General features: G+C 37.9%; 1 gene segment (V, D, J or C); it reads right to left on the reverse strand.

Moving 5' to 3' along the window:
* Positions 1-7592: 7592 nt before the first annotated feature.
* LOC119512815 lies at positions 7593-50032 on the reverse strand. The segment is given in 6 exon segments: positions 7593-7927; positions 19538-19550; positions 23263-23274; positions 44368-44379; positions 49478-49779; positions 49946-50032. Coding segments are annotated over 6 exon segments (735 nt in total).
* Positions 50033-72089: the final 22057 nt, after the last annotated feature.

The raw sequence follows: 72089 nt of genomic DNA on the forward strand, positions 1-72089 counted from the left end.
ATTCCAGGAATGCAAGGATGTTTCAACATAAGAAAATCAATCAATGTATTGCAACACATTAACAATCCGAAAGGGAAAAAATCAAATGATCATCTCAATAGATGCTGAAAAAGCACTCGACAAAATCCAACATCCCTTTTTGGTAAAAACACTTCAAAAGGTAGCAATTGAAGGAAACTTCCTCAATATGATAAAGAGCATGTGTGAAAAACCCACAGCCAGCATAGTACTCAATGGTGAGACACTGAAAGCCTCCCCTCTAAGATCAGGAACAAGACAAGGATGCCCGCTGTCACCACTGTTATTCATCATTGTGCTAGAAGTGCTAGCCAGGACAATCCGGCAAGACAAAGAAATAAAAGGCATCCAAATTGGAAAGGAAGAAGTAAAACTGTCATTGTTTGCAGATGATATGATCTTATATCTGGAAAACCCTGAGAAATCGATGATACAGCTACTAGAGCTAATAAACAAATTTAGCAAAGTAGCAGGATACAAGATTAATGCACATAAGTCAGTAATGTTTCTAAATGCTAGAAATGAACAAACTGAAGAGACACTCAAGAAAAAGATATCATTTTCAATAGCAACTAAAAAAATCAAGTACCTAGGAATAAACTTAACCAAAGATGTAAAAGACCTATACAAAGAAAACTACATAACTCTATTAAAAGAAATAGAAGGGGATCTTAAAAGATGGAAAAATATTCCATGCTCATGGATAGGAAGGCTAAATATCATTAAGATGTCAATTCTACCCAAACTCATCTACAGATTCAATGCAATCCCAATCAAAATTCCAACAACCTACTTTGCAGACTTGGAAAAGCTAGTTATCAAATTTATTTGGAAAGGGAAGATGCCTCGAATTGCTAAAGACACTCTAAAAAAGAAAAACGAAGTGGGAGGACTTACACTCCCTGACTTTGAAGCTTATTATAAAGCCACAGTTGCCAAAACAGCATGGTACTGGCACAAAGATAGACATATAGATCAATAGAATTGAATTGAGAATTCAGAGATAGACCCCCAGATCTATGGCTGACTGATCTTTGATAAGGCCCCCAAAGTCACTGAACTGGGTCATAATGGTCTTTTCAACAAATGGGGCTGGGAGAGTTGGATATCCATATCCAAAAGAATGAAAGAGGACCCCTGCCTCACACCCTAACAAAAATTAACTCAAAATGGACCAAAGATCTCAATATAAAAAAGGCACCATAAAACTCCTAGAAGATAATGTAGGAAAACATCTTCAAGACCTTGTATTAGGCGGCCACTTCCTAGACTTTACACCCAAAGCACAAGCAACAAAAGAAAAAAATAGATACATGGGAACTCCTCAAGCTTAGAAGTTTCTGTACCTCAAAGGAGTTTCTCAAAAAGGTAGAGAGGCAGCCAACTCAATAGGAAAAAAATTTTGGAAACCATGTATCTGACAAAAGACTGATATCTTGCATATATAAAGAAATCCTACAACTCAAAGACGATAGCACAGACAGGCCAATTATAAAATGGGCAAAAGATATGAAAAGACAGTTCTCTGAAGAGGAAATACAAATGGCCAAGAAACACATGAAAAAATGTTCAGCTTCACTAGCTATTAGAGAGATGCAAATTAAGACCAAAATGAGATACCATCTCACACCAATTAGAATGGCTGCCGTTAAACAAGCAGGAAACTACAAATGCTGGAGGAGATGTGGAGAAATTGGAACTCTTATTCATTGTTGGTGGGACTGTATAATGGTTCAGCCACTCTGGAAGTCAGTCTGGCAGTTCCTTAGAAAACTAGATATAGAGATACCCTTTGATCCAGTGATTGCACTTCTGGGTATATACCCAGAAGATCAGCGAGCAGTGATACGAACAGATATCTGCACGCTAATGTTCATAGCAGCATTATTCACAATTGCCAAGAGATGGAAGCAACCCAAATGTCCTTCAACAGATGAGTGGATAAAGAAAATGTGGCATATACACACACGATGGAATACTACACGGCAGTAAGAAGGAACGATCTCATGAAACATATGACAACATGGATGAACCTTGAAGACATAATGCTGAGCAAAATAAGCCAGGCAGAAAAAGAGAAATATTATATGCTACCACTAATGTGAACTTTGAAAAATGTAAAACAAATGGTTTATAATGTAGAATGTAGGGGAACTAGCAATAGAGAGCAATTAAGGAAGGGGGAACAATAATCCAGGAAGAACAGATAAGCTATTTAACGTTCTAGGGATGCCCAGGAATGACTATGGTCTGTTAATTTCTGTAGGAACAAGTTCACAGAAATGTTGCTATATTATGTAACTTTCTTGGGGTAAAGTAGGAACATGTTGGAAGTTAAGCAGTTATCTTAGGTTAGTTGTCTTTTTCTTACTCCCTTGTTATGGTCTCTTTGAAATGTTCTTTTATTGTATGTTTGTTTTCTTTTTAACTTTTTTTTTCATACAGTTGATTTAAAAAAGAAGGGAAAGTTAAAAAAAAAAAAAGAAAAAAAGAAAAACAAGGAAAAAAAAAAAAGATGTAGTGCCCCCTTGAGGAGCCTGTGGAGAATGCAGGGGTATTCGCCTACCCCACCTCCATGGTTGCTAACATGACCACAGACATAGGGGACTGGTGGTTTGATGGGTTGAGCCCTCTACCATAAGTTTTACCCTTGGGAAGACGGTTGCTGCAAAGGAGAGGCTAGGCCTCCCTATATTTGTGCCTAAGAGTCTCCTCCTGAATGCCTCTTTGTTGCTCAGATGTGGCCCTCTCTCTCTGGCTAAGCCAACTTGAAAGGTGAAATCACTGCCCTCCCCCCTACGTGGGATCAGACACCCAGGGGAGTGAATCTCCCTGGCAACGTGGAATATGACTCCCAGGGAGGAATGTAGACCTGGCATCGTGGGACGGAGAACATCTTCTTGACCAAAAGGGGGATGTGAAAGGAAATGAAATAAGCTTCAGTGGCAGAGAGATTCCAAAAGGAGCCGAGAGGTCACTCTGGTGGGCACTCTTACGCACACTTTAGACAACCCTTTTTAGGTTCTAAAGAATTGGGGTAGCTGGTGGTGGATACCTGAAACTATCAAACTACAACCCAGAACCCATGAATCTCGAAGACAGTTGTATAAAAATGTAGCTTATGAGGGGTGACAATGGGATTGGGAAAGCCATAAGGACCAAACTCCACTTTGTCTAGTTTATGGATGGATGTGTAGAAAAGTAGTGGAAGGAAAGAAACAGACAAAGGTACCCAGTGTTCTTTTTTACTTCAATTGCTCTTTTTCACTCTAATTATTATTTTTGTTATTTTTGTGTGTGTGCTAATGAAGGTGTCAGGGATTGATTTAGGTGATGAATGTACAACTATGTAATGGTACTGTAAACAATCGAAAGTACGATTTGTTTTGTATGACTGCGTGGTATGTGAATATATCTCAATAAAATGATTTAAATAAATAAATAAATAAATAAACTGATTGGACACTTTTTTTCTATTACAAAAGGAGGGTCAAAAAATTTTATGCAGATTATCCAGATTACTGGTGTGCCTCACCCCTAACCTCCACCCAACATGTGGAAGGGACAACTCTATGGTTTATATGGTAACAGAGTAAAAATATAAATAAAATCCTGGAATTGTGCTATGGAAACATAGAATCCTGAGTTACCCCAAGGAATAGAGTTAACAACACATTTAGAAAAATGTGCTTCATTATTGTAACAAATATTTCACTTCAATTCAAGGTGTTAATAATAACATGGATTATTGGAATACTGTATTTTATGTAATTGCTCTGTAAACCCACAGCTAAGGAAATAAAGAAAAAAAGCTTTCATAGTCTTTCACTATGTACAGGACAAACACACAAAAGTCTGAGAAGGCCCTTCCTTATTGCCCAATACTCACATCTTCAACCTCAAATTTAGCATTTGTGGGGCACTTTTTTCACCAGTGACTACATCCCTTTCCAATAATGGTCCTGAGAACAAGACTCAGGTTGTTAATTAGTTAATACCATTATTATAACAACAGTACACAGAAGACAACCTGGTATGTAGCAAGTTCTCAGTAAGTATCTGCTTCATAAATGCATGAATGAAAAGATGAATAAATGAAGAAAAGTTTCAAATCTATCCAGTTTATTTACAAAAATAATATAAGCATAAGCAATGCAACAAGGTGATTCCTTTTTGCAACTCCAAAATTATTCTAATTTTTAATTGAAGTACAAAGGGGTTAATACAATTATAAATATTCCAGAGGAAGGAATTTTGGTGAAAATCTAATGCTGTCAAATATGTCAGATTTTACATTGTTCAGAACTTCTGGATGTTAACAAAAACCAGCTGGGTCTAGCCTATTCAGAAAATGAAAAGACTGAATTAATGTCATGTTGTTAGCAAACTTGGGTGAAAATTTGTGGAACATGTTGGAGAAAATGTCATGGGATTAAGATGACATAAATGGAGTCCAGGACAAACCACAGAAAGAGATTTTATATGATCCCACAGCACCACAGATGGTCAGTGGACAGTTCTTTTTGCACCACCAATGGTAGACTAGGGCCATTAGACACTGGAGACTCTACTGCTGCTATCCTGGAGAGATGTCCATTTGCCAACATTTTAGACAAATTGGTGGAGAATAAATACAATGTTCTTATATATTATTTTCATAAATGATTTACTATTAATATATTTATGTCCCTAGCAATAGTGATGGGGTTTGAAAATATGAATTATATTCATTTTAGCATGTCAGATGGGCCAAAACAATAGGTGCCAACTGCTCCCATAATTAAAACTTAAGTAAGGAAAGATTGTCCTATAAGATTTTTAAACACCACTCTGTGATCTAAGAATTTCACCTTCATCCTCCCTGTTTCATTGCAGAAACATCCTGCAGCCATTGCCCTGGATCTGGTCTTAAGATTTAAGGCTCAACAATGGAGCTATTTCTGAGGATTGAAGCCTTAGTAATATCACACAAAAGGTAAGCTACAATATTGATTCACCATTCCAGATCCTCAGACTGCTGCTTTTCTGTGTTACTTGTGGAGGGAATTTGAATCCTGGAGATGGAGATTTTCCTCCAGAGTGATCTGCCTAATCAGTTGATCCACAATAAACAAATGTGACATTATAAATCTTACAAGTCACACATGCCTGTCCATATATCACAGTGAGAGACTGTATTTCTGGTTTGGTTTTTTAATTCTACCTCCAATTTGAAACACATCTCTAGATCACTCCTTATGTCCTTTCCTCACCAATATTAAGATTTTGCCCAAATCATACCTTCTCATTAAAGTCTTCCTTGACCATCAGTTATATATCAACTGCAAAATGCCAACAAATTTTCATTACTCACTGTATCCATGCATTTTGCAATGAAACTTTGCAGCTTCTCCTTTAATGAGGTCTGGGGCTAGTTGCTCTTCTCTTGAATATAAGCTGGTTTCATGGGTTAATTTGATCCATACAATGCTGCAAAAGATACACTGTGCCAGGACTCAGTCTAGAATTCTGGAAAATTTATCAGTTTTTCTCTTCCCTTTTTGCATCTGGAACTAGCCATCAGAATAATTTAGGATTAGTCTTCTAGGTGGTGAGAGACACATGGCCAAGTTGAACATAAGCCCAGTTGATGGTCAGCTAACAGACACATGAAGAAAATTTAAGACATTTGAGTCTACAACAACCAGTCCTCAGTTGACCCTCCAGATACTGTAAACACCAGAGCAAGCCCAGCCAAATCAGTCTAAACTACCCATATTATCTTACTGAACAAATAAAATCTCAACAGCTTAAGGTTTATGCTAATGGGTTAGGGAGTGGTACATTACATGGCAGTAGCCAACTGATAGATTATTGTCTTTCAAATTGTTATCCATTTTTATCCCACCAAACTCTTCCCCCTTCCCTGCTTTATTTTTCTTCCTGGTGCTTACAAAGTAACATAGTAAAATAGTAAATATTTTATTTATGAATGTGTTTTTTACTGTCTCACCAACTAGAATGAAAGGAGGGATCATCTTCAGATACTACACAGAGAAAACACTCAATAAATATTTCTTGAGTGAATGAATGATATGGATTTCTTAATATTAATATTAATAATTTTAACAATGTCTCATTACTATCACAGGAGCAGTTATGTGTTTTGTATGTTTAGTGTATTATCAATTTTGATGAAATACTTGCTGAAACCATATTTCATCCACCCATTTCTTTTGAAGTTTTTACAGAAATAATATAATATCTGTGTTTTTTTCTACTTTTCCTCTAAAATGGATGTATTAATTAAAATTTATCCAATGCATTCAGGATACAGCAAACTTAAGAACCATGATTTCCTCAAGTGCCCAGGGGATGGTTACAGAGAAAGTTGACACGTGATGAAAAATTCAGGGGGAAAGTTGTCACATATTTCCAGAGGGATGGTTAAGAATTAGAGAATTGTCTTTGAAGAATGAGAAGGACTGAAAGAGATGTAGAGAAGGAAAAGGCATTCCAAAGGAGATAACCTTTCAGATATTCTATAAATAGATAACATATAGGAAATTCCTTTTTTTCATTTTCCTTTTTACATTTTTTTCTTTTTTACACAAATGGAATCTACAATATTTGACACTTTGTTCTTTTTTCATTTTACACTTTACCTTTGAGATCAGGCAATATTAATTGATTTTTACAAATGGCCTCCCTCAATTATTACAGGCTACATTCTATCATATAGGAGTAACTAGTCTCATATTGATAGAAATGTGAGTTATTTTTAATCTTACACCACAACAAAAAATGTTGTAAACGATAACCTTGTACATGTCTCATTTCACGTATATAAGAATATGATGACATGGGCCTGAATCTGATGACCATATAGATAACATTGAATTTCAAACAGATTTTTGGTTCAACCATCTTATAAAAGTAGTCTAGCGATATGGTGACATCCACAGGAAAATGAACATCATTGAAAAATTTTACAACCAATCTAGCACCAATATATTTCATGTAATCAGCATTATCCTGTATGATATAAGCACTCTTCAGAGGGATGGACTGTAAATGTGTTTGCAAATATTATTTGACAGCAATAATAAATGAATAAGTATCTAAAGGAAAAAAAGAAAGTAGAGTAGCAAATATCCTCCTGTGACACTAACCAGAGATGCTTGACTGAAACACATAGTCCAAGGAAGGAAAAAGTAAGGGAGGAAGATGACCTTCCACATGGGAAGTTCTGAATATGAAGATCAAGGATTTAACATTGGGAAGGTCCAGTCTGGAGGATGAAGGCAGAGAAGGAAGATGACTGAAGGAATAAGGAATTAAATTCAGAATTTTTTCAGCATTAAGGAGACAAATTGAAGAGAAAATCAATCCTGCAAGTTTTAAAACTTATTGGACCCAAACCATAGTGTGAGAGAGAGAAATTTATTGGACCAATACTGTTATCTAACAATTCAAAACATGCAGGTTTCAATGTATAGTCCCCTAAAAGATGTGGCATCTCAGACAGATGGAGGAAGCAAATGATTTCAGGTCTCTGTGAGGAGAAAGCAGCTGGTGATCCTGGTCTCATGGACCTACAGCCCTGGGGAGGAGGTTTTTGTTTGAGGCTGAAGCACTGTGTGAGGTGCACTGCTACTTTGCTGACAGTAATAATCTTCAGGCTGGAAACTGCTGATGGTGAGAGTGAAATCTGTCCCAGACCCACTGCCAGTGAATCAGTCAGGGACCCCAGATGCCTGGGTGGATTCACCATAGATGAACAGTTTAGGAGCCTGTCCAGGTTTCTGCTGGTACCAGTGTAAGTAGCTGCTAACACTCTGGCTGGACTTGCACCTGATGGTGATAGTCTCTCCTGGAGACGTAACCACAGAGTCTGGAGACTGGGTCAGTGTGATGTCCCCACTGGCACCTGCAGTCAGAAAAGAATATGGATCACACATTATGTCAAAAATACATAAAATATATAGCTAAATGTAGGTTTTCTGATTAATCATATATAATCAGATGTCTTTAGAAGAAAAAGTTTGTTCCATCTGCATGTAAAAACTATTTTCCAATGATATAAGGGTATTGCTCCTCTGAACCTCTCACCTGAGACCCAGAGAATTAGGAAGATGAGGAGTTGGGACTGTGACACCATCTTGCTAACCATCTGGTGCACTCAGACCCCATCTCCAGGGAAACCCCATTAATAGAGTCTGAGCAGCCAGGCCGGTCCCCAAGGAGCCTAGGCAAAGCATCAGAGAGTAGAAAGGCAAATGTGCCTGTGCAGTGAGTTGTGAAGACAAATAATGGATGGAAGGAGATAAAAATATCATTACCACAAGAAATGTGATTGTATGCCTGCAAAAGACCCAGAAATGAACTTAACACTATAATTTTCAACAGACTTCAGCAAAATTGCCAAATTTAAAATATTTTTATTATCAACTGTACACTTCAAACCACCTGCAATATCTAGCAAACAAATTAATTTTGTAATAGAATATACATATTTGTGAGTATGTAATTTCTCAACTTAATTGAACTTTGTAAATATGGTGCCAGAAACTGAATATATTCATACCATTGGATAGAGTGAGCATGTAGTGCAAAAGTCATGTCTGTCGCAGTCTATTACAAATTTTAAATATATATTTGAAGTTCCACTTGGACATCTCAAAGACACCTCAATATGTCCAAATGTGGACCCCTGATATTTCCCTCAACACAAATATTGTCTCCAAAAATGAGTCTCCAGAGATTCAAAAATCACCCTTGGCACTGCCCTTCAGGTCAACCATTTCTCACATCATAAAAGAAGAGACTAGAAGACCTAGAGAGTTAGCAACCTCCCTTAGTGGTAAAAGGTAAAATAACTTCAGCTCCCAAAGTATAATAGAGGAGGTTCTTCATCTATTCCTCCTCAAAATCAATGATATTTATAGAATTATGCAAATAATATCATGAATACTTCTATGTATAGGATATTAGGTTATGAACAAATAAATCAGAACCCCTATACCCCTAAAATATTCATTTTTTCTGGAAGGGACAGAGAGTAAACAAAGGGCCTTTCTGCTACCCCACTTATCCTGCTTCTCTGATATTTTCCCACCATAGCAAAGTCATTACTCAGGACAAGTGGGGCAGTGTGCATCCAGGTACATTTCATGGGTCAACCCTCACAATCTACAGAGTCAGAGGAAGACAGACAACATGTTGCTGTTTAACACTTTTATGGATCACAAAATTCTTCCTCTCTCATGATTTGAACTTTTCCTGAAAAGAAAAACCCACATGTCCCCGAGAAGTTTCTCTGACGTCATGTCCTAAGGCATTATTGTTCCAATTCTAATTAATAACAAGTCCACTATGTCTCCTTAAGTGCCCATAACCTTAAATGAGGGTCCCCTTACCAGGGGTTATGGAATGGTGAGGTGCAGACCTGCATCATCCAGGAAGGTGTTTCTACCTGTTAAAGGTTCAATATGTTCTTTGTCCAAAATCTTCGGATTTTGAAGATGCCAGCACTTTCTTCAGGTTTACCCTCATTCTCCAAGTGGTTTTTATGCTTTTCCATGAAGTTTCACTTAATACATATACATTCTTGGGTGTAATCATTTAAAATCAATTTGTACTTCTTAATTGGTAGAATTCCTGCTTCAATACAATTAAATTTCCTTCTCAAGCCTACAAATATTAAGGAATGTTAGTCATGGATGACGTGATGATAACCAGGATGTGTCAGGCTGAGTGACTGGGACAGAGGAGACCCTTAGAACATGGGACACAGAAATGTCCTCTCTGAGACAGGACAGTTGACCTCATGCATGAATAAAGGAGGAAGGTCATGTGCAAAGGTCAAGAAAGAGCACCAGAGAAAATGAACAGGATCTGGGAGAACGTGATCTTGGATGTTCAAGAAGGGCATATGAAACACTGAAATGCAGACAAGATCTTTATCCTAGGGAACCAAAAAAGTTTGCATGACAGCTTGGGATTGGATTATATGAAATGATAATCCATGGTTAGAATTATTTTAGCAGATATTTTCTAGGCCATTTTACACACAATAGCATTGTGAGGAAGAGGAATTTGTGGAATCATCATTGTTTCTGTGCCAGCTGATAAACTAACCCTTCTATCCTCTCCTTGGAAATCATAATATTAAAAAGTGAAATTGTCCAAACACTCCTCACTGCCAAAGATACAGGTGGGACCCAATCAATCTCTGGTAAATGACAAAAGGTTATTGTGGCAAGTAGATTTCTAAGAGGATCCTCAAGATTTCTGGCCATTGCAATATGCACATCTTCTCCCAGCTATTAAGACACTCCTTTAAGTTTTATTCCAAAGGGATTTTGTGTATGTAATGAACTCTGTCAACTTTAAGAAAGGAGAATATCCAAGAGGGCCTGACCTTTCCACATCAGTCCTTTAAATTATGCTGAACTGGTCAGAGGCAAAGAACACAGTCAGATTCAAAGATAAGAAGGATTTACCCAGCTGGAAATATCTGATGTTGGCTATGGAGCTTGAGGGGACCAAGTGGCAATCAGGTGGGAAGCCCCAGGAGACAAGAGCTCACAGCCATAAGGAAATAGGATGTCAGTCCTACCTCCCAAGGAACTGGTTCTGCCAAACACCATGACTTTGGAAGAAAAATCTAAGCTCTGAAAAGAATGTAGCCTCCCTGACTCCTGATTTTAGCCTTATTAGAACCTGGGCAGAGAACCCTCCACACTATGTCCAGACTCCTGATCTGCAACACTGTGAGATGATAAACTGCTAATTAGTTATTAAATGACTAAAATTTGTGTGTGTGGGTGTATATATATATCTAAAATCACTGAGCCACATGATTAAAGGAGAATCATAAAACTCCCCATAGAAGACATTCCATTTACCTCATGGGTGAGTCATGTTGACATCTCTCCATCCTCGTGCAATATAGTATGCTTTCTGTCCCTTCTACTCACAAATGATTTCCTGACATGTGACCATATCGACAGGATCAAGGATGAACCCTGTGCTGTAAAAATACAAGTTAGAACAGAATTAGCTTTGAAGATAGTCAGGATCTGTCCATCTTTGAATAAAGATGTTCTCTGACCATTGAAGGAATTCTGGGCAGGGTTGTCTATGATCTAGGGACATATCAAGCAGTCCCGAACCACACTGCTGCCTGCACATTGTTTTACTGCCCAGAATGTTTCAGATTCCCAAATGTGGGTGTCTTCTTCAACATGAGACCACAAGAGAATGTGTATTTTTGCATAATCTAAAAAATGAAGTGTCTTATTCTTCCATTTCATTTAGAATGTATAATTCTAACTGTTGGGTTTAATATTGAATATCCTCATTCTTCAAGTGTGAAAAATGTCTCAATAATAGATAAAATTCAACAGGCTATCCCAATTTCCATTTACTTGGCACAGCTCACAGTAACCCAGGTCCTTACCTGGGAGTAACTGATACAAGTGCTCCTGTTGCAGACATTGCATCAGGCTGAGTGTGTTATAAGGGCCTATGCACACAGCCAGCTTTAACATGCTCCAGGGTTCTAAAACAATTGTATGTGGTCTAAGGGTATCTCATTTCACATAGAAGCTACAGCACACCAATGAAGGTGCCCAATTACTTTTTTGGATGAATGAGTGTGAAGAGTGAGCAAATTAATATAGAGGTAGAAACTAATTCTTAATGTTGAAATCATGAGATTTGTTGACTAACTCACAGAATATTGATGCATAGAATAAAATGTTATGCTTTTCATTTCAAATGGGAGCATTGCATTAGCAGTGACTATGACATTCATCTGTAAGGATCATCCAATATTCCTCTAACAAATTAATGGTAAGCAAATGCAACATTTTGTGCTGGATTAGATCCCTGAACAAGAAAAGGAAATTAGACAAAAAAAAACAGTTAAACCCAAATATAGAGTGCAGTTAATATTGTACCAATGTAACTCTCTTAGTTTGACAAATGAACCATGATTATGTAAGATTTTAACATTAGAGGGTAGTGGGTGATGGGACTATGGGAACTCTCTGAAGTTCATCAACTTTTCTATAAATCTAAAATTATTCCAAAATAAAAGCTTGAAAATGTCTAAACAAGAGGGAAGTGTAGCAAAAGACAAGATAAGATTTAACAAAGGATTATAAATACAGAATTTTTATATAAATATTTTTAGATGCTAGGGTATTAGAATAATAGCTAGAATGAATTACTGAAATGGTGGAAATGTAATCTATTATATTCTTTGAAATTTGCTCTATATCTCCTTGTTAATTTTGAAAATTATCACATTTTGGTATGCATCTTATATTTCACTACAAGAAAGTAACTGAAACCATGGACCTGTAACCCACAACATTCTTTGAAATTACCTATCACCTTTGAATTACCTATCACCTTTCAGTATATATGTTATGTTTCACAATAAGGAAATAACTGAAATTGTGGAACTGTGACCCATAATATTCTTTGAAATTTGCTCTCAAACTACTTGTTAAATCATACTTTGAAAGTTATCACTGCTCTGTACATATGTTAAATTTCACAATAAAGTTTATTAAACAAACATAGGTAAAGATGCCTCAGAATAACTGAGAGAATTTTAGATGTTACCAAGTGAGATGTGACAAGACAAAGTAATGTAAGATAACCATAAACAAAACCCAGACCACATCTGGAGTGATGTGTTAACTTTTGTTCTACATACTCAGCATCTCTCTTTGGACGTGAAAGCTGGATACAGCGTGCAAACTGTGCTTCCTTTACACCTTACTTTCCTCATCTCTTTGTACCATTTGGTCCAAATATACATCCCTTAGAGCAGAACTGTATAAACCAAGGTATGTGTCCCCCTGGGTAAACACAAGATTTTCCCAAAGGTTCATGGGCATGATGAGCTTCAATGCAGTTAATTTCTAGATTTTTGGGTTCTAGTTTGAGCAGTTTAATTTAAATTGTAGTAGTCACATGTTCATAATTCAGTTCAAGCACAGTGTATTCTTCTAACTCAAAGAGTCCCTGAGGTGTTCAAAATGTACAAATGCTTCATATGCATTTGAAATATGTTTAACAACACACAGAATAACTGAGTAGTTGAAAGTGAGCATTCAACTTATGCTGCTGACTCTGTTCCCAACTCCAAGATCACATTAGTATTTTGCTGCTTTAAGTTAAAAAAAAATCTACTATCTTCTGACCATAGGCATTTTCTTGGGATCCAATTCTCTGTAGCACCAAATGAAGGGAATTCTCACATTTCCATTAGTGTCAACATTAGGAAAGTAAATAACTAAAGAAACTAGCAACAATCCTGTGGTGCTCAAATGCTTTGCATTCAACAAAAAATAAGGAAGATATAATTGAATTGACATGCCCAATATTCCAAATGCAATTTTAGAATGTGAAAATTAAATCATTGCTGGAGTTCTCATTGTTTTTATTTTTTCTATTCCTGCCCACTTAAAATATATCTATCTGGTTGAATGCTTTCCTTTTAATAATTGCAACTAGCCAAACTCTGCAAGCTTGAGTTTTTGAGACTTCCTTCAATAACTGGAATAAAGTTTTACAAATGATTTGAAGATATTTGAAAAACATTCACAGCACTTATTTACAGAAAGTTCATTGCATTTAGGAGACCTAGGTCAATTTATGGATTAAAAGCCTCAATATTTTTGAAAATTAACCTAAAATTGACAGCAAAGAGAAAATGGGTAGAGTGGATTACTTTGTTTTTGTTCAATATTAACATTGCATAAAATCCCTACTCAGTTATTTTGTGTGGGTATAAGTGTGTGCAGTTAAGCATATTTCAAATGCATGTAAAGCATTTGTACATTTTGAACACCACAGGGTCTCTTTGCGTTAGTAGAATACACTGTGTTTGAATTGAATCATGAACTTGTGGCTACCACAAACAATTAAAGGAAAATCTCTTTACATTTGGTGTCCTACTTTGGGAAAAAAATTTATTTTCACCACATTTTGCTTTATCATAAAGTTGTCACTATCAGAAAATAGTTCATCTATCTTCAATACTGAAATTTTAACTGAATTTATGATGGTATAATCAATAATATCAGACATTTTGCCTCCAGCAGAATGATTTCACAATAGCTTTCCTTTGATACCAAAAATTTGATGAAGAAAAATCAAATCAGATATGGAATTAAACTATTTTCTCATGGACTCATCCAAGGTTATTGATGTAAAATACACATCATCGAACTGTTTCCCAAATTATTTTTATGTTAATTGGGCCAAGCAAAAAAGAAACCTCTTTACATTTCATACTTGCACAAGGAAATGAGGAATCAAAGATAAACTAAATTAACTTAGAAGAGCCCCCATTTGATCTGAATAAAAGTCATGGGAAGACAGTGGATTTGGAGAGACAGGGGGAAAAAATCTCTGTGAAAAGTACAAGACAAAAGACAGAAAGCACTCCAGAATACCAGTTCCAGTGATGCACGAGCTGGACAAGTTCTGCTAAATCCACAGGGACAGTGCACTTGGTGAAACTGAGAGTGGGCATTCTGAAATGAGTGAGTGAGCCTGCTGGAGAACCAGAAGCCACATCACAGTTGAGAGAAACAGGGGGTTGGTGTTCAGATACAGATTAGTTTAAAAACACAAAAGCAGCTGAAGATCCGGCAGCGAGAGCCACAGTCCAGAGTATTGGGAAGTGCTTCCCACTACCCATGCAGATGCCTCAGTACCTGGTTTGGATGATAGCCTTTCACACATCCTCAGCTAATTGTCCAAGAGCTAGGAAGGCGGAGATCCACAAATAGGGGATAAATGAACAAAAGTCAGTAATGTTCCTATACACTAGAAATGACCAACATGAAGAGACACTCAAGAAAAAAATACTTTTTCAATGGCAAATAAAAAAGCCAAGTACAAAGGAATAAACTTAACCAAAGATATAAAAGAACTGTACAAAGAAAACTACATAACTTTACAAAAAGAAATAGAAAAGGACCCAAAAGGTGGAAAAATATTCCATGTTCATGGATAGGAAGGCTAAATGTCTTTAAGATGTCAATTCTACCCAAGCTTATCTACAGATAAATGCAATCCCTATCAAAATTCCAACAATCTACTTTGCAGACTTGGAAAAGCTGGTTATCAAATTTGTTTCAAAAGGGAAGATGTCTTGAATTGCTAAAAACTTTTTATAAAAGAAAAACAAAGCAGGAGGCTTATGCTCCCTGACATTGAAGCATATTACAAAGCCACAGTACTCAAAGCAGCATAGTACTGGCATAAAGATAGACGTATTGTTCAATGGAATCAAATTGAGAATTCAGAGAGACCCCCAGATTTATGGCTGACTGATCTTTGATAAGTCCCCCAAAACTACTGAACTGGGACATAAAATCTTTTCTAAAAATTGGACTGGGAAAGTTGGATATCCGTACCCAAAAGAATGAAAAAGGACCCCTACCTCACACCCTATGTAAAATTAACTCAAAATGGGTTAAAGACTTCAACATAAGAGACAATGCCATAAAACACCTAGAAAATAATACAGGGAAATATCTTCAAGACCTTGTATTCAGCAGTCACTTCCTAGACCTCACACCCAAAGCAGAAGCAATAAAAGAAAAAATAGATAAATCAGAAACTCTAAAACATAGAAGTTTCTGTATCTCAAAGGAATTTGTCAAAAGGGTGAAGAGGCAACCAACTCAATAGGAAAAAATATTTGGAAACCAAGTATCTGACAAAAGACCGATATCTTACATATATAAAGAAATCCTACAACTCAATGACAGTAGTACAGACAGCCCAATTATAAAATGGGGAAAAGGTATGAAAAGACAGTTCTCTGATGAGGAAATACAAATGGTCAAAACACACATGAAAAAAATGTTCAGCTTCACTAGCTATTAGGAGATGCAAATTAACACCACAATGAGTAACCTTCTCACACCAATTAGAATGGCTGCCATTAACACACAGGTAACTACAAATGCTAGAGAGGATGTGGAAAAATTAGAACTCTTATTCATTGTTGGTGGGACTGTGTAATGGCTCAGCCACTCTGGAATACAGTCAGGTGGTTTCTTAGAAAACCAGGTATAGAGTTAACCTTGTATCCATCAATCACCTTCTTCATAAAGCAGTGACATGAACAGATATCTGCATGCCAATGTTCATAGCAGCAATATTCACAATTACCAAGAGATAGAAACAACCCAAATGTCCTCCAACAGATGAGTGGATAAATAAATGTGGTATATACACACGATGGATTACTATGCAACAGTGAGAAGGAATGTCTTTAAACATATGACAAGGATGAACCTTGATGACATAATGCTAAGCAAAATAAGCCACCCACAAAAAGAGAAACAATATATGATACCACTAATGTGAACACTGAAAAATGGAAAATAAATGGTTTATAATGTAGAAGGTAGGGGACCTAGCAAGAGATAGCAATTAGTGAAGGGGTAACAATTATAAGAACAGATAAGTTATCATGAGTAAATTTAACATTCTGGGAATTTTCAGAAATGACCATGGTTTAATTTCTGGTGGGTATGGTATGAACAAGTTCACAAAAAATTAATTATCTTAGGTTATCTGTTTTTCTTTTTCATTTCCTGGGAAATAGTCTGTATATTTTCTTGGGATAGAGTAGTAACACGTTGGAAGTAAGGTAGTTACTTTAGGTTATTTGTTGTTTCTTATTCCCCTGTTTTGCTTTTGTTTGAAATTCTTTCTTGTAGTCTATTTTTTTAATTTTTTGATAAAGTTACTTAAAAAAAATGAAAAAAAAATATGAAGAGCCACCCTGAGGAGTTGGGAGAAAATTCAGAGGTGTTGGGTTTCCTCACCTTGATGGTTGATGATGTTCTCAAAAACATTATGGACTTGCAGGTTGATGAGCCAAACCCTCTAAAATGGGACTTGCTCTTAAGAAGCCTGTTACAGCAAAGGAGACACTAGGCCTGCTTATAATTATGTCTGAGTGTCTCCCCCTCAATCCCTCTTTGTTGCTCAGATGTAGCCCTCTCTCAATAGCTAAGCCAACTTGGTGAGTGAAATCACTGCCCTCCCTCCTACATGGGATCTGAACCCTGAGGTGTAAATCTCCCTGGAAACATGGAATATGACCCCAGGGAAGGAATATGGACCCAGCATCATGGGATGGAGAACATCTTGTTGACCAAAAGAGGGATGTGAAATGAAATGAAATAGAGTTTCAGTGGCTGAGAGGTTCTAAATGGAGTCAAGAGGTCACTCTGGTAGGCACTCTTATGCTCTATATAGATAACTCTTCTGAGGTTTTTTAATTTTTTTAATTGAGATTGTTCACATACCATACAATTATCCAAAGATTTGAAGTGTAAAATCAATTCCCCAAGGTACCATCAAACAGATGTTCAACCATCATCCCAATTAAATTTTTTTCAACTTTTAGAACATTTTCATTACTCCAGAAAAGAAATAAAGACAAAAAAAGGAAACTCAAATACTCTTATACCCTTAACCAATCCCCCTTCATTACTGATTCATAGTTTTTTTATAGTACATTTGTTACTGTTGATGAAAAAATGTTAAAATACTAACTGCAGTATATAGTTTTCAATAGGTATATGTTTTTCCTATATGCCCCTCCATTATTAGCTTCTAGTTACAGTGTCATAGATTTGTTCTAGTTCATGAGAGAGATTTCTAATATTTGTACACTTAATCACAGATATTGTCCACCACAAGATTCACTCTTTAATACATTCCCATCTTTAAACTTCCAACTTTCCTTCTGGTGACATATGTGACACTGAGCTTACAGTTTCCACCACCTTCAAACACAATTCATCACAGTTAGTTATTGTCACAACGTGCTACCATCACCTTTCTCCATTTCAAAATGTTTAAGTTCAACCTGGTTGAACACTATGTTCATAATAAGCAACCACTTCCCATTCTTTAACATCATTCTATATTCCAGTAACTTATATTTCCTGTCTATGAGCTTATATATTATAATTAGTTTATATCAATGAGGCCCTGCAATTTTTGTCCTTATGTGTCTATCTCATTTCATTCAATATAGTGCCCTCAGTGTTTCTTCATCAACCCATTTTTTTAAGATGGCTTTGTTCACACACCATACATTCCATCCTAAGTAAACAATCTTTGGTTCACTGTACACTCACATATTTATGTATTCAGCACCATCCCCACTATCTATATAAGGACATGTCCATTTCTTCCACAAAGGAGTGGGAAGAGTCAAAGAAGTTAAAGAGACAAAAGAAAAAGACAAAAGAGGGAGAGAAAAAAAAATGACAGCAAGAAAGCAACAAAATGAAAGATAGCATTAAATTAAAGTAGAACAAAGTCAGACAACATCACCAAAGCCAGGAGTCCCATACCCTTCCCCTTTGCCCCCCAATATGTATTTAGCATTGGTATATTTCCTTTGTTATATTAAAGGAAACATAGTACAATATTTCTGTTAATTATAGTCTCTATTTTGCATTGATTGTATTTTCCTCCAATCCCACCCTATTTTTAACACTTGCAATGTTGACATTCATTTGTTCTACCTTGTGTAATACCATATTTGTACCTTTTATTACAATCATTAACCACTGTAGGTTTCACTGAGCTATACAGCCCCAGTCTTTATCTTTTGTCTTTCAGTCTGGTGACCCACATGCTCCTAAACTTCCTCTTTCAATGATACTCACAGTCATCTTTGTTCTGTGTACTTACATTGTTGTGCTACTATCTCCCAAATTGTTTTCCAAACCTCTTACTCCTGTCTTTTCCTTCCTGAATGCAGTGTTTCCTTTAGCGTTTCCTGTAGAGTAGGTATCTTGTTCACAAAGTCTCTCATTGTCTGTTTGTCAGAGAATATTTTAAGCTCTCCCTCATATTTGAAGGACAGTTTTGCCACATATAGGATTCTTGGTTGGTGGCTTTTCTCTTCCAGTTTCTTAAATATATTACCCCACTTCCTTCTTGCCTTCATGGTTTCTATTGAGAAATCCACACATAGACTTACCAAGCTTCCTTTATATGTGATGGATCACTTTTCTCTGGCTACTTTCAGGTTTCTCTCCCTATCTTTGATGATTGATAATCTGATAATTAAGTGTCTTGGAGTAGGCCTTTTCAGATCTATTCTGTTTTGGGTATGCTGTACTTCTTGGATCCACAATTTTATGTTTTTCATAAGAGATGGGAAATTTTTATTGATTATTCCCTCTATTATTGCTTCTTCCCTTTTCCCTTCTCTTCTTCTGGGACACAAATGACACATACATTCCTGCATTTTGTTTTGTCTTTAAGTTCCTAGAGACAGTGCTCATATTTTTCCATTCTTTTCTCTCTCTGTTCTTTTGTGTGTAGGCTTTCAGGTGCCTTGTTCTCCAGTTCCTGAGTTTGTTCTTCGAACTCTTCAGATCTGCTGTTGTATGTTTCCACTGTGTCTTTCATTTCCTTATTGTGCCTTTCATTTCCATGGATTCTGCCAGTAGTTTTTTCAAACTTTCAATTTCTACCTTATATACACCCAGTGTTTTCATTATACACTTCATCTCTTTTGACATATCTTCCCAAAACTTTTTGAATTGATTTAGCATTAGTTGTTCAAATTCCTGTATCTCAGTTGAAGTGTATGTTTGTTCCTTTGACTGGGCTACAACCTTGTTTTTCTTAGTGTAGGTTGTAGTTTTCTGTTGTCTAGGCATCTTGTTTCCTTGGTTACCACAATCAGGTTTTCTGAGTTCAGAACAGGCTCAGGTCTCAGAAGGAGGCAATTGTATCCTGTCTGCCTGAGGGTGTGTCTTAGAAGATTGTTACACCATGAAAACCCTCTAGTCACTGTGCTTTCCTTTCCAGCATGTGGCACCTGTCAGCCTGTAACTCCAGACTGGTATAAGGAGGTGTGGCCCATGGCTGTTTTCCCCCAGGCTCAAGGGTCTGTTTCTGAATGGAAGCTGGGTGGTAGAGCTTGGCACCACCTTCTTCCTCTTGGAGAAGATACACCACCTTGGGAGAGGTCATTTATATTTGAATATTCTCTCTGCCTGTTCTATCTCCACCCTTGTCTGGTTCAGAGTGCTGGGAACTGAACAGCTGAGGCTTTCTCCACTGAGCTGGGGCAGTCCACAACCACCCTCTGGCTCTCCAAGTTCAGTCAAAACCAAAAGCCTCTGTCTTCTTGTTGAGGTTCATATCTTGTATTGATCAGTTCACATTTGTTAATTAAAACCCCAATTGGAGCTCAGCTGAGCTATATTTACCTTCTGGGAGAGTGCTGCTTTCTCACACTGTGAGGCTTTGCAGTTGGGGCCATGGGGGGAGAGGGCTCCTGGCTTGGATTTGCTGTTTTTACTTACAGATTTTTTGCTGTGATCTCAGGCATTCCTCCCAATTCAGGTTGGTGTATGATGAGTAGAGGGTCATGTTTGTCCCCCTGCAGTTATTCCAGATTATTTACTAATTGTTCCTGGTTGTTTATTAGTTGTCCCAGGGGGACAAACCACCTTCTTCTCCTTTCTATGCTGCCATCTTCTTCCATCCTCTTTTTGGGTTTTATTGAATTGGAATGCTAGTAGTAAATACCTGAAACTATCAAACTATGTCCCAGTAGCCTTGAATCCTGAAGATGATTGTATAACAATGTAGCTTACAAGGGGTGACAATCTGATTATGAAATCCTTGTGGTTCACACTCCACTTTATCCAGTGTATGGATGGATGAGTAGAAAAATGGGGATAAAAAACTAAAGGAAAAATAGGGTGGGAGGGTGAAATGATTTGGGTGTTCTCTTTTTACTCTTATTTTTTCATTATTATTTTCACTTTTTCTGGGACAAGGAAAGTGTTCAAAAATAGATCAGGTTGATGAATGAACAACTGTATGATGGTAATGTTATCAACTGATTGTATACTATGGATGTTTGTATGGTGTGTGGATAATTCTTAATTAAAAAAAGTCATGCCTCAGAGTGATACTTAAATAGGCCTTCAGCAGACACATGTGGTAAATTGGCATTGGGACCAGTGTTTGTAAAATAAATAGTTCCCTGCAAAATGTGCATGTTACACATTGGTTATCATCCGCCTATTGTCAAAAAAATTCAGTTGTTATGTTTTTATTAATATTTCACTTTTCATTTTTATCTCATTGTCATCCAAAAGTTTGCTTGTGAAAAAAAACACACAATAACCAAACAATAAAATAGTGATTATTTCCACCATGCACTGTTTAATAAGATCACTTTGGCAAGAGACTTTATACTGTCCACATTATTTCAATGGCAGGAGTCCTAAATCACTTCAACAAATATTTTACATTTTACTCAACTATACTTTCCAATGTTTCCCACTGTTAACACCAAGGTCAACCAGGCATCTTTGTGCTCTACAAGGACACAGCACATGCCAAGGCACAATTGGCCAGGGTACCAAGGACTGGAGGGGCAGATGCTCAAATGTTTCACCCATCACCTTCTTAGAAAAGATACAGTGAGCTTTTAAAAGGAAAAATGGAAAGAGCCAGAACAGCAGGGATACTTACTACAGGTGTCTGTCAGATTTAACCACAGGTTAGAGTAAGAGCTCTGCTCACTACACAGGAACATCATTAAATAAGATCATGGTAGATGATAGGATTCAATAAAAGATAATTAAAACCATGAAGATTTCTTTAAATGCAGGTATTCATGACACTTTATTAGAAAATTAGAAATCTGGAACATTTGCTAAAGATGACAGTACTCTGCAGCAATTTGTATAAAGCAGGATTGTTTCAGGCAAGCTGAAGAAATAAGGGCACCTAACATATGAATGAACTCAACCACTGAAAGTTTTACACAAATTATATACACAAAATACCTGGCACCATATCTGACAGAGAATATTTGGTCAATTGATATTGTTGAATAAAGTAATGAATCAAATGAAAATGAATAAACAAAATAAATAATTCTCTCAATTTTCAAGTCACTATACGTAAGAGATATATTTTATCCAATTTATATCTCCAATTCAGACTTCTTTCATTAATTCTAAACTACTAAAGATCATCCTGAATGTTCTACTGGCATTTCCAATCCATGCTTAACTGTACTTCAATCTCTGAAATATAATAACACCTCCATATAAGCCACCTGCACCAAACTCCTGCCTAGGTAAAAGGCCACCATGCATCCAGTCTTGCAAACCAGAAACATTGCAGTGTGCCTTGAGACTATATTTTACTTCAAACATCATGACCAGTCAATCCTTGAGTCCTATTAAATATACAACCTACATATTGCAAAATCCATCCATTTATTTCCAGCTCCATTGCCATGGCCTTAGACCAAGCCACCAGTGTCTCACATGTGGATTTCTGAAATAGCCAACTAACTAGACTTCTTACACTTTTCTACCTTTTCTACAAATTTTTCACCATCAAAATTAGCATGATCTTTTAAAAGACAATTTTTTTCTTGTTATCTGCCTGTTTCAAAACTTCAAATTATTCTACTATGTTTAGCATAAACACGAAAGACCACCAGAATTCACTTCATTTTCTGTTTCCTAACTCAAATTTTGCATTTCTCTGGCATTCTTTAATCATGGCTGTATCCCTTGCCACTTATATTCCTGAAAATAATGTTCATGTCATACACTGGTTACCACCATTATTATAACCTTAGTACACAGAAGATTACCTGGCCTGTAGTAGATTCTTAATTAGTATTTGCTTAATAAATACATGAAGAAAAAAATAAATACATGGATATACAAGTTCTATCATGTGTACTTACAATTAAAATATGACTTAAATCAATACACTAATAATTTGCATGAAAATTTTTTCAACTGCATAAATTATCCTAACTTTCTCAGTAAAAGTGTAAGGAGGTTAGTATAACCATAAATATTCTTGCGAGAGAAAGTTTGATGAAGAGTAGTGTTGTCAAATATGTTAAATATTTGGGGGATTAGGAATATTGGTTGCAAAAAAACAGAAACCAACTGAGTCTAAACTATGCAATAAAATAAATGAAAAAAATGAATGTCGAGGAGGCGGGGCAAGATGGCAGACTGGTGAGCTGTATGTTTTAGTTACTCCTCCAGGAAAGTAGGTAAAAAGCCAGGAACTGCGTGGACTGGACACCACAGAGCAATCTGTCTTTGGGCATACTTCATACAACACTCATGAAAACGTGGAACTGCTGAGATCAGCGAAATCTGTAAGTTTTTGCGGCCAGGGGACCCGCGCCCCTCCCTGCCAGGCTCAGTCCTGGGGGAGGAGGGGCTGTCAGCTCCAGGAAGGAGAAGGGAGAATTGCAGTGGCTGCTCTTATCGGAAACTCATTCTACTGATTCAAACTCCAACCATAGATAGACTGAGACAAGACACCAGAGACTCTGAGAGCAGCCAGCCCAGCAGAGAGGAGACAGCCATAGAAAAAAAACAACACGAAAAACTCCAAAATAAAAGCGGAGGATTTTTGGAGTTCTGGTGAACACAGAAAGGGGAAGGGCGGAGGATCAGGCCTTGAGGCGCATATGCAAATCCCGAAGCAAGGCTGATCTCTCTGCCCTGTGCACCTTTCCTTAATGGCCCTGGTTGCTTTGTCTATTAGCATTTCAATAACCCATTAGATCTCTGAGGAGGGCCGTTTTTTTTTTTTTTTTTTTTTTAATCCTTTTTGCTTTTTCTAAAACAATTACTCTAAGAAGCTCAATACAGAAAGCTTCAAAGAATTGAAATTTGGGCACGTCAAATCAAGAGCAGAACTAAGAGAGCTCTGAGACAAAAGGTAATAATCCAGTGGCTGAGAAAATTCACTAAACAACACAACTTCCCAAGAAAAGGGGGGTGTCCGCTCACAGCCACCATCCTGGTGGACGGAAACACTCCTGCCCATCACCAGCCCCATAGCCCAGAGCTGCCCCAGACAACCCAGTGTGACGGAAGTGCTTCAAATAACAGGCACACACCACAAAACTGGGCGTGGACATTAGCCTTCCCTGCAACCTCAGCTGAATGTCCCAGAGCTGGGAAGGGGGAGCAGTGTGAATTAACAGAGCCCCATTCAGCCATCATTTGAGCAGACTGGGAGCCTCCCAACACAGCCCAGCAGCCCAGAACTGCCCTGGGGGGACGGCACTCACCTGTGACATAGCACAGTCATCCCTCAACAGAGGACCCGGGGTGCACAGCCTGGAAGAGGGGCCCACTTGCAAGTCTCAGGAGCCATACGCCAATACCAAAGACTTGTGGGTCAGTGGCAGAGACAAACTGTGGCAGGACTGAACTGAAGGATTAGACTATTGCAGTAGCTTTAAAACTCTAGGATCATCAGGGAGATTTGATTGTTAGGGCCACCCCCCCTCCCCGACTGCCCAGAAACACGCCCCACATACAGGGCAGGCAACACCAACTACACACGCAAGCTTGGTACACCAATTGGGCCCCACAAGACTCACTCTCCCACTCACCAAAAAGGCTAAGCAGGGGAGATCTGGCTTGTGGAGAACAGGTGGCTCGTGGACGCCACCTGCTGGTTAGTTAGAGAAAGTGTACTCCACGAAGCTGTAGATCTGATAAATTAGAGATAAGGACTTCAACTGGTCTACAAACCCTAAAAGAACCCTATCAAGTTCAGCAAATGCCACGAGGCCAAAAACAACAGAAAATTATAAAGCATATGAAAAAACCAGACGATATGGATAACCCAAGCCCAAGCACCCAAATCAAAAGACCAGAAGAGACACACCTAGAGCAGCTACTCAAAGAACTAAAGATGAACAATGAGACCATAGTACGGGATATGAAGGAAATCAAGAAGACTCTAGAAGAGCATAAAGAAGACATTGCAAGACTAAATAAAAAAATGGATGATCTTATGGAAATTAAAGAAACTGTTGACCAAATTAAAAAGATTCTGGACACTCATAGTACAAGACTAGAGGAAGTTGAACAACGATCAGTGACCTGGAAGATGACAGAATGGAAAATGAAAGCATAAAAGAAAGAATGGGGAAAAAAATTGAAAAACTCGAAATGGACCTCAGGGATATGATAGATAATATGAAACGTCCGAATATAAGACTCATTGGTGTCCCAGAAGGGGAAGAAAAGGGTAAAGGTCTAGGAAGAGTATTCAAAGAAATTGTTGGGGAAAACTTCCCAAATCTTCTAAACAACATAAATACACAAATCATAAATGCTCAGCGAACTCCAAATAGAATAAATCCAAAAAAACCCACTCCGAGACATATACTGATCACACTGTCAAACATAGAAGAGAAGGAGCAAGTTCTGAAAGCAGCAAGAGAAAAGCAATTCACCACATACAAAGGAAACAGCATAAGACTAAGTAGTGACTACTCAGCAGCCACCATGGAGGCGAGAAGGCAGTGGCACGATATATTTAAAATTCTGAGTGAGAGGGATTTCCAGCCAAGAATACTTTATCCAGCAAAGCTCTCCTTCAAACTTGAGGGAGAGCTTAAATTTTTCACAGACAAAGAAATGCTGAGAGAATTTGCTAACAAGAGACCTGCCCTACTGGAGATACTAAAGGGAGCCCTACAGACAGAGAAACAAAGACAGGACAGAGAGACTTGGAGAAAGGTTCAGTACTAAAGAGATTCGGTATGGGTACAATAAAGGATATTAATAGAGAGAGGGAAAAATATGGCAAACATAATCCAAAGGATAAGATGGCCGATTCAAGAAATGCCTTCACGGTTTTAACGTTGAATGTAAATGGACTAAACTCCCCAATTAAAAGATATAGATTCGCAGAATGGATCAAAAAAAATGAACCATCAATATGTTGCATACAAGAGACTCATCTTAGACACAGGGACACAAAGAAACTGAAAGTGAAAGGATGGAAAAAAATATTTCATGCAAGCTACAGCCAAAAGAAAGCAGGTGTAGCAATATTAATCTCAGATAAAATAGACTTCAAATGCAGGGATGTTTTGAGAGACAAAGAAAGCCACTACATACTAATAAAAGGGGCAATTCAGCAAGAAGAAATAACAATCGTAAATGTCTATGCACCCAATCAAGGTGCCACAAAATACATGAGAGAAACATTGGCAAAACTAAGGAAGCAATTGATGTTTCCACAATAATTGTGGGAGACTTCAACACATCACTCTCTCCTATAGATAGATCAACCAGACAGAAGACCAATAAGGAAACTGAAAACCTAAACAATCTGATAAATGAATTAGATTTAACAGACATCTACAGGACATTACATCCCAAATCACCAGGATACACATACTTTTCTAGTGCTCACGGAACTTTCTCCAGAATAGATCATATGCTGGGACATAAAACAAGCCTCAATAAATTTAAAAAGATTGAAATTATTCAAAGCACATTCTCTGACCACAATGGAATACAATTAGAAGTCAATAACCATCAGAGACTTAGAAAATTCACAAATACCTGGAGGTTAAACAACACACTCCTAAACAATCAGTGGGTTAAAGAAGAAATAGCAAGAGAAATTGCTAAATATATAGAGACGAATGAAAATGAGAACACAACATACCAAAACCTATGGGATGCAGCAAAAGCAGTGCTAAGGGGGAAATTTATAGCACTAAACGCATATATTAAAAGGAAGAAAGAGCCAAAATCAAAGAACTAATGGATCAACTGAAGAAGCTAGAAAATGAACAGCAAACCAATCCTAAACCAAGTACAAGAAAAGAAATAACAAGGATTAAAGCAGAAATAAATGACATAGAGAACAAAAAAACAATAGAAAGGATAAATATCACCAAAAGTTGGTTCTTTGAGAAGATCAACAAGATTGACAAGCCCCTAGCTAGACTGACAAAATCAAAAAGAGAGAAGACCCATATAAACAAATTAATGAATGAAAAAGGTGACATAACTGCAGATCCTGAAGAAATTAAAAAAATTATAAGAGGATACTATGAACAACTGTATGGCAACAAACTGGATAATGTAGAAGAAATGGACAATTTCCTGGAAACATATGAACAACCTAGACTGACCAGAGAAGAAATAGAAGACCTCAACCAACCCATCACAAGCAAAGACATCCAATCAGTCATCAAAAATCTTCCCACAAATAAATGCCCAGGGCCAGATGGCTTCACAGGGGAATTCTACCAAACTTTCCAGAAAGAACTGACACCAATCTTACTCAAACTCTTTCAAAACATTGAAGAAAATGGAACACAACCTAACTCATTTTATGAAGCTAACATCAATCTAATACCAAAACCAGGCAAAGATGCTACAAAAAAGGAAAACTACCAGCCAATCTCCCTAATGAATATAGATGCAAAAATCCTCAACAAAATACTTGCAAATCGAATCCAAAGACACATTAAAAAAATCATACACCATGACCAAGTGGGGTTCATTCCAGGCATGCAAGGATGGTTCAACATAAGAAAAACAATCAATGTATTACAACACATTAAAAACTCGAAAGGGAAAAATCAATTGATCATCTCAATAGATGCTGAAAAAGCATTTGACAAAATCCAACATCCCTTTTTGATAAAAACACTTCAAAAGGTAGGAATTGAAGGAAACTTCCTCAACATGATAAAGAGCATATATGAAAAACCCACAGCCAGCATAGTACTCAATGGTGAGAGACTGAAAGCCTTCCCTCTAAGATCAGGAACAAGACAAGGATGCCCGCTGTCACCACTGTTATTCAACATTGTGCTGGAAGTGCTAGCCAGGGCAATCCGGCAAGACAAAGAAATAAAAGGCATCCAAATTGGAAAAGAAGAAGTAAAACTGTCATTGTTTGCAGATGATATGATCTTATATCTAGAAAACCCTGAGAAATCAACGATACACCTACTAGAGCTAATAAACAAATTTAGCAAAGTAGCGGGATACAAGGTTAATGCACATAAGTCAGTAATGTTTCTATATGCTAGAAATGAACAAACTGAAGAGACACTCAAGAAAAACATACCATTTTCAATAGCAACTAAAAAAATCAAGTACCTAGGAATAAACTTAACCAAAGATGTAAAAGACCTAGACAAAGAAAACTACATAACTCTACAAGAAATAGAAGGGGACCTTAAAAGATGGAAAAATATTCCATGTTCATGGATAGGAAGGTTAAATGTCATTAAGATGTCAATTCTACCCAAACTCATCTACAGATTCAATGCAATCCCAATCAAAATTCCAACAACCTACTTTGCAGACTTGGAAAAGCTAGTTATCAAATTTATTTGGAAAGGGAAGATGCCTCGAATTGCTAAAGACACTCTAAAAAAGAAAAACGAAGTGGGAGGACTTACACTCCCTGACTTTGAAGCTTATTATAAAGCCACAGTTGCCAAAACAGCATGGTACTGGCACAAAGATAGACATATAGATCAATGGAATCGAATTGAGAATTCAGAGATAGACCCTCAGATCTATGGCCGACTGATCTTTGATAAGGCCCCCAAAGTCACCGAACTGAGCCATAATGGTCTTTTCAACAAATGGGGCAGGGGAGAGTTGGATATCCATATCCAAAAGAATGAAAGAGGACCCCTACCTCACCCCCTACACAAAAATTAACTCAAAATGGACCAAAGATCTCAATATAAAAGAAAGTACCATAAAACTCCTAGAAGATAATGTAGGAAAACATCTTCAAGACCTTGTATTAGGAGGCCACTTCCTAGACTTTACACCCAAAGCACAAGCAACAAAAGAGAAAATAGATAAATGGGAACTCCTCAAGCTTAGAAGTTTCTGCACCTCAAAGGAATTTCTCAAAAAGGTAAAGAGGCAGCCAACTCAATGGGAAAAAATTTTTGGAAACCATGTATCTGACAAAAGACTGATATCTTGCATATACAAAGAAATCCTACAACTCAATGACAATAGTACAGACAGCCCAATTATAAAATGGGCAAAAGATATGAAAAGACAGTTCTCTGAAGAGGAAATACAAATGGCCAAGAAACACATGAAAAAATGTTCAGCTTCACTAGCTATTAGAGAGATGCAAATTAAGACCACAATGAGATACCATCTAACACCGGTTAGAATGGCTGCCATTAAACAAACAGGAAACTACAAATGCTGGAGGGGATGTGGAGAAACTGGAACTCTTATTCACTGTTGGTGGGACTGTATAATGGTTCAGCCACTCTGGAAGTCAGTCTGGCAGTTCCTTAGAAAACTAGATATAGAGTTACCATTCAACCCAGCGATTGCACTTCTTGGTATATACCCGGAAGATCGGAAAGCAGTGACACGAACAGATATCTGCACACCAATGTTCATAGCAGCACTATTCACAATTGCCAAGAGATGGAAACAACCCAAATGTCCTTCAACAGATGAGTGGATAAATAAAATGTGGTATATACACACGATGGAATACTACGCGGCAGTAAGAAGGAACGATCTGGTGAAACATATGACAACATGGATGAACCTTGAAGACATAATGCTGAGCGAAATAAGCCAGGCACAAAAAGAGAAATATTATATGCTACCACTAATGTGAACTTTGAAAAATGTAAAACAAATGGTTTATAATGTAGAATGCAGGGGAACTAGCAGTAGAGAGCAATTAAGGAAGGGGGAACAATAATCCAAGAAGAACAGATAAGCTATTTAACGTTCTGGGGATGCCCAGAAATGACTATGGTCTGTTAATTTCTGATGGATGTAGTAGGAACAAGTTCACTGAAATGTTGCTATATTATGTAACTTTCTTGGGGTAAAGTAGGAACATGTTGGAAGTTAAGCAGTTATCTTAGGTTAGTTGTCTTTTTCTTACTCCCTTGCTATGGTCTCTTTGAAATGTTCTTTTATTGTATGTTTGTTTTCTTTTTAACTTTTTTTTTCTCATACAGTTGATTTGAAAAAAGAAGGGAAAGTTAAAAAAAAAAAAAGAAAGAAAAGAAAAAAGACAAACAAGGAAAAAAAAAAAAAAAAAGATGTAGTGCCCCCTTGAGGAGCCTGTGGAGAATGCAGGGGTATTCGCCTACCCCACCTCCATGGTTGCTAACATGACCACAGACATAGGGGACTGGTGGTTTGATGGGTTGAGCCCTCTACCATAAGTTTTACCCTTGGGAAGACGGTTGCTGCAAAGGAGAGGCTAGGCCTCCCTGTATTTGTGCCTAAGAGTCTCCTCCTGAATGCCTCTTTGTTGCTCAGATGTGGCCCTCTCTCTCTGGCTAAGCCAACTTGAAAGGTGAAATCACTGCCCTCCCCCCTACGTGGGATCAGACACCCAGGGAAGTGAATCTCCCTGGCCACGTGGAATATGACTCCCGGGGAGGAATGTAGACCCGGCATCGTGGGACGGAGAACATCTTCTTGACCAAAAGGGGGATGTGAAAGGAAATGAAATAAGCTTCAGTGGCAGAGAGATTCCAAAACGAGCCGAGAGATCACTCTGGTGGGCACTCTTACGCACACTTTAGACAACCTTTTTTAGGTTCTAAAGAATTGGGGTATCTGGTGGTGGATACCTGAAACTATTAAACTACAACCCAGAACCCATGAATCTCGAAGACAGTTGTATAAAAATGTAGCTTATGAGGGGTGACAGTGGGATTGGGAATGCCATAAGGACCAAACTCCACTTTGTCTAGTTTATGGATGGATGTGTAGAAATGTAGGGGAAGCAAACAAACAGACAAAGGTACCTAGTGTTCTTTTTTACTTCAATTGCTCTTTTTCACTCTAATTATTATTCTTGTTATTTTTGTGTGTGTGCTAATGAAGGTGTCAGGGATTGATTTAGGTGATGAATGTACAACTATGTAATGGTACTGTAAACAATCGAAAGTACAATTTGTTTTGTATGACTGCGTAGTATGTGAATATATCTCAATAAAATGATGATTAAAAAAAATGCAAAAAAAAACAAAAAAAAAAAAAAAATGAATGTCATGTGGCTTACAGATTTGATCAGAAGTTCAAGGAACATGCTCTAGAAAATATACTGGGAGATAGATGGCATCAACAGAGTCTAGAGCATCACAGAAAGTAAATTATTGTGATCCTACTCCAATCACTGATGGATAACAGACAGTCCTGGGGGACAATCAATGCTGGACACCACTCATGAGATACTGAAGTTTGGAGGCCTCGACTGCTGCCATCATGGGAGAGAATTCTATCTGCAAACATTTTAGACTCTGAATTGAATATTAGAAAAAATTCTACATATTCTATTTTAAATAGTGTTTTGTTATGAATCTATGTCTCACTCTAACAACTGTAACAGGGGTGCTAAAATATAATTTTTCCATCTTAGTGTTGTTAGAGAATATAAGATGATATGTGCCACCTTTCCTCATATACATACTATAAGTAAGGAGAGAGACACTTAGAGGATTTTAATCCCCAACACTGCTCTAAGAAATTCAGTTTCATCCTCCCTGGTTCTTGGAAGAAACATCCCTCTGACAACACCCTGGATTAGCCCTGTTGATCTGAGCTGCATAAATGGACCCTCGTAAATTAACCCTCATAAATGGAGCCATAAATGGGGTTGGCAGCCAGAGTAACATCAGGCAAGCAAGAAGTTCAAAAAACTCAAGCTCCTGTTCTACTATATTCTCATGACTGATTATTACCCTTTGGGTTTTCCCTCCAGTTGATTCTCCTATTCAGATAGATCCAAGACAGCAAATGGGATATTATGTAAATGTTACAATCAACACAAGTATTTCTACCTAGCACAGTTAGTGAGTATATGTTGCTCAATTATTTTTCCTATCCCTGGTTGTACAGCATCTCTGGATCAGTTCCTTGTAATTTCCTCACAACATTAAGACCTAATTTCAAATCATACCTTCTCAGTGTAGCCTCTATGACCATCCCCATTTCCAATTTTATATTCTACCCCATTCCATGCTTTTCGTGATGTTCCATTGCAGCTTCTCCTGAAAAGTGGTAGAATTTGTTTCCCTTCTCCTTGAATCTGAATTGGTCTTATGAATTGCATTGATCAATGCAATGCAGCAAAAAGGACATTGTTCTGATTACAGGTTTCAAGAGACAAAGAAAAGTTGCAAGATGATTTCACCCTCCTATATGCTCAGGCTCCTGGTCCACTGTGTTTCAGTTGAGAGAAGATTTGCAAACTTGAAGACGCTATTTCTTCTGCAAAGTGATCCTCCTATTCATATACAAAATCCCTATATTAAAATAGGATTTGAAATAAATGCTATAAGCTCCTGTAAAAGTAAAGAAAAGTCTTAAAAAAATACTGAATTTTCCAAGGTGCAAGAAGGGAAAGAGACTTTCCTCTCCTCCCTTTCTTTAGATCACTTACTTTTTTTTTTGTTTGTGTTTTTTTTTTTTGTAGTTGTTTTCATCTTTTAAATTTTTATTTTATGTTAAACTTTTTATTTTGAAATACTTTCAAACTCAAAGAAAAATTACAAAAAGTATACAAGCCTGATAAAGAGAGTGCTAATCCCCAGATACCCACATCCAGGAATTTTTTTTAAAATTTTATTTTCTAAGCAATTTTTCTGGGATATATTCACTTCCCATACAATCATCCAAAGTGTACAATTAATTGTTTGCAGCATCATCATATAGCTGTGTATTCATCACCTCAATCAATTTTTGTACATTTTCATTACACCAAAAAATAAAAAGAAGAAAAGAAAAAATATCACCCAGAATATTCCATACTCCTCCACCCACCATTATTCATTTACTTTTTGTCCCAATTTTTCTACTCATCTGTTTATACAGTTGGTAATGGGAGTGTGAACCACAAGGTTTTCACAATCACATGGTCACACAGTATAACCCATATAAGTTATATGATTTTCTTAAAGAATCAAGGACACTGGACTGCAGTTCAACAGTTTCAGGTATTTCCTTCTAGCTCTTCTAACACACTGAAAACTATAAAGGTATATCTATGAAATGCATAAGAATAAGCTCCAGAGTAACCTCTCAACTCCATTTAAAATCTCTCAGTCACTGAAACATTATATTTCATTTCTCTTCTTTGATTACCACAATCAGATTTTCCCAGACTAAACAGGAACAGACCTTAGGAGGAGGGTGTAATCAGTATCAATATTCCTTGGGAATGAGACCCAGCATACTGTCAGATTTTCCTGTGAAGCCTCTACTCTCTGTGCTTTTCCTAACATTCAGAGCAGGTGGTGCTTGTCATCCCACAGCTCCCCACCAGTGTAAAGAGAAGTGCCTTTAATTCTCAGCAGACACTGCCCCTCACAGGGACCAAAAGTGAATAAGAAGCCAAACATAAGCTGTTTCTGTTTTCTTTCCCCCAATCTCTGAATTTCCCCCAATTCAGTCTGAATTCTCTGAGGGAGGGGTGTCACTTGAGCTGGTCCCTGCTATCCTCTTTTCTTAAGGAAGATATGGCCCTTAGGGAATTGACTCCTTCATTTGACTTCTTCCTTTTTCTCTCCGACTCTCTTAACCCCACCCTTGCCTGGGTCAATGCTGATAGTTGAAAATGCCTGAGCCTTTCTCTAATGAGCTACTTGGAATGAGAGGAATGAAAAGAATAAAGAGCAAAATCCCCCTTTTAAAGCCAGTCCTAACCCCTCAGTTTCTCCAGTCAAGAGCCAGAGTTGGGATCCAGTTCTACATGGCCTGTTTTGTGATACAGCCCATTTCCAGTATTCTGACCTCAGCCAACTCTGAAAGCCTCTGGTTTTATGTATTTATATTTTTTCCTTTAGCTCCACCACTCTCACCCAGGAAAGACCTCAGTGTAACTTTCCCACTTACTATGGTTTTATCTGTGCTGGTAGCTGGTATTAGGTAGTCCAAATCTGTTAATTCCCAAGTGGATTTGATATTATGTACCATGAGTAAGAGAAATGCTTTTTTTAATCAACATTGTATTTGATTACCCTGTGGTTGACTCTTTTTCACAAACATTGTGTTTGTTATTCAGTTTTAATGTACTGGCTGGTGTTGGGATGTTGGCCATGGCCAATGTTTAAAAAATTAAAAGTCCAAAATAAATTTCTGGTAGCACTTGAATATCTCATATTTTACTTCATGCATTGTTTCAAAGATAATAACTCAAATCTAGAGATTTCTTCCTCATATATCAAGGACTTAGAAGCTTCTTGGAAGAGGAAGCCCCTTGAATAGTTACCTCATCTTAGAGGAATTACCAGCGTTATAATAGATGTTCAAGAATGTAATCTATTCAGAATGAACTCAGTCTATATCATCAGTTAGCAGCAAATATTTTTGATAACTACATTTACCCAAAAACCTCTCAAAGTGAAGTGTTTGAGGGAAACACTAAGCTGTTAAATTTCAATATTCTGATGTTTCATTCTGCAAACTGAGTTTACTGTTAAAATAGAAAGTCTTTATCTTCTTTAAAGACAATAATTTTTGACTATCTGAGTGCAGATTAGAGTGATATCTGTGTTTATTCTTTGAGCCTTTCTTCTATAACTCAGTTATGGAGAGGGCTTTGACAGAATTCATTGGGTTTCTGGAATTGAAAGGAGTTCAGGGGCTATGGGTAGGACAGCTGGGTTTGGATACCAGCCCCTGGGGTGCCTCTTACCAGTGAGATGACCTTGGGCAAATGACATCCTCTAGTTGAACTCCATATTCCTTGTTTGTAAAATGAATGAAACTGCCTCCCAAGGTAGTGAGGAGAAATAAGTGAGACATTGGGTGTGAAAAGTACCAGCAAAAGAGCCATTAATGTTAATTTCTCCCCTCTATCAATATATGACATTGCTAATCCCCATTCTGTAGGACAAAACATTGGGAGATGATGCAATATCTTGGTTTTAAGACTAAAATGCTTTGTCACAGTACTTTCTTTCTCCCAAATATTCTAATGTGACTATAGGTGCAACAACCATGGACTGTGCTCAACCCAGACCTCACAAAGATAATGTTTCAAGAAGGGCCAGAGATAAATTAGCTTGGAAATATCCCTTTATGGGTTCCCACCATGACTTGCAAACACATATTTTGTCTTTATCAAATCTTGACCCTCCATAAACCAGTCAGGAGTTAGTTTGAACAAAAAGAAACTTCAAAGTCAAGTCTACTGTTGAAGGATTGTATGCATGGGTTGTCATGTGCCAAAGTTCTACCCAACTAACACTAGAGAGATCTTCTGTATTTTCCCACCAGGATTCCAGAAGCAAGGACTTTAAAAATAGTAACTGACATCACAAATCTCAGCCACTGTACCAAGTGCTGTGCTTAACCCTTTATATAGAGTAACTCACAACATCATCACAACAAGCCTCTGAGGTCAGCTCTGCCATCTGTGCACTGGAACATGAGCTTCAAGGGGTAGGAAACTTGGCCTGACTCATTCTTAGTCCAGAACATAAGGCATAGGTGGCACAATGCATGAGTGTTTAATGAATGAACTCCACTTTACATTTAGGAAAAAACTACAATGTAGAGTGGTTATGTAACTTGCCCAGGGTTGTGCAGCTAAATGAGTGAGGAGACTGGTGTTTTGGGAGCCAACACAGCCAGGCAGCATGTCCTTTAATCCACCTGGGGTATGCTATGCCTGGCCTCCCCAAATCCAGAGCCTCTTTTCAAGTTCTCCAGAAAGCCAACCTCTAGACTTCTGCTCAGGATGCTGGAAACACAGCCATCAAGCTGCACAAGGCTGGGGAGGGGTTTCAACCTAACTGCTTATGTATGTATGTGTGTATTCACATCATAATTTTCTGACTTCTTCTTAAATCGGCTTTTAATTAGTTACCCTGGTTTCACCCCCATGTGTACCTCACTTTCCAAGGTACCTGGTGTGCCTGTTTGGATATATTATGTCCCCCAGAAAAGCCATATTCTTTAATGCAATTGGTCAGAGAAGACTTATTATTCTTGATTAGGGTGGAACATTTGATTGAATGCTTTCATGGACATGTGATCCAATCAACTGTGGGGCAGAACTCAGATTGAATAATTTCCATAGAAGTGTGGAGCACACTCAGAGTGGGTATTGAATAGTTCATTGGACTATTTAAGAGAGCTCAAGAGCTGATACAGATGCTGATGCTTGGAGATGTTTGGGGATGAATCCCAGAGTTTGCCCTAGAAAAACTAAGAAAGGAGGACCCCCAGATGCTTAGAGGGAAACACCCTAGGAAGAATAATCAAGGATGCACCAGAACTGAGAGAGAGGAGCAAAGACAAAAGCCCAGAGATATTTTTGAGAAAGCCATTTTGAACCACAACCCAGGAGCAAAGGGCAAGCAGACACCAGCCATGTGCCTTCCCAGCTGACAAGGTGTATCAGATGCCATCAGCTGTTCTTTAGTGAAGGTATCCTTTCATTGATTCCTTAGTTTGGATACTTTTATGGCTGTAGAACTGTAAATTTGTAACTTAATATATCCCTTTCATGAAAGCCAATCCATTTCTGGTATTTTCCATATTGGCAGCATTAAGAAACTAGAACACCTGGTATCTCAATTTCCTAATCCTTACTGGGGTCCTGCATCTTGAAACTTACCTGCTTAGTTTTCTACTTTCTCTGATCTAAGTCAAGGGACAACATGGTCATGCTTACCCCTGAATTTAAGACAGCTCACCTCCAGAACTGAAAGACAATAAATTTCCATTTGTTTGAGCCACACAGTGTCTGGTATTTTGAGTCAGCACTACTAGGAAACTTTGTCACCATCTGAGTAGCAACTTGGCCACTTTGTGCAAGTAGGAGAACAAAACACAGAACAATTGGCTGTATCAGAAGAGGCAGCATCACATTGTTCACCCACCACCATCTGAGACAAGGAGGATTTAGCAGACCACGATGAAAAGGAAAGGGGCCAGAGAAAGTGAGGACCATAAATGCTAGTCTCTCTCAGATTTATGCACCTGTTTAACTTAGAGGACTCTCTACCACACATAGATCTCATGAACTAAGACCATGGTAGAAGCTGGGAACAAAAAAAAGTAAAGGTCTTTAAATCAGTCTAGTTTACTTTTATGCATCTCTTCATAATAACATTTTATTAGAAACTAAAATCTTGGGGAAAAACTCTAACCTAGAGAGGATATATGGACAACTGATATAAGCAGGACAGTTTCAGACAAGCCTGGGGAGATCAGCTTACCTTACACAGGATTGAACTCAACCACAGAAAATAATGACACAAGGTCATATGATCATCAAGGATGATCACTCTTTTCCCATATTAGATTCACATCAGAATCAGGGGAATGCTTTTTAAAACTATGACTCTTGGACTACAGTCCAGTCAAATTGTTCAGATTTCCCAGAATTTGGACTCTATGTTTTAGCAAGTTTCCAGACTTTTCCTCATAGCCTGGGACTGGGTATTTGGAACCAACACAGCATTAACGAAGTAGCCCCAGTGGCATTTGATTTTATGAGCATTAAACCACATGTGTAAAGCATATCACTGATGATCATTATCATTATTATCCAAATATCAAGGTAATACAAACCAGGCTAAAAAATGAAAAGTATGAGTTTAATATAAAAAGTTAGAATCATGGTTCTGCTTTATTGAGCAGTGTTTGAAAATGAAAGATGGGATAGAATATTTAAGATGAGAGCAGGTAAATAATTGGAGAAACTGAATATCCATTGGATTGGTAGCTAGAGGATTTGTGAAATTTGAAGGTACATTTTTGGATGTTTGTGGTAATGAGAAAGAAAGCCTCTAATACAATCATGTCTGAATACTGGTAACTGTATAGGTTATCCCATTTGGCAAAATCTTTGCAGATGTGATTAAGTTAACAATCTTTAAGTGGGAGAATTGTCCTGGCATATCAGGCTGGTCCCTAAATGTCATCATATATACCCTTATAAGAGGGACATTTGCCCAATGGAAAATAAGGTGATATTAGGACAGTGGAGACAGGAATTAGGTGTTGGCCTTTAAGAGTGAAGCAAGTCAGCACAAACAATCACAAAAACCAATTCCTCTCAGTCAACCTATTAACATATGTTTCTATGTCTCTGCTCAAATCATGGCTGATAAAGATTTTAGTACCAAGAGTGAGTTGCTACTGTAACAAATAACAATGCTCCAAGTATTTTACATGTATTGACTCATTTTGCCTCACAACTTTCTTCCAAAATAGATACAATTATTATGTCCCATCTATAAGAACAACTCATTACAGGGTATGAGTGATATAGTTAATTACTCCAGTCCTCAAGGTGAGGAAGGACCAGAACATTAAAAAAAATTAGATTCCTGAGGTACCAAGGTCTTGGGGAAGTCTTTACTGATTTATAGATAGGTTTAAAGGCTAAATAAACAGGGCAAGATGGCAGCATAGAGAAGAGTGGAATTTAGTTAATCCACTGGAGCAACAAATAAACAACCAGGAACAACTAGTAAATAATCTGAAATAACTGCTGGGGGACAACTGTGACTGTCCACACATCATACACCTACCTGGTTAAGGAGGAATGCCTGAGATTGTAGCATAAAATCTGTAAGTAAAAACTGCATAAATGTGCTGGGAGCCCATTACCCCCATGGAATGCTGAGCTGCAAAGCCTCACTGTGGTAGAAAGCACCACTCTCTGAGCAAGTGAATATAGCTCAGCCCAGCTCCAACGGGGGTTTTAATTAACAAATGAGGACTGCTGAATATATGCTGCAAACATAGTCAAACTGAGGCTTTTGGTGATGACTGACCTTAAAGAGTGAGAAGACACCTGTGTCCTGGTTGTGGGAGCCCAGAAAACCAGGTAAAACCTGGCCAACAGGTGAAATTGGGGGGCAATGGACTGGATCTGAAAAGGGGCTTCCTTACCCTTTTCCTCTCTCTCATCCTGAGTGGTTTGGCAGAGAGCATCTCTGTCATTTTCAGTTCACAGACCTCTGACCCAGACAGCAGTGGACAAAACAGAGCCAGAGACACAAATGACCTATTCAAATAAAGAAGATAACTCCCTAGGGGGTGTATCTTCCTTAAGAGGAAAGAGGTGGGGCCCAGCTATACTACCTGCCTTCCCTTTAGAACCAGACTCCAGAACCTGGGGGAAAAGAGCCAAAAGAGAAACTAAAAGGGCCACAACTCCTTATACCAGTTAGGAACTTACAGACTGACAGGTAAAACAAGCCAGGAAGGTTAGGAAGAGCACAGTGGCTAGAGACCTCACAGGAAAGTCTGTGAATCTCTAAGACACACCCACAGGGAAACTTGAAACTGAATATAACCCCATTCTGAGATCAGAACTTGCTCTGGTCTGGGAAAATCTGATTGAGGTAAACAAGGAAACCAGATGCCTAGAGAGCAGTAAACTAAAACCTATGCTAGGGAAAATGAAGATATGGCCCATTCAAAGGAAAAAAATTACACCTCAATCAAGATACAGTTGAAATATTGTCTTACATGTATAGAAGAATCTATTAAAGACTTTCAAAGAAATATGCTAAATCACATCAAAAACCAAATCAAGTTCAGAGCAGATATGCTAAAGAGTAGAAGGATATAAAGAAAACTGAGTGAACATGAGGTAGAATTTGAAAGTCTGAAAAAAAAATTACTTGCAGAATCCATGGAAATGAAAGGCAAAACATAAGAGATGAAAAACGCAGTGGAGACATACAACAGCAGATCTCAAGAGGCAGAAGAAAACACTCAAGAACTGGAGAACAAGACAACTGAAGTCCTACACACAAAAGAAGAGATAAGTCAAAGAATAAAAAAATATGAGGAACATCTCAAGGAATTGAATGACAACATAAAATGCATGGAAGCATGTCATGGGTGTCCCAGAAGGAGAAGAGAAGGGAAAAGGGGCAGAAGCAATAATAGAGGGAATACTCAATGAAAACTTCCCATCTCTTATGAAAGACAAAATTACAGATCCAAGAAGCACAGTGTACCCCAAACAGAATAGATCTGAATAGGCCTATGCCAAGACACTTAATAATCAGATATCAAACATCAAAGACAAAGACAGAATCCTGAAAGCAGCAAGAGAAAAGTGATCCATCGCATATAAACCTTGTAAGAGTATGTGCAGATTTTTCAGTAGAAACCATGGAGGTAAGAAGGAAGTGGTGTGATATATTGAAGATACTGAAAGAGAAAAAGCACCAACCAACAATCCTGTATCTGGCAAAACTGTCCTTCAAATATGAGAGAGAGTTTAAAATATTTTCTGACAAACAGACAATGAGAGAATTTGTGAACAAGATACCTGCCAAGAAGAAATTCTAAACGGAGCACTACAGACAGATATGAAAAGACAGGAGTGGGAATTTTGGAACACAATTTTGGGTGATGGTGTCACAGCAATTTAAGTCCACTGAACAAAGGTGATTGTGAATGTGGTTGAAAGAGGAAGATTAGGAGCACATGGGAAACCAGAAGGAAAGAGGAAAGATTAAGACTGGGACTGTGTAAGTCAGTGAAACCTAGAGTGCTCAACAATTGTGATAAAATGTTCAAATATATTTTTACATGAGGGAGAACAAATGAATCTCAACCTTGCGAAGGATTAAAAATAGGGTGGTATTGGGGAAAAATATAATGAATGCCAACTAGAGACTATAGCTAACAAATGCATAGCATGATGCTTCCTTTAACCTAACAAAGGCAATATACCAAAGCTAAATGCCTATAATAGGGAGATGTAAGGTAGAGGTATGGGATTCTTGGCATTGGTGATGTTGTCTGACTCTTATTCTATTTAGGTTTATTTCAATTTTTCCTTTTGTTGCTTTTCCACTGTCATGTTTTATTTTTCCTTTCTTTTACTTCTTCTTTTGTCTCTCTAACTTCTTTGACTCTTCCTCCTTCTTTGTGGAAGAAATGGAGATGTCCTTCTATAAATAGTGACGATGGTTGTGAACACATAAATACATGATTATAATAAATAATAAATTACCAGAATTTATGCAATGAACATTATTTTAAAAGGAGAGGAAAAATCCACTTGGATAGCCAGAAGGAATGATGGAAAAAAATGAAAGTGGAAATGTGAAGATTAAAGGCACATTCTCTCTCATGCTACCCTCCTTCTTTCTTTGCTGTCTCCACTAGGAAGGAAACCCCTCTCATTTTAGGGGCTAATGCAGCTGGTGACTTTAGTTGAATGTAATACTCTAAGTTTTAATCACATTTCACCACAGTCACCACTGGAATTCTTGACTAGATTATCAAGAAAGTAGGCACATTCTGATCTTAGTATAAGAATGGAAACATGATAAAATATCCAAGAATAATGTAAGTGACATCAAGTGCTTCCAAAATGAAATTCTGCCTTTTACTCTTCCTCTTCCTCATTTTCAGGGTGATGGTGATGGATGACCTTTAAAATTAGGAACATTTTTATCATATGGATATTTACCAGATATGATGGGATGTGCACAGTTTAATGACAAAATAATTTGAATGTAAACTCTTGGTTGCATGCAGAAAGTGTAGAAATGAGGATCCCTGCAGAGTGCAAGTCCTCATAGGTATTAGTGACCAAGAATGTACAATAGAGGACTCAATATGGTCATAAATCCCTTGGACAATTAACATCAATTACTGTGAGAAATGCCCTGGAATTCTTCCATCACTTTCCATGTTAGTAATATTTACTTTACTCTCAAGTATTACTATTGCCAAAGTGTCCTCTCTGCAAATTCCATGGTGTATTCAATTTCACGATGTCAGCGACAGAGGCTACCTGCAGCAAATACATTGAAAACAGTAATTTATTAGAAATTTGTTGGGAAAAAAGAAAAACAATTATACTTTAATAGAGACACTGGGAAGGCTACAGTACTGGGCCCAGGTTTATGCATCCAATAAATCCTGCTGCTGAACTGGTCCAGTGAGGCACCTGTGTCCTGCCATGAGCTGACTCTGCCATGTGCTCCACTGACATTGCTCCTGGGGGAGTCCAGATACTGCACTGGTTCCTTGGTCATTGTGCTCTTGCTGCCCACAGAAGCTTTTCCCAAGCTGGGATGAGGTGAACCCCCAGCTACACCAGGAGCTCTAACAGGGGACAAGGTGAAGCCATATGTCATGGAACAACTTTCTGGGGTATAAATTTTACAAGAATGTTTCACATAAATCCTTTACATTAAAATCCAAATACATAAGAATAGATGGCTAAACTTGTTGTTATTTCTGTGAGTAAATGACATGATTCAGAAGACATGGTTTGCACAACACAGACTAGAGTGGAGTAGAGGAAGACACATTTTTCTACAGCTCATTGTAAAGAACAGAAATCATTTCTTATCACTTATAAATAAATTAATTTATAATACTTTTATAATAAATATACATAAGGGATTTTTCAACCTATGTGGTGTCCCAGTCTTCAGACACTAGAAATGGTGTGATAAGGTGGAAAAAGCACAAAATTAGAAGTCGAGAGACCTAGTTTAATTCTCAGCTCTGCCATGAACTAGGCAAGTTGACCTGGGTTAATACATTTCTGTCTTTGCCTCTAATTCTTCACATCAAAGGGCATGATAGAAAATTTCTAAGGACTTTTTATTTTTTACTCTCTCAGTAACTGGGATGAGGAATGTAGCTGAGTGGCCTCTCTTAGAACTGGAGAACATTAGTGCAATTACCAGAAGGCATGGGATCCTGCAGTTACAGAGAAAGTTCACCTCTGATTTCATACCAGTATTATTGTTATACTCACACTGTCCTACTTGTCTACAGGAGGGTGAAACTGCAAATAAATTGGACAATAGAATTCAGCCATGAATTAGGGAATGAAGTTGGAAATACATGACAGGCCAAAGATTATAAAATTCACAAATATATGCAGACTAAACAACACACTCTTAGAAAGCCTGTGGGTAAATGAAGAAATCACAAGAGAAATTAGTGAATACCTTGAGGGAAATGACAATGAAAACACAACATATCAGAACTAATTGGATGCAACAGAGGCAGCATTGAGAGGGAAACTTTATTGCCATAAATGCCTATATTAAAAGAGAAGAGAGATGCATATTGAGGAATTAACTGTGCACCTGGAGGAACTAGAGAAAGAACAGCAAATAAACCCCAAAGCAAAAAGAAAGAAAGAAATAACAAAGATTACAGCAGAAATAAATGAAATTGAGAACAAGAAAACAATAGAGAAAATCAATAAAACCAGAAGCTGGTTCTTCAAGAAAATCAATGAAATTGATGGCATCCTAGATAGTCTAAATATATATATATATATGAGGAAAGAAAGAAAGAGAGAGAGAGCATATGCAAATAAATACAATCAGAAATGGGAAAGGAAACATAAAAACTACTGACCCTTTAGAAATAAAGGAATAATAACAAGATTCTATGATCAACTATATGCTAACAAACTAGACAACTCACACAAAATAGACAACTTCCTGTAAAAGCATAAACAACAAACATTGACCTGAGAAGAAATAGACAACCACAACAGAACAATCACAAGCTAAGTGACTGAGTCAGTCATCAAAAAACTCCTGAAAAAGAAAAGCCCAGAACCAGGTCTCTTCACATGTGAATTCTGCCAAGCATTCAAGAAAGAATTAATACCAATTCTGCTCAAAATCTTCAAAAAAATTGAAGAGGAGGGAAAGCTACTGAACTCATTTTATGAAGCCAATATCACCCTAGTATCAAAATCAGAAAAAGATACTACAAAAAAAGAAAATCATAGACCAATCTCTTTAATGAATATAGATGCAAAAATCCTCAACAAAATAATTGCAAATAGAAACCAGAAACATATTAAAAGAATTATACACCACGACGAAGTGGGGTTTATTCCAAGTAGGCAAGGCTGGGTCAACACAAGAAAATCAATTAATGTAATACACCTTATCAATCAATTAAACAAAAGAATCACATGATCATCTTGATTGATGCAGAAAAGACATTTGACAGAATTTGACATCCTTTCTTGATGAAAATACTTCAAAGCATAGGAATAGAAGGGAAATTTCTCAGTATGCTAAAGGCAATATATGAAAAACCCACAGATATGCACAATGGGGAGAGACTGAAATCTTTCCCTCTAAGAACAGGAACAAGACAGGGATGCCCACTCTCACCATTGTTATTCAATATTGTGCTGTAAGTTCTAGCTAGAGCAATTAGGCAAGAAAAAGAAATAAAAGACATCCAAATTGGAGAGGAAGAAGTAAAACTTTCACTGTTTGCAAGTGACATGAATCTATATGTAGAAAGTCAAGAAAAATCCATAGCAAATCTTTTAGAGCTAATCAATGAATACAGCAAATGACAGGCTACAAGATGAACATGCAAAAATCTGTAGTGTTCCTATACACAAGTAATGTGCAACAAGAATAATAAATTTTAAAAAATGCCACTTACAATAGCAACCAAAAGAATCAAGTATTTAGGAACAAACTTAATGAACACCATAAGTGACCTATACAAAGAAAACTACAAGAAACAACTGAAAGAAATAGAACAGGATCTAAAAAAATGTAAGAACCTACCATGTTCATGGATTGGAAGACTAAATATAATTAAGATGTCCACTATACCAAAACTGATTTATAGATTCAATGCAATACCAATTAAAATCCCAACAATTTACTTTGCAGAAATAGAAAAAGCAATAATCAAATTTATTTGGATGGGCAAGCTGCCTTGAATAGCAAAAAAATCTTGATAGAAAGGAATGAAGTGGATGTCTACCAGTACCTGACTTTGAAGCATTTTACAAAGCTACGTTTCTCAAAACAGCATGGTACTGGCATAAGGACAAATATACTGACCAATGGAATCAAATTGAGTGTTTAAAAATAGACTCTGGCATCTATAGGAAATTGATCTTTGATAAGGCAGTTGAGCCAAAGCAACTGGGGTATAGCAGCCTCATCACCAAATTGTGTTTGGAGAAATGGATATCCATCTCTAAAAGAATGAAAGAGGACTCCTGTCTCACACCTTATACAAAAATTAACCCAAAGTGAATCAAGACCTAAACATAAGGGTCAATACTATAAGAATCTTAGAAGAAAGCATAGGGCAATTGTGCCAGTTTGAGTGTATTGTGTCCCCCAAATGCCATTATCTTTGTAGTCTTGTGTGGGGCAGAAGTTTCGGTGTTGGTTAGATTTGCTTGGAGTGTGCCCCACCCAGCTGTGGGAGATAATTTTGATGAGATGTTCCCATGGAGGCGTGGTCCCACCCATTCGGGGTGGGCCTTGATCAGTGGAGCTATATAAATGAGCTGACTTGGAGGGGAGGAAAGGGAGTGCAGCTGGGAGTGATGTTTTGAAGAGAAGCAAGCTTGCTAGAAAGGAACGTCCTGGGAGAAAGCCATTTTGAGGCCGGAGCTTTGGAGCAGACGCCAGCTGCCTTCCTAGCTAACAGAGGTTTAGAGGATGCCATTGGCCATCCTCCGGTGAAGGTACCCAATTGCTGAGGTGTTAACTTGGACACTTTGTGGCCTTAAGACTGTAACTGTGTAGTGAAATAAACCCCCGTTTTATAAAAGCCTATCCATCTCTGGTGTTTTGCATTCTCCAGCATTAGCAAACTAGGACAGCAATATTTAAAGATTTGTAATAAGAGGTGGTTTCCTATACCTTAAACCCAAAGCATGAGCAACCAAAGCACAAATAGACAAATGGGATCTCCTCAAAATCGAACACTTTTGTACATTCAAGGACTTTGCTAAAAAAGTGAAAAGGCAGCCATCACAATGGGAGATGATATTTGGAAATCACATATCTGATAAGGGTTTCATATCCCAAATATATTAAGCAATCCTACAAATCAACAAAAAAAAGACAAACAACCCAATTTAAAAATGGGCAAAAGACATGGACAGACACTTTTCTGAAGAGGAAGAACAAATGGCTCAAAAACATATGAAAAATTGCTCAACTTCACTGGCTATTAGGGAAATGTAAATCACAGCCATAATGAGATATCATCCTACACTACCAGAATGGCCATTATCCAAAAAATAGAAAATTACAAATGCTAGAGAGTATGTGCAGAAAGAGGCGCACTTATTCATTCCTGGTGGGAATGTAGAATGGTGCAACCAGTCTGGAAGACAGTGTGGAGGTTCCTCAGGAAGCCAAGTATAGATTTGCCATATGACCCAGCTATTCCTTTGCTAGGTATATACTCAAAGGTACTGAAAATTAAGACACAAATGGACATTTGTAAACGTAGGTTTATTGCAGCATTATTCACAATTGCCAAGAGATGGAAGCAGCCCAAATGTCCATCAATTGATGAGTGGATAAACAAAGTGTGGTACATACACATGATAGAATATGATGCAGCTGTAAGACAGAACAAAGACATGGAACATACAATAGCATGGGATGAACCTGGAGGACATTATCTTGAGTGAAGTTAACCAGAAACAAAGGACAAATACTGTATGGTTTCTCTAATATGAACTAACATTAGTGAGCAAACTTTGAGAATTAAAAGCTGATAACACAGGCTACTAGGAGAGAGATAGAGGGTAGAGATCAGGTATTTGATCCTGAAGAATGACAGAATGTTCAAGCGGGATTGATTGTATAGATCCAGAAAAAGCATAATACTGTCTGATGGTAGCACAATATTGTAAGTACACTGAACTAAAATGTTTGTGAGGAAGGCTGAAAGAGGTGGGATAGGGGAGTGTATGACACCAGAGATAAAGACAGCTGTTGAAGACTAGGACTATATAACTTGGCAAAAACTGGAGTGGTCAATGACTGTTACTAAATATACAAATATAAAAATATTCTCACACTTGGGAAAACAAATGAATGTCAACCATGCAAAGTGTTGAAAATGGGAGGGTATTTGGAAAAAAAACATAATGAAAGAAAACTGGAGTCTATGGTCAACAGTGCATAGTAATATGCTTACATTAAATGTAACAAAGGCAATATACCAAAGTTAAATGTGTATGAGAGGGGGATATAAGGGAGGGATATGGGATTCTTGATAGTGGTGTTGTTTTCTGTCATTATTAATATATTGCATTGTATGACACTTTATTTTTCTTTTTATGACTATCTTTTTTATTATTCACCAAAAAGAAAAAGTTTTTCATAGTAATCAATATGTTCACGTGCTGACTCGGTAATAAATGTACAACGATATGATGATACCATGAACAACTGATTGTACACTCTGGATAATTGTATGTTATGTGTATATATCTCCATAAAATTGTAGTAAAAATATAAATAGCTGCAAAAGTGCTGGAGAAAACATGGAGAGAGGGATGTACCTATTTACTGTTGATGAGGTAGAATGGTGTAGCCTTTCTGGAGGTCACTGTGGTGGTTCCACAAGAAACTAAGTACATGGGGGTCATAAGGTCCTGTAACCTCGTTATGGGGTATATACTTGGAAGATCTGAGAGCAGAGACATGAATGGACATTTGCACATTGGTTTTTGTGGAGACAGTATTCATGATTTCCACTGGTGGAGGTGGCCTAAGGGTACACTGACTGAGGAACAGAATGGTGAACTGTGGTGTATGGATGCAATGGAATATTGAGCAACTATGAGAAGAAATGAAGTTGGGAGACACACAAGAAGGTGAATGGATCCTGTAGACAGCATTTTGAGTGAAGTGCACCAGAAAAAAATCAAACACTACAATCCCTCCCAGATATGGACTAACTACAATGTGTAAACTCAGAATTGAATCTTAGAGCACTGCCTAACAGGGAAATGATTGTTGTAATGGTCCCTAGATTGTAAGCTCTTACAGCAGTCAAATCTATTCATGAATTGTAATGGCTATCTCCAAACTCTGAGACATTGATCCCTTGGTGTATAATCTGAATGGTCTCTGGAATATTGGGTATCTCTGTGACACCTGGAACTCAGAGCTAGAGCTCAGCAGATACGAATGTCTGTATTAATGCTTAGAGTAACAGTTTAAAAAACAGCTGAAAAAGAGCCCAGTCTTCAATTAGAGATATTACTGTAACAGATCTGGTTAAGGCTAGGGCAAATCAGGCCAGAGGGTAAAGGTTGAAACTGACTGTGTGTTAAAACTTCAAATTCCATGTGAGAGTAAGGGAAGAAATGTTTATTTGGAGTAGGATCTATATTTTCTAAACAATATAACTTCTACAGTCTGTTCAAACACCACAATTACATGGAACTTTGAACAGGAAGTGAGATGTGGTAGGTCTATATAGGTTAAACTGAAATAGCAACACCTCCCAAAGTAATTTGGGTGGAGAATAAAAATATATATTCAGGGCCCCCCTGAGGAGCTGCGGGAGGATGCAGAGGTGTTGGACTTCCTCACGTGGATTCTTGCTGATGTTCTCACAAACACTGGGGACTGACAACATGACGTGCTGAGCCCTCTGTCCTGGGTCTTGCAGCTATGAATCTTGTTAATGCAAAGGAGAGGCTAAACCTGCTTATAATTGTGCCTAAGTGTGTCCCCCTGAGTGCCTCTGATTGCTCAGATGTGGCCCTCTCTCTCTAACTAAGCCACCTTGCAGGAGATCTCACTTCCCTCCCCCCTACATGGGTCCTGACTCCCAGGGGTCTAAATCATCCTGGCAACACAGGATATGACTCCTGGGGATGAATCTGGATGTGGCACTGTAGGATTGAGAACATATTCTTGACCAAAAGGGGGATGCAAAATGAAATGAAATAAAGCATCAGTGGCTGAGAGATTTCAAATGGAGTTGTGAGGTCACTCTGGTGTACATTCTTATGCATTATGTAGGTAACATTTTTAGGCTTTAATGTATTGGAATAGCTATAAGTAAATACCTGCAACTACCAAACTCCACCCAGTAGCCTTGATTTTTGGAGAAGATTGTAGAACAATGTAGATTACAGGGGGTGACAGTGTGATTGTGAAACCCTTGTGGATCACACTCCCTTTATCCTGTATATGGATGGATGAGTAGATTAATGGGGACAAAACTAAATGAAAAATAGAGTGGGATTGGGAGGGATGTTTTGTGCATTCTTTTTTATTTTTATTTTTTATTCTTATTCTGATTCTTTCTGGTATAAGGAAAATGTTCAAAATAGATTGGGGTGATAAATGCACAACTATATTATGGTACTGTGAACAGCTGATTGTGCACCATGGATGATTTATTGGCATGTGAATATATCTCAATAAAACTGAATTTAAAAAATAATATATATGTATATATATATATGAATAAAACCTATAAGCTTTACAACCTGTGATGTCCATTATGGTAGCTATTAGCCATGTGTAGCTATTTAAATTTAAATGGATTAAAATTAAACAAAATTAAAAATAAAAACAACAAATTGGGCCCTAAACCAGAGTGTCAGAGAAAGAAATTTATTGGACCATTAATTTTATCTACCAATTCAAAACATGCAGATGTCAATCAAAAAATCATGCAAAAGATGTGGATTCTCAGACAGAATGAGGAAGCAAACAATTTCAGGACCCTGTGAGGAGGAAGCAGCTGGGGTATCTGCACTGACAGACCTACAGCCCTGGGGCAGAGGTTTATGTCCAAGGCTGAAGCACTGTGGGCGGATTGCTGTTTCCTTGCATACAGTAATAACTTGCCACATCCTCAGGCTGGAAACTCCTGATGGTGAGAGTGAACTCTGTTCCTGAATAACTGCCACTGAACCGGTCAGGGACCCCAGAGAACCGGGTGGATGCATCATATATGAGTGATTTAGGAGCCTGTCCAGGTTTCTGCTGGTACCAGCCTACATCATTGCTAACACCCTGGCTGGACTTACAGCTCATGGTGATGGTCTCTCCTGGAGACCCAGCCACAGAGACTGGAGACTGGGTCATCACGATGTCCCCACTGGCACCTGTAGTCAGAAAAGTACATAGATCACACAACAAATCACAAATATATGAAATATATATCTAAATGAAGGCTTTTTTCATGTATTATATATAATCAGACCCATTTTATATAAAATAATTTGTTCACTGTACATGTTAAAAACATTCTCCAACTTTATAAACATTCACCTGAGACCCAGAGCACCAGGAAGATGAGGAGTTGGGACTGTGACACCATCTTGCTCACCATCTGGTGCACTCAGGCCCCATCTCCAGGGAAACCCCATTAATAGAGTCTGAGCAGCCAGGCCAGTCCCAGAGGAGCCCATGCAAAGCACCAGAGAGTATAAAGGCAAACATGCCTGTGCATGGGGTTGTGAAGACATGTAATGGGAGGAAGGAAATACAAATATCATTACCAGAGGACATGTGTTTCTATTCCTGCAAAAGTCCCAGAAATGAACTTAACACTATAATTTTCAATAAACCAGAAAAATTGCCAAATAGTAAATATTTTATTATGAATTGTACATTTCCAAATCTCCTGCAACCATCTTGATAATACAACATTTTGAAACAGAATATGTGTATCCGTAATATAAAAATTTGACAGTATTTGAGCCTTATAAATGTGGTGCCAGAAAATATGTGCTATCTAATCAAATCATTGGATAAAATAAGGATACAGTGTGCAAATTATATGACCATAACACGCTCTTCTGAATTTTAAATATGTATTTGAAGTTCCCTTTGGACATTTCAAAGGCAACTCAATGTGCCCAAATCTGGACCCCTAATATTTCCCTCAATACAAATATTGTCTCCAAAAATAAGTATCCAGAGACCTACAATTCAACCTTGGCACTGCCCTTCAGATGAACAAGGTGCTCAAATCACAAATGAAAGGATTAGCAGAACTAAGAAGTAACAGCCCCACCTTGTGGTAATTGGTAAAATAGCTTCAGCTCCCAAGGTCTCATAGAGCTCGTTATTCATTTAATCGATCCTCAAAATCAATGATATTTATAGAACTATGCAAATAATATCATGGATACTTCTAGGAATAGAACATTAAGTTATAAACAATTAAAACAGAAGCCCTCACCTCTGAAAGCTTTTATTTTTCTGGGAGAGACAGACAATAAACAAAGGACATTTCTGCAACCCACCTATTCTGCTTCTCTGAAATTTCCCCCTGTAGCAAATTCATCACCCAGGACAAGTGGGCAATGTGTGTCCAGATCCATTTCATGGGAATCCCTCACCATGAACAGAGTCAGAGGAAGAGAGAAAAAATTGGGGCACTTTAAAAATTTTATGTGTTACAGAACTCTTGCTCTCCCATGATTTAAACCCTTCCTGGATAGAAACTGCCCTAAATCCCAAAGAAATGTCCATGGATGTGGAGTGTCCTAAAGCATGTATTTTTCCAGTTATGCTTAATAATGACTTTATTTTTCCATAGTTTGTCTCCCTATGAGCTCATCAACTTATGTGAGGGCTCCTTACCAGGATTCAGGAATTATGTGGTACCAACCCATATCAGCCATGAAGATATTTCTACTTGGTCAAAAGTCAACTGTGTTCCTTGTCCACCACATCTTTGGGTTTAGAAGATGCAAATACTTTCTTCAGATTTGCTTTCATCCCCCATGTGTTATTTTTCATACTCTTCCATGTACTTACACTTAATATACATTCTTAAGTGTACTTACTTAAATTTATACTTCCTAAATGACAGGATTCCTGCTTTAATACAAAAGAATCTCCTTGCCAAGCCTACAAACATTAAGGAATATGAAACAGTCATGGAGGACAAGATGACAGCCAGGATGTGTCATGCAGAGTGACTGGGTCACAAGGGATCCAAAAATGGGATATGGAATGTCCTCTTTGAGGAGGGGCAGTTGACCTCATGCATGAATAAAGTAGGAAGTCAGTGTGCAGAGCTCAGGGAAGAGCACCTCAGAAAATTAACATGACCTGGGAGAAGAGGATCTTGGATACTTATGAAAGACAAATGAAACTATGAAAAGGAGACAATGTGATCATCTTAGGGAACAATTAAGTTTGGATGAAATCTTGGGAATTAGATTAACTGCAGTGAGAAGGATGGAACAATAGTTAGGATTATATTATAGTAGATACTTCTTAGATAACTTTGTTGGCATCAACAGTGTCAGAAAGTGGAAAGTTTGGAAGCTATTTCCGTTTCCTTGCCAGCCGAGAAACTAGTTCTTCTATCCTCTCCTTCTCTGAAATTATATAGTGATGTTTAAAAGTGAAATTGTGCAAACCCTCTACATTGCCAAAGACACAATTGGGGCCAACAATTTTTGGTAAATGATAAAAATGATATTGTGGTGAGTAGAATCCTCAGAGGGCACTGAAGGTCCCTGGCTGCTGGTACATGCACAATTACTTCCAGTTTTCAAACACTGATTTAGGTTCTGCTCTGAAGGGATTTTGCATATGTAAAGAAATCTGTTGACATTAAGAAGACAGATTACCCAAGAGGGCCTGTCCTTTTCAGAGGAATCTTTTACACCTTGTTGTACTGGTCAGAGGCAAAGAACTCAGTAATATTCTGATATAAGAAGGATTTCACCCAGCTGCAAATATCTGATGTTGTCTATGGGGTCTAGGGAGCCAAGTGGCAAGGAATGAGGACAATATCTGATGTCCATTTTAGCCACAAATGATTTTCGATGTGTGTTATGATCCTGATATCCACAGGATCATGGCTGAATATTATGCTCTGAAAACACTGGTAAGAACAGAATTAGTTTTGAATATGCTCAGGATCTGTCCCATATTTGAATACTTACTTGGCCATGTTCTCCAACAACTGAAGGAATTTTTGGCAGGGCTCTGTGTAAGAGAGGGAGGGATCTGGGGACATCTCAAGAGCACTGGATGACACTGCTGTCAGCACATTTACCAAACAGCCCAGAATATTTCAGATTCCCAAATACAGATGCCTATTTCAACACAGGAAAACAAAAGAATATTTGAATTGTTGTCTTGATCTAAAAAATAAAATGTCTTATTCTCCCCCTTCACTTAGAATTTATGATTCTAACTACCTTCCAAATGAAATTTAGATAAAATTCAAGAGGTGATCCTATTATATATTCACTTGGAACAGCTCACACTATCCCATGCCCTTACCTGGGAACACTCATCAGAAGTGAACCTTTGCAGACATATCATCAAGCTGAGCAAGTTATAAAGCTTGATTCACACACAGCCAGCTTTCACATGCTTCAGGGTTCTCAAACAATTGTAGGGGGTCTATGGGAATCACATTCCCCACTGAAGTTACAGCACCCCAATGAAGGTGCCCTAATACTTTTTTTTGATAAATGAATGTATGTGATGTGTTAGCAAATTGTTAATATAGAGGAAAAAACTAATCAATGTTGAAATAATGAGAGCTGTTGACAAACTGTTAGAATATTGATGTGTAGAATACAATGTCATGTTATTCATTTCCAATGGTGGCATTTCATCAGCAGTGACCATGGGATTCTTCTGTAGAGGTCACCCAAGATTTCTGTTATTAATTCATGAAAACCAAATGCATCATGGTGTCCTGTATTGGATCTGGAACAGGAACAGAAAATTAGAAAAAAAAAATGGTTAAATCAAAATAAAATTTACTGTGCAGTTAATATTATTGTACAAGTGTACATCTCTTAGTTTGGCAACTGAACCATGATTATATAAGATGTTACCATTGTGGGAAATTGGTGAGGGGACATGGGACACTGTACTATTTATTCAACATTTCTGTAAATCTAAAATTATTCCAAAATAAAGACTTATTTTAAAAAACATGGAAGTGGGAGGGAGAAAATATGGCATCACAGAGAGAAGTGGAAGACTGTTAGGCCCCCAGGGAACAATTCATAAATGACCAAAAAACTAGTAAATAACCAGGAATAACTGCAGGGAGACAAACGCGATTGCCCACTCATCATCCACCAACCTGAATTGGGAAGAATGCCTGAGATCACAGCATAAAATCTGTAAGTAAAACTGTGGACCCGCACTGAGAGCCGAGAGCCAAGAGCCCCTCCCTCACAGAAGCCACACAGTGCTAGAGAACAGCACTTTCTGAACAAGCTAGCATACTGCAGCCCAGCTCCATCTGGGATTTTAATGTTAACTGCTAAATACAGACAGTGAATCCTCAATGAGAAGACAGAGGCTTTTGGGAACAACTGAACTTGGGAGAGTCAGGGGACATATCTGTCTCAGGATGAGAAGCCCAGAGGCTGATGGATGAACCTGGGAGCTTTTCTGTCCCTTTTGCTCTCTGTGGAGAAAACTGCAGCCACTTTCATCCCACAGCACTTTGCAGTAAAGACAGACTCAGCTATTTTAAAATCAAAACACTTTGATCAGCAGAGTCAGAGAAAGAAAGAACTTCCTGATAGGCAGTGACCTCTTTGAAGGGGACATAGCTTCCCAAAGGAAAGGGAGGGGCCCAGATTTACCACCCACCTTTCCAGAACCAGACCCCAAAGCCTGGGGGAGGAGAGCCACAGGCCACACCCCCTTACACAGGCGGTGACAGACTGCACCTACCAAACAGAAAAACACAGGTGTATTAATCCTCTAAGGAAAACCATCAGGGAAACCAGATACTGAATATTTCCTCCATCTGTGACCTGAACCTGTTCTCATCTGGGAAAACTTGTTTGGGGTGGCCTAGGAGGTCAGATGCCTAGACAACAGAAAACTACAACCTACACTAACAAAAATGAAGCTATGACCCAAAGGAACAAAAACATACACTTCAACTGAGATACAGGAATTTAAACAACTAATGCTAAATCAATTCAAAAACTTTAGAGAATATTTCACAAAAGAGATAGAAGCTGTAAAGAAAACACTGGGCATATATACCACAGAAATTGAAAGTTCAAAAGAACAACTAGTAGAATCTATGGAAATGAAAGGCACAATACAAGAGATGAAAGACACAATGGAAACATACAACAGCAGACATCAAGAGGCAGAAGAAAACACTCAAGAACTGGAGAACAAAACACCTGAAAGCCTACACACAAAGGAGCAGATGGAGAAAATAATGAAAAAATATGAGCAACATCTCTGGGAACTTAAAGATGAAACAGAGTACAAGAATCTATGTATCATTGGTATCCCAGAAGGAGAAGAGAAGGGAAAAGGGGTAGAGGCAATAATAGAAGAAAATTTCCCATCTCTTATGAAAGACATAAAATTACAGATCCAAGAAGTTCAGCGTACTCCAAATGAGAATAGATCTGAACAGGCCTACGCCAAGACACTTAATAATCATATTATTAAATGTCAAAGACAAAAAGAGAATCCTGAAAGCAGCAAGAGAAAAGCAATCCATCACATACAAAGGAAGCTTAATAAGACTATGTGCGGATCTCTCAGCAGAAACCATGGAGGCAAGAAGGAAGTGGTGTGATATATTTAAGACACTAAAAGAGAAAAACCTCCAACCAAGAATCCTATATCCAGCAAAGCTGTCCTTCAAATATGAGGAAGAGCTCAAAATATTTTCTGACAAACAGACAATGAGAGACTTTGTGAACAAGACACCTGCCCTACAGGAAATACTAAAGGGAGCACTGCAGAGTGATAGGAGAAGATGGGAGTGTGTGGTTCAGAATACAATTTGGGGATATGGTAGCACAGCAATGTAAGTACACTGAACAAAGATAGCTATGTATACGGTTGAGAGAGGAAGGTTGGGAGCATGTGAGACACCAGAAGAAAGGAGGAAAGATAAAGAATGGGACTGTGTAACTTGGTGAAATCTAGAGTGTTCAACAATTGTGATAAAATGTACAAATATGTTCTTTTACGAGGGAGAACAAGCAAATGTCAACCTTGCAAGGTGTTAAAAATGGGGAGGCATTGGGGGAGGGATGCAATCAATGTAAACTAGAGACTAACTAACAGAATCATTGTATTGTTTCCTTTAATGTAACAAAGGTGATATACCAAGGTAAATGCAGATAAGAAGGAGGGATAGGGGAGGCATGATAGACACTTGACATTGGTGGTGTTGTCTGACTTTACCCTATTTTGATTTAAGATTACTTTTCCTTTTGCTACTTCCTAGCTGTCATTTTTTTCCTCCTTCTTTTCCCTCTCTACCTTCTTTGATGCTCCCTCCTGCCTTGTGGAAGAAATGTAGATGTCCTTATATAGATAGTGGTGAAGGTGGTGAACACACAAATATGTGACCATACAGAGAACCATCGATTGTTTACTTAGGATGGAATGTATGGGATGTGAACAAAACCATCTTAAAAAAAATGGGTTGATGTCAAAAAAACATGGAAGTATCCTCAGAAGTGCTGAGTGAAATTTGGATGTTACCAAGTGAGTTCTGCCACAGAAGAGTAGTGTATGATAACCCTAACCAAAAGCAGAACCCATTGAGTGACATAATGGCTCTTGCTCTAACTTTCAGCATCTCATTTTGAAAGTGAGAGCTGGACACTACTTGCAAGATGTGCTTCTTTGAAACCTGATTTTCCTCACCTTATTGTTCTATTGGGTCCAAATATATATCCCTTATACAAACCAGGGTATGTATCCCCATGGGTGGAGGCAAATGTTTTCCTAGAGGGACATGGGCAAGAAGAGCTTTAATGCAATTAATTTCTAGGTCTTTATTTTCTGCTGATACTCTTCCTTAAATGGATCAGTCCAAGAACACTCAATTTGTGCTGCTGACAACTATCCTTCCTCCAAGTTCACAGTCACACCTTCCTGCCTTAATGAAAACTCTACCACTCATTTCACTGTAGGCCTTTCCCTAGGTTTCAAAACCTCTTGAACACCAAATTAAGGGATTGTTACTCTCCCACTAGGGTCAACATTAGGAAAGTGGATGACTATAGAGATTGGTGACACTCTGGTATAACCCAATGTTTTGCATTCAACAAAACTGCAGGAAGATTCAATTGAAATGTCAGACCAAATATCCCAGGGTGCAATTATGGAATGCCAGAATTAAACTATTGTTGGAGCTTTCGTTCTTTATTTTTCCTCTTCCCGCTTTCTTTTAATATCTAGCTGGTTGACAACTTTCTTTTTATTAATTGCAATTAACTAAATTCTGCAAGCTGGAGTTTTTCCCACTTATTAGAAAAATTGTATTAAAGATTTTGAACTGTTTTTGAGTAATATTTTTAAAAAGTTTACAGAATTTCTTTATGGAATTTCATTAGAATTTAAGACACCTATGTCCCTTTATGTACTTATTCAAAGACTCAAAATTTATAATTGAATTTAAGTGACAGCAAAGAGAAAAGGTGTAGACTGGATGACTTTTTTTTTTCATTATCAGCATTATGCTATTCACTCTTCAGTTACTCTGTGTGTTTGTGTGCATTTATAACCGTGTATGGTTAAATGCATTTAATATGTATATAAGGTTTTCTTTTTGTAAATTTTGACCACCAGACTTTTTTTATGAGTTTGTAGAATAGCAAAGGTTACTTGGATACAATTATGAAGAAGTATCTTCCAAAATCCATTAATAGAAAATATCTTCACCTTTCATTTCCTAACTTGTTAAGAATATTGCTTTTACCATCATAATTTGTTTTACCAAAATCTGTCTTATCATCATCACACACAAAAAAAATCGGTTGTCTCAAATGTTGTTCTTTTAACTGAATTTAATATGGTAGTAACAATAGTAGGCATTTCCAATCCAGCAGGTAGAATTTCCAGAATCTTTTCTTAGATACTAAAAATTGGATAAAGAAAATTAAAATAAACATTGGAATTGTATTTTCTAATGGAAGCATCTTAGGTCAATAAGCAAAATAGATATCAATAAACTTTGTGAAAAAATATTCTGTTAATGGATCCAAGCAAAAGAAAGCTGTCATTCTATATTTCATGTTTCCAAAATAAACATGGAATCAAAGAGAAGCAAAAATGATTGAGTATTTCATTTTTCTAAATGTAAAACTGCATCACAGTGATACTTAAATTCATGTGGTTTTAAATTTGTTTTGGACAAGTGTTCTTAAAAAAATGCTCTCCTGTGAAATTGATGCCAACATTCTTTCTCTGATTAAGGTGTGTTCTGATTTTCATGTGGTCAGCACTCATGCCAAATGATAAATTAAAAAAAAAAAAACACTTTAGTACAAATTATACACTTATCTCCTATTTATTGTCAAAAAACTGAGTAGTTAATTTTTCAAAAAGCATTCATTTGTATTTTGATATCATTACTGCCCAAAATTTTGCTTGTGAAATAAAACACTTAAGCAAACAATGAAATGGACAAAATACACACCATGCACTTAATTAAAAAAAAAAACAAAACACTTTAGATGTAGACTTTACACTGCTCTCTATATTTCCATGGCAGGAATCCTAAGTCCCTTCTCAACCAAATATTATACAATTAACTGACCTATAGTTTCCAATGTTTCCCACTGTTCACACCAAGTTCAATCTTGCAACACTATGCCTCAAGGAGGACTCAGCACAGACAAGAGCACAATTGTTCATTGATCCAATAGTGTGGAGGGACAGATGCATCAAATATTTTCACCAACTGACCAGGAGGTGATAGCTGTCTTAAGATGAAAAGACAGAGGTTCAGGAATGCAAGATGGGTTATTGCAGGTTTCTACCAAATATAACCACAGGTTCGTGTAAGAGTTCTATTGACTTCACATGGATTTCTTACACTAAGACCATAGCAGGAACTGGGAGTAAACAAAAACAATTAATAAAAGATCATTGCAACCATCAGGATTTCTTCAAATTCAGTTATTAATGACACTGTATTAAAAAATTAAAATCTGGGACAAATGCTGAACTGTACACTACACGACAACAACTTATCTAAAACTGGACCATTTCAGTAAAGCTGAAGAGATAATGTTACCCAACATATAAATGAACTCATCCATTGAATGGTTTACGTGAGTTCATGTAATTAAGGAGGCGCATCTCTGTTTCCCAGATTAGCTGCATATCAGAATCATATTGTAAACTTATTGAACATATGAATCTTAAACCACAGCTGGTGAAAATGGTCAGAATTTCCAGAATTGGAGTCTGGGGATCTGTTTTTCTCAAAATCACCAGATGTTTCTTTTATATCCTGCCTGCACAAGTAGTGACTATTTATTGGGGAACCAGCACTGCAACATGTAAGCAGTCCATTGATGCCAGGAGTAATAATACTACCAATTTCACATGCTTTTATGAGAGTTAAATGAGGTGTGTAAAGTTCATCCTATTGTTCATTATAATTATCCTAATATTAAAGTCATCACAACTTGGCTAAGGATTGAAAAAATAACTATTTCAGTTAGAAATTCAAGATCTGTGGCTGGCTTCATTGTGAAGTTGGTGAAAAGCAAGACAAGGCAGATAACTCAGGAGAAAATATGCACCAAATACAAGTTAGGTCAGAAACTAGAGGAATTTGATGTTGGAGGACATACTTTAATTATGATAAAAATTCAGGATGAAACAGACTGAGAAGAGCGAGCCACTTATGCAGCATGGAAATGATGGCAGTGCCCATGTGTGACTGAGGTGCCAGGACTGATAGAAGCATTTTATGTGTATTGACTCACGGTTGTCAACAATCCTACAAAATACATGCAATTATATACAGTGTACATATGAGAAAACCTAGCCACAGAGTAGTGAAGTAGCTTAATTTTCCAGAGCAAGGAAGGAACAGAAGAGTAAAATCCAAAATTCAGAATTAGGAATCAAAATCATAGGGAAATCTGTAATCATTTGTAGGTAGCTCAGTTTAGAGAGTTAGAGAATGTTCTTTTGAAGGAGTATGAATAAAAGATATGACTTTCCATCTTTTTTTTTTTTTTTTTTTTTTTTTTTTTTTTTTTTTTTTTGCTTTCAGAGGAAAAGAGAGGATTGAGAAAAGATGAGATCAGAGTTCAAAAAAGCAAAATCAGAAGACACTGAACAGAAAGGCCTTGCTGGAAATAAGGTCCAGTAGGGAGGGAGAGGAGGAGATGAGTAGTTTAGGGTCAGTGGTGGGGATTTTGAACCTGAAAGTGGTAGTACTATATCTTGGAAAACTGCCAGCTGTGGAGGACAATAACAGGGACCAGTGGAAGGGAAGGAGGCTGAGAAGGAGATAAAATAGGAAAGTTTAATATCAGGAACTTAGGGGCATGGTTGTTGAGTCCTCAGAGTGTAAATCTCACTGGGTCCTATAACCAGTGAGTGGACCTGAGCTTTTGCTTACCTCACTCATATCCTGACAATGTTCTAAACAATCTTCCTGACAACACAAGGAACAGAGAAGTTTCTGGTGGTCAGAATAATATCCCCCAAACATGTTCACAACCTAATCCTGGAGCCTGTGAATATGTTACCTTAGATGGCAAAATGGGGTTTGAAGATGCATTAAGAGTGTGGACCTTGAGATGGGGATATTGTCCTGGATAATGCAGCTGGATCACATGAGTCGATAAAAGCAAAGAACCTTTTCCTGCTATGGCCAGAGGGTGATTGTGAGTATAGAAGGTCATAGAGTTGCAATGATGAGTATGAAGATACTGAAAGGGACCAAAAGCCAAGGAATGTCTGGGCTTCCAGGAGCTAGAAAAAAGGAGTCAGTTTCTCCGCTGAGGGTACCAGAGTGGAATGAGCTTTGTCATTGCCTGAATTTTAGGGTAATGGGACCCAGTTTGTAGCAAAGATCTCCAGAATTATAAAGTGAAAATTCCCCATGTTTAAGTCACTAAGTTCATGGGAAGTTCTCACAGGAGCAATAAGAAACCAACATAGAGAACTTTACTGCATTTTTTTACCATCACCTTCCTCAAAAGTGGATCAATATGACAATGAGTCACTAATTGTTTCCTGAGCCTTGAAAATGCTCCCCAAAATAATTCAGGAGACATAGACTTCCAGGAGGAAAGTGGATAATACCAGGGCTGTGCGGGCAGAAAGCAGCTCCTGCTGCAGAGACTCTGACACACAACTTCAGGGAAGAGGTCTGTGTTGGAGGCTGTGGCACTGTGGAAGGAGAGCTATTATGTTTCTGACTGTAAATATCCACAACATCTGCCACCTGGAATCTGCTGAAGCTGAGAGTAAAATCAATCCAGGACCCAATGCCACTGAATTGGTCTGAACCCCAGATGCCACAAAGGATGCCCAAGAGAAGAACTATTTATGGATCTTCCCTGGTTTCTGCTGGTACCAAGACAAGAAGAATTTCTGGCTGGTGATGGATATAATACTCTTGATGGACTTGCAGTTGAAAGTAACACACAGCCCTGAATCCACAGCCAGGGAGACTAGAGGCTCAGTCATCACAATGTGCCCCCTGGCACCAGCAATCAGAATAAACAATTAACATACATTCATGGATTATGTCAACAAATTCAAAAATATATTGTTGACAATGTTTTCCTTGTGGTATTACTTGTCATACTGACCCTATTTTATACAATAGTGTCTATACCGAAAATAACTCTTAGTTCAGGCTGCATCTAAAATCATTTTTGCTAAGCTCAAAGCTATAAATCTGGTTGAATTTAGGTGTTTTAACAGCACTCAATGGAGGCCCATGGCAAGAAAATCAGGCAGAGCTGTGTCTGTCCTATTATATTTCTTTCCTGGTCACACCATTTTTATCTCAGTTCACATTACAGCAGAACAAGTGTATTTGTAAAGCTCTAAGCAGCTTGCCAAGTCCCAGAGGGGCCTATGCAAAGCACACTGTGATAATGGGGGTCAGATACATAGACTGCAGCATGTGAATGTATGTAATTCAAAGGAAGAGCTAAAAATATTATCATGGAAAATGTGAAGGTTTCCCTATTAAAAGCCCAAAATCAATGGAGGAAGTATAATTTCCATTAAAAGTTCAGAAACAAGTTGAAATACAAAATATATTTTCAAAATCAATAATGTTCCATTACACAAGCTGCAAACAACAAGGCTTTATAAAGAAGAAGATCATTAATATGCATATTACTGAAAAACATTCTAGATTAATGAAAAGATTTTGGGTTTCCTGTAACCAGCAAATATTGTAGTGCTGATAGAGCTTTGTGGTGTAAATACAATAATCATTATAATGGAGAAATAGTCAAAGAATTACTTCCCTTTTAAGAGATTATTTCTCAAGGGTTGAATTTGGGAATGAAAGGCAATAATTGATAACTGCCACAAACATAGGAAGAATTGACCATAAAGCTTCTACAAATGGCCAAAAATATGCAAAATATAGACAACCTCAATTTTTATATGAACTTCAAGTTTGTAAAACTTAAAAAGTCTGATAATACAACATATTGGTTGGGGAGTGTAGCAGCAAAGCACTCACATAGTAATGATGCATGAACATAAGTACATACATCTTCTAGATAAATGTCTATGGACACAGGGAAGTACATACAACAATTCTGAGGAATAATGAGACATGGTCTATTAAAGATCCAAATACAATTACTCTATGAGAAGGCAATTCCATTTAGAGGTATATTTCCTGAAGAAATGTGTTCTTGGGTGTCCCAGAGTAAACAAATAGGAATTTTCAAAGCAGTCTTCTTACTCATAAATGCCAAAACAGAGAAAAAAAATGTGAATGCACATCAGTGGTAGATTTGATAGGTGATGTCATCAGCATGGTGATGTAAACAGCTCTCAAAAATCACCAGAGAGTTTGGGAAAAATTGCAATTCTCACTTGTTCAGAACTCTAGAGGAAGGTAAAGAATGGATAAAGATCCCAAATATTGAATCAAAGGAAAACAAACAAAAAAAAGAAATATCAGGTAGGAAAATTCAGTCCCAACACAGCTGGTACTCTCCTCTCCCCATCACTCAGTCCCACACAGCTCAGGGAGTGTCCAGAGGCAGGGGCCACAATGCCTTCCAATTCCCAATGGGAGCAAAGACTATAAAATCTCACAGCAGAAACTAAGATGGCAGCTAGGTGAGACAGGGCAAAAAAACACCTTTGTGAAAAACACTAGATAAAAACCAGAGAGAGACCCCGAATTCTGGTTACAGTGATATGCCAGCTGGACGAGGTCTGCTAGTTCCCAGGGGCCATACAGTTGGTGAAACCAGGAGTCTGAATTCTGAAACAAGTGAGTAAGCTGGCTGGAAGACCTGCAGCTGCACGGCAGTCTGGGAAAGCCAAGGTCTGGCATTTGGAGACCGATGTTCTCTTTAAAAAAAAAAAGGGAAAAACCCAGGAGCAGCTGCAGCTGTGATAGTGGGAACCATGCAGCAAAACACAGCAAGAGGGGGCTGGGCTGGCCTCTCAGTGTCTGGCCTGGAAGATAGCCCACTGCAGCTACCATTGGGGCCGGGGGAATGGGGGCGAGAGCTGGAAGCAGAAAGAAACCCTGAGGCTAGCAGTTGGCTCCCCAGAGGGCTGGATAAACTCCTGCCTGGGGCTGTGCCCACAGCCCAGAGACCCAGCAGTTGTCCAGAGCTGGGAAGGAGAAACTGTGCAAGGAGGGGGCTGTTGAGACACCCCATTCAGCCATTTATGCATCAGGCTGAAAGCACCCCAGCACAGCCTGGTGGCCCGGGGCTTCCCTTGAGGGGTGGCATGCACTGGTGATGTAGCATGGCATTCCCTCAGCAGAGGTCCTGGAGGATCACAGCTGGGTGGGGGGACCTGCTCGGAGAACCCAGGGACACTACACCAAGTCTGTTGGTTTGTGGGACAGTGAGAGAGAGGGTCTGGGGCTGAAATGAAATGAAGGCTAAGACTCTTGTGGCAGCCTTGAATCTCTGGGAACCTGGGGGATTTGAATATTAAAGCTGTCCTTCCTCCCTGGCCACCCGGACACAAGCCCCACATTCAGGGCAGACAGCTCTAGCAACACACCCAAACTGAGTTCTCCAACTGAACCCCACAAGAATCATTTCCACACACACTGTGGGGACAAGGTGGAGAACTGACTGGAGGGTTAAAGGCGACTCACAAATCACATCTGCTGGTTAGTTAGAGAAAGTGTATGCCACCAAACTGTGTTTCTGAAAAATTAGATAGGTATTTTTTTTTTTACAACTTGAAAGAACTCTATCAAGCAAAGCAAATGCCAAGAGACCAAAAACCAAAGAAAATCTCAATGCATATGATAAAACCAGACAATATGGAGAATCCAACTCCAAACACACAAATCAGGTTATCAGAAGAGACACAGTTCCTCGCAGAATTAATCAAAGGACTACAATTGAGGAATGAAAACATGGCAAAGAATTTAAAGGACATCAAGAAGACCATGGCCCAGGATATAAGTGACATAAAGAAGACCCGAGAAGAGCATAAAGAAGACATTGCAAGAGTAAATAAAAAAAAATAGAAGATCTTATGGAAATAAAAGAAACTGTTGGCCAAATTAAAAAGACTCTGGATATTCACAACACAAGACTAGAGGAAGCTGAACAACATCTCAGTGTCCTAGAAGTCCACAGAACAGAAAATGAAAGAACAAAAGAAAGAATGGAGAAAAAAACTGAAAAAATCTAAATGGCTCCCAAGGATATGATAGATAAAATAAAACATCCAAACTTAAGACTCATTGGTGTCCCAGAAGGGGAAGAGAAGGGTAAAGGTCTAGAAAGAGTTTTTAAAGAAATTGTTGGGGAAAACTTCCCCAACCTTCTACACAATATAAATACACAAAGCTTAAATGCCCAGTGAACTCCAAATAGAATAAATCCAAATAAACCCACTCCAAGACATATTCTGATCAGACGGTCAAATACTGAAGACAAGGAGCAAATTCTGAAAGCAGCAAGAGAAAAGCAATTCACCATATACAAAGGAAACAACATAAGACTAAGTAGTGACTACTTAGCAGCCACCATGGAGGCGAGAAGGCAGTGGCATGACATATTTAAAATTCTGAGAGAGAAAAATTTCCAACCAAGAATACTATATTCAGCAAAACTCTCCTTCAAATTTGAGGGAGAGCTTAACTTTTTCACAGACAAACAAATGCTGAGAGACTTTGCCAGTAAAAGACCTGCCCTACTTCAGATACTAAAGGAAGTCCTACTGACAGAGAAACAAAGAAAGGAGAAAGAGATACAGAGAATTTTAACAGACATATATAGTACCTTACTTCCCAAATCACCAGGACATTCATTTTTCTCTAGTGTTCATGGATCTTTCACCAGAAGGGACCATAAGCTCTGACATAAAAGAAACCTCAAGAAATTAAAAAAAAAAAAAAAATGAATATACTCAAAGCACATTCTCCAACCACAATGGAATACAAATAGAAGTCAATAATTTCTGAATTGCAACTCCACTATTTACTTCCTACATGGTATAAAATACACAAACTCTAGTGACAAATCAGTGGTTTTGAACTCAATGTAAAATATGTAATTTTAGACAAATATATAAAGATGGGGAATGGCGGAGTACAGGAACATACCTTATGTGTCCTATTGAAATGAAGGTGGTATCAAAGAAAAACAAGATTGATATGGATTTAAGAGGTTAATTTTAATCCCCACAGTAAACACAAAGAAATTATCAGAGAATACAGCCATAGAGATGAAATGTAGAGTTTGGGTTAAGAGAAATGGGGAAAAGGGCAATGGGGAGTTTAGAAATGAGTGTAGAGTTGCTGTTTGAGGTGAAGGGAAATTTTTAGTAATGGATGATAGGAAAAAGCATTACAACATTCTAAAGGTGATTAATCCCACTAATGGAAGGCTAGGGAGGGAGTGGAATGGGAAGATTTAGGCTGTATATATGTTTCCACAACTGAAAAAAAAAAAGAAAGACAGTCTAAATAGATGATGACAAGGATGAACATGGATGGGATTGGAGTATAGAGGACAGGTGGCTTAAAGGGACACAGTTGAGACATAAGGTAAAGGAAATGTAGAACACAAGCTTTGTATCATTGTTGAATCTCTTGTACTTCTTAACTGAGCTTAATGGGATTGCATAAAAGAATGTTCTCTTTCATGGGAAGTGTATACGTGGATTACAGTGTATGTTCAAGGATGTGTGCAGCTAGCTCTCATATGTTCAGAAGACAGAGCAATAGATGATGAATGATAGGGAGGGAGTGAGGGAGGGAGGGAAAGAAATAGGGATGTGACAGCATTTAAAGTTGTTGGATTGAGCTATCAGGGGAGAGGGTGAGGGTATGATGGAATTCTGTGTATGGGGTTAGTATTGTTTTTACAACTGATCCTATAACTTTGAATTTATTTCAAAATTAAAAAAAAATAAAAAAATTAAAAAAAATAAAAAACTATCTCACAGCAGTGATCACCACCTATACCCAGACACAATGACCAAGTCCACAGGGACCCATGACTGGACTCAGACCACAGGGAAGGAGGGAATACAAAGGGCAGCAAGGAAAAGTTTCCAAAATGGAGGATCAGGGAGGAAATCACAAAATCATCCATAAAAACTGCAAGTACCCAGGCAGATTCTGCCCAACTCAACTGCTTGGGAACAGAGGGAGGACTTTCCAGGCTCAGTTCAGTGAGGGATGAAGACTCAGGAAAACACAGAGAGAGACAGTATTTCCAGCCATGGGTCCTTCTTCCTATCTACCAAGCTTGAGGAAAAGAGCTGCAGGAGGCACGATCCTTGTCTGGGTGACAGACTGGGGCTGCAGAGTGGGGCTGCTGGGGGAATTGCCCACCCTAAGTAAAGTGGGGGACACAGCCCCATCTAAAACCAGATATTTCCCAGCAAAGTGAGAGCACAGGAAACCCACAGTTTCAGTCTCACCGGTCACACACTTCTAGGGCTCCAGGAGACAAACAGCTTCTGAGGACAATTAAGTCAGGGAACAGTCCCATCTTCTGGAAGGCTGGAAAGTGCAGGGGAACTGCAGAGCTTCTGAGAGCCACTTCAGACCCTATAATAGTCCCATTGTGGCTGGACTACACCCACAGCACAAGTACCTGGCTCTGTTTCATCTGAGCAATATGGGTGATACAACAGCCAAAGCATTGCCCTAATATAGAGACAACTAAGTCCTAGACAAGAAAGAGAAATCAACCTTCAGAATAGGCCCATCAAGATAATCAGATGACCATATATCAGCAAACAATCACAGGGCTTACTAAAACTCAAGAAGAAATGGCCCAGTATAAGGAACAGATCAAAAAGCTGAAGAATATACAGAATCTGGAACAACTAATCAAAGATATGCAAAAATCTCCTGAGTCAATTCAAAGAACTGAAAGAAAATAGGTATAAAGGGATAAAGGATATTAAGAAAGCTGTAGCAGAGCATAGATAGAGTTAGAAATAACACATAGAAAAATAACAGATATTACAGAAATAAAAGTCCCTGTAGATGAAATTTAAAATACACTGGAGACACACAACTGAAGATTTGAAGAGGAAGGAGAATTACCAATCTCAGAGACTGTTAAAATGAATTTGAACACAACAAAGAATAAATGGAGACAGAATGTAAAAAATTAGCCTGGGTCTCAGGGAGAACATTGAGAACACAAAGTGAAAAAATATACACATCCTGGTGTCCTAGAAGGAGAAGAGAAGGGAATGGGACAGCAAAGATATTCAAAGCAATAATGGTGCAAATCCCCCCCCCAAAGTGACAGAAAAATGAAAACCCAATAAACCCAACATACTCCAAACAGAATAGATCCAAAAAGACCTGCTCCAAGACACATAGCAATCAGACCGTCAAATGATAAAGAGAAGGAGAAAATTCTGGAAGCAGAAATATAAAAGTGATTCACCAGACACAAGGGATTCCAAATAAGTAACCCTGATGATTTCTCCTCAGACACCTTGGAGTTGAGAAACCAGTGGTAAAATATATTTAAGATACTGAAAGAGAAAAAATTGCCAGCCAAGAATTCTCTATCCAGCAAGGCTATCCTTTAAACAGAGGGGTAGTTTAAAATATTCACAGATAAACAGTAGCTGAGAAAGTATGTTAAGAAGAGACTGACCCTATGAGAACTAACAAAGAGATTCCTGCTTGATGAAAAGAAAAGACAGGACAGTGATTTCTGAGGAGAGCAGAGAATTGAAAAATATTAGTAAGGCTGACTTAAAGGGGAAAAAGAAAGAGAAAAAAGTATTTATCTGACAAATTAAAATCAAAGTATAGTTTGGTCGGATCAAGAATGCTTTTCCAACAATAAATTTTAATGTTAATGGATTAAACTCATGAATCAAGACAGATTGGCACAATGGATTAAAAATATGATCCCTCTCTATGCCATATAAAGAACACTCATCTTAGACCCAAAGTTCCAAATAAGTAGTAATTGAAAGGATGGAAAAATATATTGTACACACTTAGCAACCAAAAGAAAGCTGGTGTAGCTAAACCAATATCAGACAATATAAACTTTAAATGCAAAAAAAGGTTATAGGAGATAAAGAAGGATACTATAAAGTAATAAAAGGGAACATTAAACAAGAAGAAATAACAATCACAAAATATCTATGCCCCTAATCAAGGTTTCCCAATGTATATGGCAAAGAATGGGAAAACTGATGGGAGTAATAGATGACTCTAACAAAATAGTGGGAGACTTCAACATACTACCATCTCCAATAGATACAACCACATACCAGAGGAACAAAAAAGAAACATAGAACCAAAATAGCATGACAAATGAACTAACAGATACATTTAGAACACTATATCCAAAAAGAGCAGACTATACATTCTTCTCTAGAGCCATGGAGCATTCTCCATAAAAGACTATATATGGGGCATACAACAGATCTTAATAAATTTTGAATGACTGAAATTACACAAAGAATTTTTTCCAATCATAATGGAATGAAGCTGGAAAACAGTAATAAATGGAGAACCAGAAAAAAAAAACAAAAACAATTATATGGAAAGTAAACAACAAGCTCTTGAAGAATCAATGGGTTAAAAAGAAATTTCAAGTTAAATGAGCAAATATTTTGAAATGAATGAAAGGAAGAAAACAATGGACAAAACTTAAGTGAATGCAGCACTGAGAGGGAAATTTGTACCCCAACACACCTACATCAAAAAAAAAAGGAGAGAGCTAAAATCAATTATCTAATTGAACAGTTGGAGAGACTAGAGAATGAGCAGCAAACTAATGCCACAGCAAGCAGAAAGGAAGAAATAAAAAAGATTAGAGAAGATATTAATGAAATAGAGAATAAAAATCAGTAGAGAGAATCAATAAAATCAAAAGTTGGTCTCTGAGAAGAGCAATAAAATCGACAAACCCTCTAGTAGACTGATAAACACAAAAGGAGAGAAGCTGCAAATAAATAAAATCAGAAATGAGAGGGGCTGCATTATCATGAGCTCTGAGCAGATAAAAATTGATTACTATAAACAACTGTATGCCAATAAGATAGACAATTTTAAAGAAATTGACACCAAAAATACACAATCTACTCTGATTCAAGATGAAATAGAACACAACAGATCAATCACAAGAAAAGAGACCAAATCAGTCATCGCAATCCAACCAACAAAGAAAAACCAAGACAGAAAAGCTTTAACAGGTGAATTTTATGAAGCATTCCAGAAGAGTTAATAGCATTTCTAGTAAAAATATTCCAAAAAATTAAAGAAGAGGGAACCCTACTTAATTCATTATATGAATCAAACATCACGCTAATACAAGCCCAATAAAGAAACTACAAGAAAAGAAATCTTCAAGGCAACCTCTCTAATGAATATAGATAGAATAAGCCTCACAAATTGAGCCCAAAGTCAGATTAAAAGAATTATACACCACATCCAAGTGGGTTTTGTCCCAAGTATGCAAGGGTAGAGTAACACAGGAAAATCAATTAACATAAGACACTATGTTTGATGAGATATTTGTTGACACTAAATTTTATCCACCTATTTTTCTGAAACTCTTCCAGAAATAGTACTACACTATCTGTGGTTTTTCTACTTTTCCACTGAAATGAATTTATTCATTAAAATTTATCCAGTGCATTCAGGTTATAATAAACTTAATATCCATGATTTCCTTTAGTGCCCAGTGGATGATTAGAGAGAAAGTTGACAATTGATGAAAAAGTTCAGGGGAAATTGTCACTTATTTCTAAAGCAATAGAGTTAAAGAATTAGAGAACTGCCTTTGAAAGAAAGAGAATGACTGAAAGAGATGGAAAGAAGAAAAAGGGCAGTGCAGAAGGAGGTAGTCTTTCAGATATTTTATGAATAGATGAACAAAACGGATCTTCCTTGTTTTCATTTTCCTTATTACATTTTTTTCTTTTTTACACAATGTAACATACAATATTTAGCACTTTGCTTTTTCATTTTACATTTTATCTTTGAAATCTTTTAGTACTAATTAATTTTTACAAATTAGGTCTCAAGTATTAAAAGCTATATTCTATCATATAGACAAAACTAGTCTCATATTGATACAAATGTGAGTTGTTTTTAATCATTTACCTCAACAAGTGATGTAAATCATGATGTATATATGTCATTTCACATTTGTGGGAACATGATGAAGTGAATCAAAATCCTATGACAATTAAGATAACATTTAACTTTTAGATAGCTTTCTAGTTCAACCATTTTATAAAAGAACTATATATAGGGCTCCATTCATAAAAAAATGAAATCAGTGGAAAAGTTTTCATCCAATCTAAGACCAATATATTTCAGTTAATGAATATTATCCCCTATGACACAAGCATTCTTCAGTGAAATGGAGACTAAAGGCATTCACATTATTATTTGACAGACATAATAAATGAAAATAGGTATCTAAAGAAATAAAGAAGGTGGAGAAGAAAATAATTTCCTCTGACACTGACCAGAGAGGCTTGGCTGGAAAACATAGACCAAGGATGGAAAAAGTAAGGAAGAAAGATGAACTTCTACCTGGAAAGTTTTAAGTTTGAAGATAAAGGGTTAAATTTGGGGAAGATCCAGATTGGGAGGATGATGGAAGTGAATGAAGCAGACAAAGGAAAAAGGAATTAAGATGGGTAAATTTTCAGCACTAAGGAGACACATTGTGTCTCGGCCGGCGGGACAATCAACGGAAGCTCCAAATCCTGTGAGGGAGGAATGGTATGGGACAAGAGACACGAGGAACGACAGCAAGACAGGTTTCTGATCAAGCTGCAAAATTTTATTGAAGAGGCAGAGCATATATACTCTAAGGGTGGAGGGAGTGGCTAGTAAGGATGGGTGGCAGTCTAGGATTGGCTGCTGCTGTTGCTAGGGTGGATGGTAGATGTAAGGCTAGCACAGGATTGGTAGATACTGTTGCTGGGGTAGAAGGCAGATTGTAAAGCTAGCACTCTAGGCGCGAATCTTAGGTGTGAATGGCTATCACTTCCGTAGAAGGCTGAGGGCAACTTAAGCCGTTATTGCATCAGCCCTAGCGGCCATGTTGCATATCTCCAGCATCGCTGAGGGTGGATTTTATACATGCTACCTTAATCGTCCCCAACATCTCCTCCCTTTGTTTTTCAAAGGATGGAGGAAGAATGCTGATTGAGCATTCTTTTGGCATTAACCTGCTGGGGGAAGTAGAGGCCTCATTCCCCAAGTTGTTTGTGGCTCTGTTTTTCTGGGGAGAGGAATTTTTGCAGAGCGAACCCCTATGCAAATGAGGCATACTTCTCAAGGAGCTCGAAAGTGGCCTTTAATTGTTTTGGCCCTCCTTTGCAGTGCTTTGCCTCGCACCCAGCGGTACCAATCATAGCATAAGCTAGAAGCATATTTTCGAGTTATATGCTGCTCCCGTAGGAGGGGGTTTCTTACCCGTAAGGGTGGGTAGCAGTCAGATGATCTGGATCCAAACCCTGGTCAGCGAGGTGAAGCCGGTGATAATGCACTTGAATAGGCTTGCTTAGGGCAGAGTCAATTTGGTCCTTAACTAGCTGTACTATTCTTTTTATGGCCCAAGGTGCAAAGGATATTATAAGGAGTATGGTTACTAAGGGGCCTAGTATAGGGAGGAGGGAAGGGAGGATTCCATTAAGTCCCCAGGAGATACCTCCTTGGGTTTCTCGCTCACGTCTGCGGTTTTCAATTCCTTCCCTAAGTTTGGTCATGGAATCCTTAACTATGCCAGAATGGTTAGCGTAAAAGCAACATTCCTCACCCAGTGCAGCACAAAGCCCTCCTTGCTTAAGGAAAAGCAGATCTAAGCCTCTCCTGTTTTGGAGAACAACCTCCGATAGGGACGTAAGGGATTTTTCAAGATGGGTAATGGAGGTTTCAATGCGGGCTAAATCTTCATCTATAGCAGCTCTTAGGTGGGAGAAGCCTTGGTTTTGGAGAACGATAGAGGTGATTCCGGTGCCTAGGCCAGTAATA

This window comes from Choloepus didactylus, chromosome 17, assembly GCF_015220235.1.
Source record: "Choloepus didactylus isolate mChoDid1 chromosome 17, mChoDid1.pri, whole genome shotgun sequence".
NCBI classification, from domain to species: domain Eukaryota; kingdom Metazoa; phylum Chordata; class Mammalia; order Pilosa; family Megalonychidae; genus Choloepus; species Choloepus didactylus.